Source organism: Malania oleifera, chromosome 11 (genome assembly GCF_029873635.1).
Source record: "Malania oleifera isolate guangnan ecotype guangnan chromosome 11, ASM2987363v1, whole genome shotgun sequence".
NCBI lineage: Eukaryota > Viridiplantae > Streptophyta > Magnoliopsida > Santalales > Ximeniaceae > Malania > Malania oleifera.
Genome location: NC_080427.1, coordinates 49,909,828 through 49,981,916, shown reverse-complemented (window position 1 = coordinate 49,981,916; position 72,089 = coordinate 49,909,828). Strand labels below are relative to the sequence as shown.

At 36.6% G+C, this 72,089-nt stretch overlaps 4 protein-coding genes across 6 annotated transcripts in view; 2 read left to right on the top strand and 2 right to left on the bottom strand.

The window, feature by feature from the left end:
- The first annotated feature begins 19,902 nt into the window (after window positions 1–19,902).
- On the top strand, window positions 19,903–33,601 carry LOC131167988 (zinc finger CCCH domain-containing protein 43-like). 3 transcript variants are annotated; one of them, XM_058127108.1, is made up of 6 exons: window positions 19,903–20,311; window positions 20,425–20,496; window positions 30,818–30,934; window positions 31,082–31,426; window positions 32,506–32,772; window positions 33,002–33,601. In XM_058127108.1, exons 1-6 carry the CDS (start codon window positions 20,021–20,023, stop codon window positions 33,209–33,211), a joined length of 1,302 nt encoding a protein of 433 aa, XP_057983091.1. In that variant the 5' UTR covers window positions 19,903–20,020; the 3' UTR covers window positions 33,212–33,601. The 3 variants fall into 3 exon arrangements, with proteins under 3 accessions (XP_057983091.1, XP_057983093.1, XP_057983092.1); XM_058127110.1 differs by having other exon boundaries at window positions 19,910–20,311; window positions 33,046–33,601; XM_058127109.1 differs by lacking the exon at window positions 20,425–20,496 and having other exon boundaries at window positions 19,910–20,311.
- Window positions 33,602–33,732: 131 nt separating this feature from the next.
- On the bottom strand, window positions 33,733–34,887 carry LOC131167989 (protein NOI4). The gene is made up of 3 exons (XM_058127111.1): window positions 34,655–34,887; window positions 34,159–34,368; window positions 33,733–34,075 (listed from the first exon to the last, which is right to left on the bottom strand). The coding sequence occupies exons 1-3, from the start codon at window positions 34,841–34,843 to the stop codon at window positions 34,052–34,054; spliced, it is 423 nt and encodes a 140-aa protein (XP_057983094.1). The 5' UTR covers window positions 34,844–34,887; the 3' UTR covers window positions 33,733–34,051.
- Window positions 34,888–64,810: 29,923 nt separating this feature from the next.
- Window positions 64,811–68,056, top strand: LOC131168517 (succinate dehydrogenase [ubiquinone] iron-sulfur subunit 2, mitochondrial). The gene is made up of 2 exons (XM_058128007.1): window positions 64,811–65,677; window positions 67,621–68,056. The coding sequence occupies exons 1-2, from the start codon at window positions 65,022–65,024 to the stop codon at window positions 67,796–67,798; spliced, it is 834 nt and encodes a 277-aa protein (XP_057983990.1). The 5' UTR covers window positions 64,811–65,021; the 3' UTR covers window positions 67,799–68,056.
- A 3,693-nt stretch (window positions 68,057–71,749) lies between these two features.
- The window catches only part of LOC131168516 (uncharacterized), a 23,906-nt gene continuing 23,566 nt past the window's right edge, over window positions 71,750–72,089 (bottom strand). The window contains exon 4 of the mRNA XM_058128006.1: window positions 71,750–72,049. Coding sequence (XP_057983989.1) covers window positions 71,942–72,049 — 108 coding nt within the window. The 3' untranslated portion in view covers window positions 71,750–71,941. The remainder of the gene's footprint in view (window positions 72,050–72,089) is intronic.

Genomic DNA, 72,089 nt, shown 5'->3' with positions numbered 1-72,089 from the left:
CAACACTTTGCAATTTTCTTTTTTTGTTTGAAAGCCCTGTGTTGATGGATTTGATTTCTCAATATGATTAACAATATGAAATCCAACACTCCTTCCAAGAACTTGGACTTTAAATAAACTTTTAGTTAATGAGTCTTGGATGTTAACTAATCAACGTACTCCCTTACGGTTTCTGCAATTTGTATTGATCAACCAACATACTTCCTTTCGATTTCTGCAAATCCCAAAATCAAATTAATCTTTAGTTTATTTAATATCCAATCCACGCAATGTATATGATCAAAAATTAAACTCAACCACACAGTTAATATATGCTGAAAAGTAAAGAGAGTAAGGAAGGAGAGTGACACTACATTTTTACAAGGTTCAACTTATCCCCAGCTTACGTCCTCACCTTTGGCCAATACCACCAAAGGATTCCACTATACAGTTCCTTTCCAGATGGAACAAACCTTTTACAAGCGATACCCCACGCTTAGGCACTCCTTCAGTAGGCTAGAGCAAGGCTTCTCCAAGAGATACCCCACGCTCGGTCACTCCTTCACTAGGCTAGAGCAACTCCTCTCCAAGTGATACCCCACGCTCAGTCAACGATCCAACAACCTGGAATCGTCAAGAAACAAGAAACAATATCTGTGTATAATAATACTCTCACAAAGAGCAGATTAGTACAATTTCAAATACTATGTACTTCAATATTAAATATCAAAGTGAAATACAATGAAGCTCAAGTAAGAATTCACCAATTCCTTTATAGATGAGAATTAGCAACTCAGAATTCAGTAATAGGATGTTCAGCACTTCAGAAATTTAGAAATTCGGTTGTACAAAGAGTTTAGCAAAAGTGAGCAGCAAGATAGCAAGATGTGCTTTCAACTTTTGAAACAGATTTTTCAATTCTTTTGTTCTCTTTCATATTTGATTTGCAAAACCATGTATTTATAGGCTTAGAAAAGTTATTTCGTGTTGCCTAAGATTACTTGGAGTATCTCCCAAGTTTTCATAAATTTTGGGGCACAAGAAACCTTTATTTGAAATTTAAAACATTTAAAATTTCTAATTGTTAACAGTGTTCAGACGACTTAAGTATCGGGTTCAGTCTTCTGATGTTCCTTAACACACTGAAAAATTTGAACTAGACACAGGGTCAGACGACTGAGCTGAGGGTTCAGTCTTCTAAAGTCCCAAATCAGATGACTGAACTAAGGGTTCAGTCTTCTGAGGGTGTACTACCTCTTTTGCATTCCTTCAGAAAAATCTTCAGTAGACTAAACGAAATCTTCAGTCTTCTGAAGTACATCTTCAGTCTTTTGAGGGTATACCTCAATTGTCTAAACAGCCCAAATTCAGATTTTTCATTTTAGTTTTCAAAAAACCTTTTTTCTCTCTTGCTTTGATTTCTCATAAAACATTTTTTGGTGTTTTAAATAAAGTCTCTAAGTCCATAATTACCCCTAAAAGGGCTTTCAACATATTTCACAAGATATTTAAATACGAAGTACTTACATAAAGACTTCTATGGACTTTTGACATTCTAAACACTTAAGTCTTCATGCTTGTCTTTCTTTAGCTCCATCTTGTCTTCAAGCTTCAATATACTTTAGCAAGTTCTCATTCATGCTCTCATGATCTTCAAGCTTTATTAAATCATCTTTGAATCCATGCCTTAACTTTTTAAGCTTCATTTGATCATCTTTCTTTGAAATATAAGCTTTCATTGATCTTTGTGAGCACTTGACCTTGTATTCTATTTCTTGAGTCATTTTACATCATCACTTAACCAAATATGTTAATTTCCTCTGATTTGTTATCATCAAAACAAGATTTTAAGCCTTGTAAGGCCAACAGAAACTATGTTCCAATGAAAATTGAAGGTGAAACTAGAGTTCCTAAGACTGAAGAGGAATATACTGATGATGATATGAAAGTTCTTAGTATAAATGTTGCTGCTATGAATAATCTCTACTTTGGACTTGATGTTAATGAATTTAATAGAGTTATGGCATGTTCTTCTGCTAAGGATATATGGGATAAATTAGAGGTCACCTATGAGGGTACAAGAGATGTGAAGGGTAGTAGGATTGATATGTTGACCTGTGAGTATGAAGCATTTATGATGAACATTGGTGAGTCTATATAGAGCATGTACACTAGATTCACACACATCATTAATTCACTGTATGTAAAGACCCGAACCCATAAAATAAGGAAATAAATCAGAAAAGGGTAAAAAGGTAATTTTGGCAGGCTTCGTCGACAAAGCCAAGGTTCTCGTAGACGAATGCCCTTATAAGGTTCGTTGCCGAAATTCAGAGCCTTGATGACAAAGTGATCCCGACTGACAGGAAAAGTATCAGACTAGGGTTCGTCGACGAAGGAAGAGGTTCGTCGACAAAGAGCCTTTTGTGACTTGTCAACGAAGGCACAATTTGTCGACGAATTTGATCGAGTCCAGGGGTCTATAAATATCATTTTTAGTTACTTAATGGTTAAGAAATCACAAAATCTCTCTTTCTCTCTCTAGAACCAGCGAGCTCTCACTCTCTCTTTCCAATACTTCGCTGTTTGTCGTTCGTTTCAGCGATCTGAGGTTACCACGTGGATCAGGGGGAAAACCTCTACGATTATAGCGGATCAGATCTTCATTTTAAGGATTTTAGGGTTTTATTCCAAAATTGAGGTAAGGGTCTAAGTTCATTTTTGGTTTGGTAGATCTGAAGTAAATACGATTTTGTTGAAGTATTGTTCTTTGGTTTTTAGGTTTTGAGAACTCGTTTCGTTGTTTTGGGGCCGTATAGTTCGTGTTTCAGTATTCAAAAAATAGGTAAGGGGATTTGTTTACATCAGTCATTTTTAGAAAACTAAACCGCTAAAAAGTTAGCTTATGTTTATATGCACGTATTGATTGCTCATTTGCAAAGTTTCACCGGGTAAAAATGTCGGTTTTACGATTTTACGGCTTGGGTAAAAATGAGGGTTTTGGTGTATGATCTCCAAACTTTTCAAAACTTCTTTATTTGCATTAAACTTAACGTATGAGATGCTTGAACCCCTTGTTTTCCGTTTAAATGTTACTTTTCAAGTCATATACTATATATAGCAGATTTTTGTCCAAATGAGTGTGACATATGATATGAAATGGAGTATGTGAATCTAGTTAATACGTATATGAACTATGGGAACTGAACTTCCATTTTTGTTATCTGAAAATGTGGAAAACAAGTGTCGGTTATATACCGAGCTTTGTATGTGAGAAGGGTTAAACTGAGAGTGTGTGTGCCGGTTTATACCACAGTGTGAATGAATGAGTTTGTGAAAATACTGGAACTGTACAGGTGGTTTATGAATCGGAAACAAGTTAATTTATCTTATTGTAAATTGTATATATGATATTAGGACTGCAGCTTGTTACTATGAGAGCCTTAAAAAGCTCAATGTTATATGAGAGCCTTAAAATGCTCAATGTTATATGAAGCCTTAAAGAGTTTAAGCGTGGTTCTGTTGCTATAATTTGGATACAGTGCAACCACACCTCTGATTTTCAGTGTGGGTATCGAGATAGTTGGCTGGGTAGGAGTGGCCATTGGTGGATTAATTGACCAGGTGGATTCAGTCGGACTATAGAAACCATAATGACTGACAGTGCCTGTGCGAGGTAGGGCTTGTTCAGGGATTTATGATCGCACAACCCACGCCAAGGGTAGTGTTGGCATCAGTTATAAAGTTCCAAAGTTGGACGGTGTTCTAAATATGCATATACATGATTTAAAAACTAAAATGGGCAAAGTCACAGGTTTGAGTACCATGCGGAGGGATTGTACAATGTATGGGCTTGTACCCTACCCTAATCTTTGGAACTCTTGCTCATTATGATGCTAAACTATCTATTTCATGAATTATATCTATATATATCTCCTATATTACAGGATTGAGAATGCTCTAAATATGTAACTACTTTCTACTATTTTAAATACATATTGTCACACACCAATGTAATATCACTGAGAAGTGCCTCACCCCAACATACAACCTTTGTTTCAAGTCCTGCAGGGCACAGTTCTTAGTTGCTAGAGGGACTTGGAGCGTAGTCATGTGTGTAGTTTACGTTAGTATTTTGTACATGTAATAGACTTAGTTCAGAATGTAATTTTGGGGATTGTACGAACAAGTTTTGTTTTAAGTACGATCATATGTATGTAAGGATACAGTTAGAAACTCTAGTTTGTCTATTAGATTCTATATGAATGTTTATGTTTTTCGCTGTGCATAAGATTTCAGATCAGTATGAAACACCTGTATGTCCCTTTTAAGGCGGGTTGTATATGTATGATTATCAGAGATAGGATGATTATACAGGTGTAGTAGCACTTCAAGGCCGTATAAAGGGTCGGGGCGTTACACTGCATGCATTAGGTAAGCCCTATCCTACGTATGAAATGATTAGGAAAATCCTTAGGGGTTTGCCTCTTGTTTGGGAAGCAAAGGCTACGACCATATCTGAGGGTAGAGACCTTAAGGCTATGTCACTAGATGAACTGATAGGTTCACTTATCACCTATGAGTTAGCCATTAATGAGAGACTGAATAAGCACAATAGGATGAGAAAATTAATTGCTTTAAAAACGTCTACTAATACATCTAGTGAGTATAGTGAACCTGAATCTGGAGATGACATGGCTATGCTTACTAGGAAGTTCAGCAAGTTCTTTAGGAAGAACAGTAGGTCATACAAAAAGTTTAAAGACTTAGTATCTGAGAAGGGAGAGCCTAATAAAAGAAAAGAAAAATCAAACGCTCCCACGTGCTACAATTGCAACAAGGTCGAGCATATCAAACTTGTTTGCCCGTTGCTGAAAAAGGAGTCGGAGAGAAAGAAGAAAGTCATGAAAGTAGGTACTTCGTGGGATAGAAAAAATAGTAGCGATTCAGATTCAAATTGCAGCGACTCTGAGATTTTCAACTTGTGCCTATTGGCACGGGATGATGAGGTATTGTCTTTTGACTCCTTATCTTCATATTATTCTGATGATGATTGTGATTCTGATAGCATGCCTACTTTTAAAGAATTGCAATACGAATATATTCGTGTATCTAAATTGTTAAACAAAATGATCAAGGAGAATGATGTTTTGAAAAAGAAATGTGAAAATTGGTCAAAGCTGTTTGAAATTGCAAAGAACTCTCATGCCTCGATTCTTAAAGAAAGAGATTTGAAAATTGCCGAGCTTGAGAGAAAATTGGAGGATAACTCCAAAATTATTTTTAAACTTACTGAGGGCCAACACAATTTTGAAAAACTACTTGGAGCCTAAAGAAACTCTCTTAGCAAATAAGGTATTGGATTTAATGGTGTTGAAAATGTAAGATGACCTGCTCTTTATTTAGGACATTTTACTCAAGAATCAAAATCCCAAATTCCACCTAAAGATCCTCGGTGTCGAATGATATGTTTTAAATTTAAACAAATTGGTCATATTCAGTTTGACTGTCCACTTAGAAATAGACATGTAAAAGTTAAAAGGGTTTGGAGAGTCAAAGGTGATCCAGGCACTACCCCTGTGGACCCAATAGAATTTGGGGACCACCGTCAGTTACTTAGATTTTCTTGTAGGTGTGTTTGAGAACATCCTCATCCAAGGACAAGTGGTACCTGGATAGCGGCTGCTCAAGGCATATGACTGGCGACAAGGCCAAGTTTGCTTCCATCACTCCCAAGGATAAAGAGTATGTGACCTTCGGGGACAATCACAACAAAAAATAAGGTTATTAGTGACGATTTTGAACTAGTCGCTATATTTGCTGTTACTAATACTTATTAGTGATGAATTTTTGAAACCGTTACTAATAATAGAGTATTAGTGACAGATTAAAACCGTCACTAAAAAACCTAAGTCCGTCACTATAAATTCTACACTGGCTTAATCAAAAATCGTCACTAAAGCCATAGTATTTGTGACGGTTTTAAATTCGTCACTAATGCTCTATTATTAGTGACGGTTTTAAATTCGTCACTAATGCTCTATTATTAGTGACGGTTTGAAAATCGTCACTATTGCTCACAGGCAACTATCAGTGACGGTTTTCAAATCGTCACTAATACTATAAAACCGTCACTAATACTGTATTATTAGTGACGGTTTGAAAACCTTCACTAAAACTCTTTAAAAAAAAAAAAAAAGACAATTATTAGTGACGGTTTTGAAACCTTCACTAATACTTAAATTGGACAATTAGTAGTGACGGTTTTAAAATTGTCACTAATAATTTTAAATTAATTTTTTTCCAATTATTAATTTCTATAAAAAACTGTAATTACTTTTTCGTATACGTAACATTAAACCATAATTGCTAAAAAATTTATAAATTATTCAAAATTCAAATTCAAATTTAAATAAAAATATAAATATATTATACAAATTCAAATTCAAATTCAAATTCAAATACAAATATATTATACAAATTCAAATTTAAATACAAATACATTATACAAATTCAAAATTCAAATTCAAATTTAAATAAAAATAGAAATATATTATACAAATTCAAATTCAAATTCAAATACAAATATATTATATAAATTCAAATTTAAATTGGACAATTAGTAGTGATGGTGATGCGAGCTTCGACAGTGAGAGACCATGACAGCATGGGCAGTTATGACTTGCTGTAGCGTCATCCTCGAGGGCGAAGTTCTCAAACAATAAGGCTCAATCTGTAATATAGGGCCCAACTTCAAAATCCTCGACCTTGATGGTGATGGAGCAGACGACAAGGTCATGGAGGGTGATGAAGGACAATGAGGTCTCGGATGATAGAGAAGGACGACGAGGCTGTGGATGGTGGTGGTTGCATCAACGATTCTTCATCTAGTTTACCCGGAGTTTCTTTTCAAAATTGATTTGAAATACGATAAGTCTGCCCATGTAGACAAAATGAATTTTAGCCTTTCATCTGATAGCTTGTCACTTATAGTTAAGGTATGATTTAAATATTAATTTTATTTCTCTTGAATCTTGATGCCCTTCTTGTGGATGCAATATTAATGATCGCAAGAAGGGCATCAAGATTCAAGCGAAATAAAACTAATATTTAAATCACACCTTAACTATAAGCGACAACCTATCAGATGAAAGACTAAAATTCATTTTGTTTACATGGGCAGGCTTATCGCATTTCAAATCAATTTTGAAAAGAAACTCTGGGTAAATTAGATAAAAAATCGTTGATGCAGCCACCACCATCCACCCCACTATAAGAGTTCCTGAACCTCCCGATTCTTACCTCCATGTCTATCATAAACTCCAAAGAAAAAACTGGAAGCATCCAGAACAGGATATGCAGCATGCTAACAAATCAACATTCATAGTTAATAACAAAATATTCATACTATTAGTTAAGACCTTTAACATGAAAGTTCGAAGTCTCAAGTCATAATCAGGATATCCCTTTTAGGATAACAAGAAAAAAAAAATTAATATAATAAATGCAAGAACTATGTTGTAAGTAGCCTATTTATGCATTAGTTTGCATATTTGTAAACCCTAACATGGATTAGTTCATCTATGTACAAGGAATCAACCCTTTAGTTAGACAATTTCTCACACTTATTCATAAGTAGGGCTGATTTTTTGGGCAACTATTTTAGAAACCGGTTAAAAAAATCTTTATCTAAACCTCGTTCATCTAAAAAAAATAAAATAAAAATAATAAATATTAAATAATATTATTTTAGGGTGCCCGAAGTTTGATCTCTATAAAGGAAATGTCCCTAAGCTTAGTTATGAGCTACAAAATTTAACAACCAACTCCTTTTCTGACCATTATTTTTCTTTATCTTAAATGTCGTTAATAAATATGCTTATTAAAGTATTGTAACACTTAAAGCTATATATCCACTTGATAGTCATTTACTTTTTGTCTCATTAAATCATGATAATAGTTGAAATTGTCAGACTTCTTAAGTTACTTTACGGATTATTCATTGTTAGTGATAACTTCATTAAAAGAAGATTGTCATAATCCAATAACAATTATTTATATTACAAATGATATCGATACTCTCAGAATAAATATATTAACAATTATCTACAATTTTACTTTCGCAAAACTCTACAAAAGTTAAAATTTTGATCATAATAAGGGAATTGGGCAAAACACAAAAACCACGTTATACATGCGATATGGAGGATAATGTTAGAACTACAATTTCAATTTTTATAAAATATTATCACTTGACTACAGCCCGTTCTTCATCAATTAAAGCGCTTAAAATTTTTTTTTTGGAAACAAAACACATGAGACTACTCATGACCAGGAGCTTCTAAACTTATATTCAGTCCATCTCAATCAAAATCATTATAAAAATTTGATTAGTTGCTAAAAAATTATCATAACATACATCCATTAATTTGAAATGTTAAAACAGAAAAAAAATTAATTTTTTTCATGCTCACAACTATGGATGATTTAGGGAATTGGCTCAGATATCAATTGCCAAATTTCTTATAACAAGCTAATCATCAATAATAATATCCTAATTAATTCACAAGTACATGAACATTAAATTAAATAAATATAAAAGATGTTTACCTTACACCATTAAGTCCATGAGAAAGATTTTTTTTTTAAGCTCAAAAACATTCCCCCATGAATTAAATATAAATGAAATCCAAAATCTAAATTCTAATTGTTGGAAAATAACCTAAAATAAGTAAGAACTCCAAATTATAAATTGTTGAAAACAATTATTTATTCAAATTATTAAATATATGATATATACTAAATACATATTTATAATATATAAATTTGATTTGGTTAATCATGGTTATTGAATGGGTAGAATTGAAACCAAACCATTTGCCCAAAAATTAAAAGTTTCAAACCAAGGCTATGCAAGTGTTGAGAGAGATAGTAGAGCTTCTCATTGTATCTTGGAGGCAGCCTTCTGCACTAGTCTCACATATAGGGGGTGCAAATCCTCTTAAAGATCACATAGTCAATGTCTCTCCCAGCTCCATTTTCCAACTATGTCATTGTTATTTTCCTGTCATTTTAATTTCTTTTCAACAGCACTAACCATTAAAACATGGAAGCATGAGTTACTAGGATTCTATAGCTTATGATATTTGAAAGATTAGCTTTAGGAATAGTCTCAAAAGTCACAATCCCATCTAATATTAGTCTAAGAAAACAATTTGTCCCCAAAGAACCAGGCATGACAGGATATTAATAGTATAGATAATCAAAGGAAAGACGGGATAATTGAAGACCCTTTCTTCATAAATATGTGCAAAATAATGATATTCATTAAAGCAAAACATTATGAAAGCACTGCAAACGTAACGACCCAAAACACCCAATACATAAATTTACAAGACCTACATAAAATCAAACATAAATCAAACAAAATCTAAGCTTAAATAAAAAACATAAACAAAATAAAAGTAAAATATTTACCTAGAAGAAGAGATAGAGGAAGGATCAGGGGGGTTCCAACCCATAAAGGAACTAATTTTGGAAGTGAGCAGAACGAGGACGCAGAGAGCACACATACCCAGAAAAAGCTTCACTTTGGATGCAGTGACCATTTGACGGAATTGGCGAAGGAGAAGAGATGACCAGCAAACATGAGTGCCTCTATTGGCAGCCTTCTCCTTCACCGGAGAGTACATAGCGTCGTGGTTACCGTCGGCCGAAATGGCGTTGTGGATCAAGATGAGGGTCGTCATGGAAAGTCCAATCAATGGACGGTGGCGATTGGAGAGGGTATCATCGGGTGTGCGATGATCGAGCGGAGCAACGGCTCAGCGCGGGAGGAAGATCGTAAACGGTAGGGGGGCATTAGATAATATTATTACGTCATGGTTACCGTCGTAATCGCGCAAGCAGAGAACATTGAGAGGGAAGGGCGAGGTATGAACCCTAAACCCCTTGTTGGTGTAGAGGTGGAAAGCGGAAGGACCTCCGAGCTGGTGGCGGAGCTACCACTGAGAGAGAAGCGGAGGGTGTGGGTGAGTGGCCTGCGAGCGAGAGCGGGTGAGGGAGAGAGCGGAAGAAATTTGAGAAGAAAAAGAGACTGCAGGAGGGAGGACTCCAGAGGAGCAGAATGAAATTTGGGGAAAATGTGGGAATTTAAGATTTCGAGCATCAGTGACGGTTTCAAAACCGTCACTACTACCCCATTATTAGTGACGGTTCTCCCAAACCGTCACTAATACTCTTAACTATTTTTTTTAAATATTTTTTAAATAAAAAACTATTAGTGACGGTTTCAAAACCGTCACTAATACCGCATTATTAGTGACAGTTCTCCCAAACCGTCACTAATACTCTTAACAATTTTTTTAAAATATTTTTTAAATAAAAAAGTGTTAGAATTGGTGTATTCCCAAGAGGGGGGGGTGAATTGGAATTTTAAAATTTATCACCTAGGTTGAACTGGATAAATAGCAGTTTATACACAACCTAGGGTATGCCTATTCAATTTCCAAATGCGTAGATAAGTATAATGTGAAATTTAAGTCATACGCATCATTCACCCATAACATACATGTGCGGTAAATATAAAGTGCGGAAATATAAATGAACACACGATATATTATCGGGGTTCGGCCAACCGTGCCTACGTCCCCGCCTCAAGCTCGCAAGCTAGAGGATTCCATTAATAGCTCACTTAAGGGTGGAGCGGCACCGTTTACAACCAGGTCAAATTAACACAGGGCTGACCTCAACCTTAACCAGGTCAATTAGCGGGGCTGACCTCAACCTACACGCCTTAACAGGACGACGCACCTAGCTTTCCTAACCGAGTCTAAGCCAATCCGGGACTATTCCAGGGCTAGTCTCCCTCTTCAGGCCCGTGCCTGGAAATACAACCAAAGTGTATTACAATGAAATGGTACAGTGATTGTGCTTTCAAGTAAAGCAAATATGTACCCAAATTCGCACAATAATATACTTCACAAATATGAAATAATTTGTAAGCTTAGTGCGGTCTAAGATGTCAACTCTCAAATAGATTTACTATCGTTGTAATGAGTGCGTGAGAGTGCAAACCTAAATGATCTTTGTATCACAGGATATTCAATCTAAGTGCTCAAACAAAGATATCATCCAGACTTCATATATTTCAATCAACAAGTTTTCTCAATACACATATGTATATGAAGCTCTAGCAACGTATAAGTTTGGTTTGCAAAAGGATATTCAATCTTTGTATTCAACAAGAGATATATGAGTTAACGAGTATTGCAACAAAGATTTATCACACTAGCAAATATCTCATCAAATATATTCAAGATTAATAACACAGTAGATATTTGAAAGTGTTTTGCAACCAAAATACAAATACAATCTTCTTAAGATGTTGCAATGGAGGTGCAAATCTTAGAAGATCTATCAAAGTCTTCTTAGGATAGACTTATTAATAAAGTCCCCTAAGAATACTCAAGGTTTAGCTCCCAAAGATAATACAACAATCAAATATGAATGGGAGAGCAAACCTTACTAAATAAACACACTCAATCGACTTATAGAGGGTTTATGAGATCGAAGAAGGTAAGCATGAGTGAATAGGGCTTGAAAATGAGTATTATAGGGTTTTGGTTTTTCAAAGAATTTTCCCTAATCAAAGTGGCTAATTCACCCTTAATCTTTGCAAATGAAGACATATATATAGGCAAGGGAGAAAATATGACCGTTGGGGACCTATAGGGTATTATTAGAAAAGTTTAATGGAGTTTAATGCATTTTAACCCTATTTAGAAAAATATTAACCACGGTAAAAATGGGAACAACCCGAGAGGTCCGGTCGACCAAAAGTGGTTCGATCGACTAGGACTCAAGTAGCTCGGTCGACCGGGAGCATTTTGAACTGAGTGATCTGTCGACCGGAAAAGGGCGATTTTCAAAAATACCGCGGTTCGGTCGACCGAGGCCTTTTTGAACTGCTCGGCTCGGTCGACCGGGTTGTTGGGAATTTTCCCAAGACCCTTCGGTCGACCAAGTCGTTGGAGTACAATTTTGGTCGGTCGACCGAGAGGTCAAAATGTTGACTCTCAGGGTGTTCGGTCGACCAAGGTCAAATGACCTATAAGGGATCGGTCGACCGAGACCGGGTCAAATAGTTGACCCGGACCGGTTTCGGTCGACCGAGCCAATTTGAACTGAGTTGGCCGATCGACCGAAGGTGCACCAAGTGTGCATTTCGGTCCCTTCTTGCAACATAAAAACCTTATTCAAGTGCCTATTACATACAAGTGCAAAGGTGAGTGTCCTAAGGTCACTTGGGGTCCAATTTTGAAGACACCGAAAAAGTCCGGTGTGGTCGACCGAAGGTACACCCTAAGGTCTTTCTATGGTTCGGTTTGAGCTTACAAAGTAAATCATTCATGTGATGTGTGTGAGCTTATTACAAACCGAAAAACCCTAATTACTATTACAGACAATTTCACTGGAAAATATTATAATTAAGAGTTTATGAAATTGTCTTCAAGCCTTTCTTGCTTTGTGCACATCTTGATCTTATCATTCTTGATTCCTGCACAAAAACTCAACTACTCATTAGATACAATGAGTATTTGTCATAATCAAAACCGGGCGTGACCAATAAGGTCAACAAAAAGTATTAGTGACGTTTTCAAAACCGTCACTAATACCGCATTATTAGTGACGGTTCTCCCAAACCGTTACTAATACTCTTAACTATTTTTTTTTATATTTTTTAAATAAAAAACTATTAGTGACGATTTAAAAACCGTCACCAATACCCCATTATTAGTGACGGTTCTCCCAAACCGTCACTAATACTCTTAACTAAATTTTTTTTATATTTTTTAAATAAAAAACTATTAGTGACGGTTTTAAAACCGTCACTAATACACTATTATTAGCGACGGATCTCCCAATCAGTCACTAATAGCCTTAACTAAATTTTTTATATATATTCATAAATATTAGTAGTGACGGTTTATTAGTCGTCACTAATAAGAGACTTTTAGTGACGAATTTAATCCATCACTAATACCTTAGAATTGTCGCTAATATTTTTTCAGAAAAAATTTCGCGTGAAAATCGTTTACTGCGCTATTTTCAGTGACAAAAGTATTAGTGATTGTTTCAAAACCGTCACTAATAGTGTCGTATTAGTGATGACTGCTAAACCGTCACTAATGCTTACACTATTAGTGACGGTTCATAAAAACCGTCACTAATACCAACTTTTAGTGACGGTTTTTTAGTGACGGTTTTGAAATCGTTACTAATACCAACTTTTAGTGACGATTTTGAAACCGTCACTAAAAACTAGTATTTTTGTAGTGAATGCCAAGGGTCGAATCATCGGCATAGGTAAGGTTGGTAAGGAACCTTCCTTGGTTATTGATAATGTTTTACTGGTTGATGGTTTGAAACATAATTTGTTAAGTATTAGCCAATTGTGTGATAAAAGGTATAAAATATCTTTTGAAAATGATAAATGCATTGTTGAGAGTAAATCTGATAACAAAGTACTTTCTACTGCTGAACGTCATGAAAATGTGTATACAACTAGTTTTGATAATTTATCTTCTCAACAAGTCACATGTTTTTCTACAATAAACGAAGCTAGTTGGTTATGGCATATACGTTTAGGACATGTTAGTATGGATCTTTTGTCAAAACTTGTGAAAAATGACTTAATTAAAGGCTTATCAAAAACACATTTTGTGAAAGATAAGATTTGTGATGCATGTCAAATGGGTAAGCAAACAAAATCAAGTTTTAAAAAAATGAAATTCATATCTACCACTAACCATTTGAAATGCTACACTTAGATTTATTTGACCCTAATCAAGTTCAAAGTTTAGGTGAAAAATGGTATGCCTTTGTTATTGTGGATGATTATTCTAGGTTCACATGGGTGTTGTTTCTCTCTCGTAAAGATGAATCATGTGAACAATTCACTAAACTATGTAGAAGAATTTAGAATGAAAAAGGCTACAAAATCACACATATAAGAAGTGATAGGGGAACTGAATTCAAAAATGATGGCATAGAAAACTATTGTGACCTAGAGGACATTTAACGTAATTTTTCTGCACCTAGGACCCCATAACAAAACAGAGTTGTAGAAAGAAAGAATAGGTCCTTGTAAGAAATGGGTAAAACAATGTTAAATGAACACAAATTACCCAAATATTTTTGGACAGAAGCTGTGAATACTGCATGTTATGTCATGAATAAAGTGTTGATCAGGCATTCACTTGACAAGACTCCATATGAATTATGGAACAACCATAGACCTAATATTTCTTATTTTCATGTTTTTGGTTGTAAATGCTTTGTACTTAGAGATAATAAGCACCTAGGGAAATTTGATTCTAAATCTGATGAAGGTATCTTCCTTGGTTATTCACTTAACGGTAGAGCATATAGAGTATTTAATAAGAGAACTTTAACTGTTGTTGAATCTATTCATGTTGTGTTTGATGAATCTAATTTGTTTTCTAAAAGAGATGATGAAGATGATATTGATATTAGAAAAGGTTTAGATAAGTTATCTATTGAAAATAATGTGGATATCAATTCAAAAGCAAATGATAAATCAATTGAAAATGATAGAGTTGAAAGTGAGGTTCAAGAGCTGCCTAAAGATTGGAAATTCATTAGGAACCACCCTTTGATCAAAATAGGTGAACCTTCACGTGGCGTAGCCACCTGATCCTCCTTAAGAAACCTAGTTAGCCATTTTACATTCTTATCTCAGAAGGAGCCCAAAAATATTAAGGAAGTCATAGAAGATGAATCTTGGGTTATGTCTATGCAGGAAGAGCTTAACCAATTTGAAAGAAGCAAAGTCTGGACCCTAGATCCTAGGCCCAATGATCATACTATTATTGAAACTAAATGGATATATAGAAATAAAAATGATGAAAATGGGGTAGTAACTAGAAATAAAGTTAGACTAGTTGCCGAGAGATATAATCAGGAAGAAGGGATAGATTTTGAAGAAACCTATGCTCCCGTAGCTAGAATGGAGGTCATCTGTATGTTGCTTGCTTATGCCACTTTTAAGAACTTTAAATTGTACCAAATGGATGTTAAAAGCGCCTTCTTAAATGGCTATCTAAATGAATAAGTGTATGTAGAACAACCACCCAGTTTTGAAAATCATCAGTATTTTGATAATGTATACCAGTTGTCAAAAGTCTTGTACAAATTGAAACAAGCTCCTAGAGCTTGGTATGAGAGGCTTAGTGGGTCTTTATTAAAAAATGAGTTTACCCGAGGCAAAATTGACACTACATTTTTCATCAAATCTAAAAATGATTATATGCTCCTTGTTCAAATTTATGTTGATGATATTATTTTTGGAGCAACTAATGATGATTTGTGTTATGAGTTTTCCAAATGCATGCAAAGTGAATTCGAAATGAGCATGATGGGTGAACTGAGTTTCTTCCTAAGCCTTCAAATCAAACAAGTTAAACATTGAACCTTTATATGCCAATCTAAATATGTTAGGAACTTGCTAAAGGAATTTAATATGGAAGATGGTAAAATTCTTGGTACCCTTATGAGTTCTTCCACAAAACTTGATAAAGATTAGCAGGACACCCCTATTGATGTGAAACTATATCGTGGCATGATAGGTAGCCTCCTATACCTTACTGCTAGTCATCCCAATATCATGTTTAGTGTGTGTATGTGTACTAGTTTTCAGGCTACTCCTAAGGAGTCTCATCTATTAGTAGTCAAAAGAATTCTTAGGTACATAGTTGGAACTATAAAATTAGGCTTATGGTACCCTAAGCATACGACATTTGAGATTGTTAGTTATACTGATACTGACTTTGTCGGTAGTAAGGTTGACAAGAAGTGTACTAGCGGCACTTGTCACTATTTAGGACAATCTCTGGTTTCTTGGTTCTCTAAGAAACAGAACTCTATTGCTTTATCCACAGCCGAAGCTGAATATATTGCGGCTGGAATTTGTTGTGCTTAAACTCTTTATACGAAACAATAACTTATGGATTTTGGATTGCACTATGATACGATTCCGATTAAATGTGATAATACTAGTGCAATTAATATATCTAGAAATCCTATCTCACATTCACGAACCAAACATATTGAGATTAGTCATCACTTCATTCGTGATCATGTGCAGAAAGGAGATGTAACACTTGAGTTTGTGTGCACTAATGAGTAGTGGGCTGATATTCTCACCAAACCTCTTCAGGAATATAGGTTCATTTAGATTAGATGTGAGCTAGGTCTAATGCATAGTAGGGAAGCCACATAGATTTTTGATAGAGTGCATAAACTTAGGAGGAGTTTCTTCGCATAGAAATATATGACTTTGAACTTTAAATCTATCTTTGTTTTATACTTTATGAGTTTGTGTGCATTTTGCAATGCATGACTATCATATCTCTTGCATGTTGATAGTTATATTTATGTTTTATGTTTTGATTCACACTGGACTGTTTGAGTTGGTAGTTGTGGATAAATTGTAAAATTTGAACTCAATCAGGTCATTTCTATACAGATATTTTTGGGAAAATGCTCTATTTTCAAACGACATGCTGTCGAAATTTTTAAAAATCTTTCCAGTCATATCTTATATTCAAATGATTCTTACTCAATGTCTTGCCTATATAATTTAAATTTATGACCCTTTTTGCTATTGTCAAAAGGGGGAGAACTTAGGCAAAATTGGGTACCTTAGGAAAATGTTTGAATTTTCCAAATCTTTACATTTCCCTTATGCATATTGACAGGGGGAGCCTTTCGAGGCTATACCCACTTTTGCATGATGTATTTGTCATCATCAAAAAGCGGGAGAATGTTGACCTTATAGGTCATACCCTATTTTGATTATGACAAATAATCAAGTATTTAATGTCGATCAAGTTTGTGTGTAGGTTCATATTAGTAAGATCATTTGATGACATGTGAAGACTTGAAGAATAAAGATTCAGAAGATTCATTTGTTGTAATTTATATTATCTTCATTTTGGGTCCATAATAGTAATATAGGAAAGGTCTATAATAATGAATGCATATCATGCATGTAAGAACCAATAAGCTCAAAGACCTTAGAATGACTCTAGGTCCTTGCACTTACACATAAGATTGTCCCCAATATCAAATATACTGTCAAGGGAACCTATTGAACTGAAACAGGACTCAAAGGGCTAAAATAGTAAGGTTTCGAGCGACTGAACCTTTGTGTTCAAAACACCTCGGTCGACTGAAGCGTTGAATGGTCAGCGAGTTGACTTGGTTTCGAGCGATCGAATCAAAATGACTATAGCGTCCTTGGTCAACGAATCTTTATTCTGACCTTTTCCACCAACTTGGCAGCCCGAACTTTCACGTTCAAAACTGGCTCAGGTTACCGAACATGCAAGTTCGATACACCAAACTTGATATCGGGCGACCGAATCGTGGACTTTTGGAAAATCGCCTCAGTTTAGCAAACCGTTCTCTTCCTAGGGCACCTGAACATGTAAAAACATACTTTTTCTCATGTGTCTATTTGAGTGACTGAACCACAGGTCAAAAGCCCGAAACTCTCGGGTTGCACAAATTTTTACTGTGGTTAAGAGGGATTAAGCAAGGTTATTTTTCATAAACATTTTTAAAACAAATTTAATAATACCCTATGTATCCCCAACATTTATAAAATTGGGCAAGTCTATATATAGGGGTTCATTTGCTCTGATTAGAAAATAATTAGCAAATTTATTACAACAAATTCTCTAAAAAATTTCAAAGCCCATTCTTTCATACAAAGTCTATATACTCACATACTACCATTCTTTTGAGAAATCTAGCTTTGTGAGAATATCCTTGAGTGATTATTCATTGTTGGTTGTTGCTAAAAACTCTCATTTGTTTATTGTATATTTAATTTTTGAATTGAGGGTTGAGCTTAGTATTTCCCCCAGATTTAATTTAATAAATCTTTTGTATGGGAAAACTTAGAGCTTGTGGGTTTTAGCATTCATATTGCAAGACACCTCAGCTCATATTTTTGATTGTGCAAAAATCTTTTCACAAGTTCATTTTTGAATATCTTTTTGTGCTTTGATATTAAGAAAATATTTTAAAGATATTCTCATTACTCTTTGTGAAAATCTTTGAAACCCTAAATCGTTATTGAGATTTGCATCTTTACGTTGTTTCAAAGATTAATTTGTTGATACACTCATGTGCTCGATTGAATATAGACATTTCTTGAGTGTTGGTTGCACACATATAGCACTGAACTTATTGTTTTTACATTACTGGTGTGCTTTGATTATTATTAGTACATATCTACTTGATTGAGAAGTATAATATTTGTATGCATCTTGTATTGAAAATTGGTTGTATTATAGGCGTGGCCTGAGGGGGTGTTAATCCAGTCCAGAAGGATTGGTTGTAAATGTTGAGGTTAGCCCTGTGCTAATTGACCTGGTTGTATTTAGGTGTCACTCTACTCGTTAAGTGAGTTTTAGTGTAATCCTTATGCTTGTGAGTCAAGGCAGGGACGTAGGTAGTTTTTCGAATCTCGATAACATATTTGGTGTCATCTTTCTTTACTGTTTTATTGTGCTTGCTTAATTAGATTACTCGTGCTATTTAATTTCAGTTGAATATATTGATTTATTTTATATTTGCACTAGATTGACTATAGGGTTGTGTGATACTACTGCTGGTTAAGTGACCTAGGGAAGAAATTTTACAATACCAATTCACCCCCTCTTGGGATTACAGTAAAGCTAACAATATCTTGTGTCGTTATCTCTTTTCTTGCACTATTTAATTTTCCGCACTACACATGTATGTTATTATTTATTATTCTGATTGTTTTACATATATGCCTTGAATGAATGTGAAATACTGAGATTGCTATATTTGTTTTACATATCTGCTCAGTTATACGTTTGTGGTATTTCTGATTGATTAGAAAGACCCCAAGGTGTGCAATACTGTCTGTGATTTGGAATTGACCTAGGAATCTTTAAAAAAAAAATAAAAAAATACCCAATTCATCCTCTATTGGAAATACACTAATTCCAACAATGTGTTATTACTACTTGTGGTGTGAATAAATCTCTTTAAAACCCTACTCTACAAATATTGTTGCAATTTCTTTTTCATTAGAACCCTAAAACCGTTATATATATATATATATATATATATATATATATATATCACATGATCGACCCAATACTACATGCTTATCGTTTATATTCATTATTGGAGATCTTAGTGGTTAAATATTGAAATTTGCACGCTGAAAGTCCCAAATTCAAACTTTAGGATAGGGTGAAAGAAGTATGAGATGAAAGATGAGTTATTTTCCATTATGCAATCTAAACTCAGTGTTGACTTCTAACCAACTTAGAAAAGATACTTATAGTTTTTTACCTTTTTATTTACTTAAAAAGTGCTATCTTGATATCCTAAATATTATATTTACCAACTATTTTGTACTTATTTTACTATACATATAGTATAATCATACAAACAATTGAATGTGTAATTTTTGAATGGTAGCACACTAATATTTTTTTGTCATTCACCCATTTTCGTTTTGTGACCACACGTCTTTATGAGCGTTAAAATTATTGCCTTTTTTTTAGCTAAATAATCCAATTTTTTAAAATTTTATAATAAAACTTTTTTAAAACCTTACCATATTTTACTTTTCAATCATGTCCCCATGCTAATATTTGTTTAAAATTAATTTAGGCATGCCCCCATTTTACTTCTCAACCACCCCTAAGCCTATGTAGGCATCTAATTTAATTTAATAATTAGTCTTTAGTTTGCAAATAATTAATCAGTATACTTCAAACATTAGGCATCCAAATCTTTGTTTTTTTTTGTCGTCACATGCATTAATATTCATAAACAGAGGATTTTTTTAATATAGAAAATTCAGAGGAGAGGATTTTTTTTTTTTTCTGACAGTCGCTCTCTGTAGCTCGCGGCCTATATATATTCGCACTGATGAATGATTAGGGCTTGAATTGCGGAGGGAGAAATGGAGTCTTCTGAAGAGAGTGAAGCACTAAGACCCCAAGAACAGGGGAAGAAGACAGAGTTAGGGTTTATCGCATCATCTGCAGAGGAAGCCCTCGCGCAGGAGTTTCAAAATGTGGGCTTGAACGACGAAGATGCGGGCAAATATGAGGCCGCCATTGAAGGAGCTGCTGATGATAGAAGATACCCTTTAAGGCCCTACGCCGAGGACTGCCCTTACTATCTTCGGACGGGCACGTGCAAGTTCGGATTGAATTGCAGGTTCAACCACCCTGTGAGAAGGGTAAACCAGGTATAATCTTGGTTTCTATTTTTGGGGTGTGAATTCTCCAAATGTACTATTTTTAAGTTTGGTGCCTTCTGTAAGTGAATATTATTAGTGGGTTGCTTGGCGTTTTGCTGAAGGGCGCTAAAGAGAAGGAAAATGAGAGGGAAAGGGAAGGGTTGCCAGAAAAAGCAGCGCAGATTGAGTGCAAGGTATATTATGATGATTCAGATGAGATTTATGTGTTTTAATGATTGCTCAAGTGCTGCTTGAAATTAAATAATCATTACCATTTGTTGTTCTCTGTATTATGTAATCTTGAGGTGGAGTGAAATACAGAGAGGGTGATATGATTAATCTGTGACTGCATTGTGAATTTTTTTTCGTTGGAATGTGCGATACTTCCTTGCCTCTTACATGGAGCATTTTTTAACCATTTCTTGGTTGCAAATAACAATTTGGGCTCAAGCATGTGTTTTGGTTAACAAGAAAGCTGACTGATAATTTTCTAATATGGTTTCAATTAGTTTTTAATTGTGCAACTTAGTTGAATGATCGAAATTATCGAATCCCTATCCAGATTCCAGTTATAGGTATTTGTTTGAGTCTTTCCTGATAGTGTTAATTACAATTTTTAAAATTTTTTTGCAAAATTTTTAGTACACTTGTTACATTATACACACAGGTAGATTGAGCTGAAACTAATGATTTTTTATTGTAAAGCTCATAAAAATGACCTCTGTTATGTTATCCTCCTCCTTGAAGGCGGAGATGTTATCTTTGTGAAACATAAACTAATAATGATGGAGATTGTAACTCTGTGAAATAGTTTGGATGTGATAATTGAGACCTTGTGGAGAGCTAAAATTTCTTTGAGAGTAACTGCTTTTGTGTGGATTGCTATTCTTAGTGGAGCTAATAATAACAGTCTGTTGTAGGTTTGCATTGCTATTCTCAATGGAGCTAACAATAACGATCTGTTGTATGTCTCTAGGCCGTATATGGCTCTCTCCCCTGATTTTTGTGTTATGATAACAAAGAGGATCTTGTGCTTTTATTCCTTCGTTGTTCTGTGGCTGGTGTTTTATGGTGTAAAATTTTTTTTATGAGGGGAGAATGTCGGATTTTCCTTCAGACTTTGTAGGATTTTCTGGTGGTTGATTTTGTAGGCTTTGGAAATCAAAAGAAGACAAAATTTTTGTGGCGGTATGCTGTTTTTGTGATTATTTGTGTTATTTAGTTGTGGAGGGATGAACAGATTTTTCATGATCATGCTTCATATTTAGGTCTTATTTGGGATGGGGTTCTGTTTTTGGCTTCATTGTGGGTATTCGCTTTTGGTGGGTTTGTTGATACAACTTTCTTTGATATTTAGTGGATTGGTTTACCCTTTTAGTGTGTTTTTTTTTTCCTCCCAACTTTGCTAGTTAAGATTTCTGATCCTCTTTGAACTCTCTTCTTCTCACTTAATGAAAAGTTTCTTTTATATAGAAAGGGGGATGCGTAAATTAAATACCTGAATTTGTTTCTTATCACTCCTTTTAAATACAAAGTTGTGTGGGAGAGTGGTGGAGAGATTTGGAAGAAGGCTCACACAGTGGGAAAGCTATAGTTATTGAGTTGGGAGGGGGGTGTCAAGAGAACTCTCTATAGCCTACCAACTTATTCTATGCCACCCTTCACCATCTCGGTGATGTAAGCCAATTGATGTATGACAAGATAGATCATGGTTTTAAATTGCAGTAGCAAGTAGCGTAATGTAACGGTAACGGGTATAGTGGGAAGCGGGAGTAGTGGTTGTTACGTAATGGGAAATGGATGTAACAACTGTGAATTGTTTTCAAGTAGACACAACCTTATGCATATTAGTTTATTTGCATTCTTTAAGCTTTTAATCCTTTTTAGAAAGAGGTTTAGTGTATTTTGGGTCCTTTCTTTTCAAATAAGTTGTTTGTTAAGGGCAAGAAACTTACATTTGTTTTAAATCACCATTAACAAAAAATTATAAGTGGGTTTGTGTCTTTATACTTTTTCATTATTCTTATGAGTGATAAATTAATTAATAAAACAAAATATATTATATACTCTATTAATCTATTAAATAGATGGTATGGAAACTTGCAACGTAGGCCACATAGTGCACCTGTGAGGAGGAGTGACTTAGTTACTGTGGGGGGATAGTAGAAGGGGTAGGGGTAGACCTTAAATAACTTGGGAGGAGGTTGTGAGTAAGGATTTAATATTCTTGAATCTATCAAAAGAAATGGTCCATGATCGCATAAATTGGCGGAAAAGGATTCATATAGGCGACCCAACTTAGTGGGACTAAGGCTTGGTTTTGTTGTTGTTGTTATTAATCTATTAAATGCATAATATGTATGAATAAGACAAATATACAATAACTAGAAACGAAAAGATTGAAATTTAAAAATATAAAACATAAATATCAAATTGCTAACATTATCAAAATAAAATATTTTCTTAACAAATTAGTATTATCAAATTTTATATATATATTTGCAGTAATAGTCTTGTAGCAGTTACATAATAGCCGTAGCGGCCTTTACGTAATGGTTGCAATTTGTAACGGCCGCTATGGGCATGGTTTTTCTTCCCACTAGTTTTGCAGTGCTTAATGGTATCAAAAACCCCAAAAAAACATTACATAACAATGTTAAACGGTTGCGGCCATTTTTTAAAACCATGTGATATTGAGGAGAAGGCATGTCTATGCTAGTGGCTAAGGTTCTTGCCCCCCCTAGATCCTTAATGTGGCTTATTTTCTTTGAATTCCTTATGCATGCCCCCGTGAACTTGGATTACTTAATGGAGTATCTATCCGTGCACAAAAAGAGAGAGAAAGAGAGAGAATTGAGGTTAAAACATGATGGTGGAAAACAAAGGGGAAAAGATGAAGTGCCCTACCCCTCTTTGTAGCAGTATAAGGACTGAGGTTGGCTCAGAATAACACAAGCTCACGTAGAAGCTCTTGGGTGACAACTGAGCCTCTGTGTAATAGCCCATTTATTCTCAATGCCTCAATAGTTGTGAGTGTGGGGTGGGTTGTTCATAAAGGAGACTGCATGCAAAGGAAGTGGTGGTTAAACAAGGAGAAAAGAAGAGCTACAAGTACCCTAGAAAAAGGCCAAGTCACTTGTGCTAGGGTCCTTCCATCATGCATCCTCACTCTAGCTGTGTGGCTGAGATATGTAGAAGAATTAATTTTCTCCAAACATGGATAGAAGAGGGCTCTGTTGGTAGAAACTTATAATCAGGTTAAGAGGTGAGATCACTCTGGCTCAAAAGGATGTGCCTTGAGTTGGAAATAGGCCCTCAACATTTTTAGTGTGGAACTGTGATCCCATAACCAAAATAGAGCAGTAAAACTGATCAAGTTTGGCCAAGAATTGGGGACAAGATGACCTAGAGCCATCCCATAGCAATGGATAACTTCAACCAAAAATGGATTAAAAGGAAGCCGATGATTTCGCTTGAAGAAATCCTTATAAAGCCTAGGGGTATAGCTCTTTAGGTTGGCGAATGTGAGCTCAATCCCTAGAGCTCGGTGAATGAAACACAAAATCCCCTAGGATTGGTAGGCCTGTCTAATTCTCTCATTTGACTTGCTGGTGAGGCTATGACATCCACTTGCTGCCCTAGAGGGAAAGAGGGTGGGTCGATGGTGCTCGGATGATCTTGTACCTAGAGCACAATGGAGTTCCTCCCACCTTGGCCCATGAGGTAAGTGTAGTTTGGTTTGGAACACTCTAGTCAAGTTGTCCACACCTAGGCTCCTATGGGACATTGTCAACTCTCTTTCTTGCAACACTTTTAATGCAAGGAAGAATGAGAAGTGATGCAAGAGAAAAAGACCCAGAAAACTAAGATCCCGATTGGCCACCTCAAACTACGAGGGGAAAAACTGAGAGAAACTACAAGAGGGAAAAATATGATGCTCTAGTGGAGAATCAATGGCACAATGAGGGCAACTGTGAGAATCCTCTAGTGAAAACTTGTGAAAGGTGGTGGCTTAAGAGAGAGATTGAAGACAGTGAAGAGGAGTGTGTATAAGGTATTCGATCCTTAAGCCATGAATTCCCCTTCTTACGTGAGGACAAAAAAGAAGTGGCGTCAAGTGCTGCCCAATGCACGGGGTATGCAGCAACAATGGCGGAAATGACAACCCCTAGGAAACCAACAAGCATGTGAGAAAAGCACTCACATCAAGAAACCAAAAGACATGGTTGTGTAGCCATATGATATAGGATAGCTTCATGGAATTACAACCAAAACATAATTTGGGAGAGAGAGGAGAGGAAAGGGGAAGAAGAAGAAGAAGAAGAAGAAGAAGGAAGAACAAAACCCTTAACACAATTTTCCCTCAATTCTCAATCTACTCGTGCAAAACCACAAACTTGTCTTTCGATTTCTTAATGACTATCTTCATTTCACCCTTAAGATCATGCAGAAATTAAAAAAATCCACTTTAAAAAAACTCACTAAATGCAGCAATGGAGTCTGATTCTTGATGCTGACAGTGACTATTGACTCCCCAAATTGCTGATGGTACAATGGGAATCCAACTGCTAGCAGTTCAGACCAAATTATCGCGTGCGAATGCAAATATTGTGAATCAAATTATCATGCCGCAGATGAAAATTTCTAATGCTAGATTTCAGTCACACAGCATGTGCACATCGTGTCACCAGTGGTGGTATCAGAGAGAAATAGAGAGAAGAGAGGGGAACAAGGAGACACAATGGGGGAGAGAAATTCAATTAACTTCATTTTAAATTCAGCAAAAATACCTCTCACATGGCATTCACACTCTTCCATCTGAGAATAGAGAAACATGGAGGAGAGACATTTGTGATTATATGTGAGAATTAGATTTGGAATCAGAGGATGAAAATGTCATTTTCAGCTATTCAGTGGAACCACTCAACGTGCATCCTCAGTTTGGGCTTGTTTGGATAGCTACATTCATAGTAAAAGATTTGGCTGATTCGAGTATTTGGTGGCAATTGGACCAACTCAAGCAGGAAAATTTCTAGATGTGGGTTTGATATCTAGAGGTCATGGCTATTTGATTTTTGTTTTGGGGTTTGAAAATCGTAGCTAGAGAATATTTGTGGAGAGATTACGAGGCATTTTGGGGCGGAAGGGGTCAATTGTCCAAGATTCAAAGGACAATCAACCGAAATGTTGGAAGAATGCTTTGATTGGGTTAAATAATTTTAGAAAGGATAATAATTTGTTGGATTGTGCTTCATGTGGTGGAAAAATTGCTTCTCCTGGGGATCTGCTTCTCAGAACGACAAAAATCAGCACAAGTTTGGGTTCCTCGAAGGACAAAAGGAGGAGGTGGTGATGCTGTAGAGTTTAGGTTTAGCTGGTTTGCAGGGTAGAGGGGCAGAGAAGGGCTGTATGGGCTTAGGCAAGGTTGGGCTGTTTTTAACCAGTGATGAACTATATAGGCTTGGTTAGTGAAAGATGGTTCATGCTTATGGGTGATTCTGGATTTGGGTGCATACAAAATACAAGCATTAAAGGCCCAAACGCAGTAGATGATATGGGCTTAAGGGATTTGAGTTGCTTGAAAGGAGAATCTTATAATTAGCCCATTTTTAGTAAGGAGGTCCAACAATTAAGACCTCCTGAGGGAGGCTGGCAAAAGAGTGTTAGTATCTTGGTTTTTTTAGCAGCAGTAAGGTTCCAGTCCAGAACGTGGCAATGTGACATTTGCATTTGCAAACCTGTGAAGATGGGTCTTCTTCGGAAGTCAAGCTGGAGTTGGAACAAGTTGCTGACAAGATTATGCCACGGTGTGGGAAGAGCAGGACGTGGAATCCTCAAATAGAACTTCGATTGATGGTAGACTAGTTTTTCTTGCTTTGGCGGAGAATCAGAGGAGCCACAGTCAAAGTCTACAGCAGCTGGATTCCAATTGTAAGTCCATTGATAATGCGAGCGTGTGTGAAGAGATTAAAGAATTGAAAGTATGTGTGGGAAGTGTTTTGGGTGTTGATAACTTGATAAGGAAATGGTTTGGGATAGATGTTCCAAGGTTTATAATTGGAGAGCGCTTGTCCAAGCGGGTGCTGAGATGCAAAAACCGCTGGAAGAGATATGAATTAAGCATGATGCAAGGACAAGTAAACCTTTAGAGGGACAAGGATGGTAACCATGGTCTTAAATTTCCACGAAATTGTCGAAATTTTCGTCGAAATTTCTGATTTCCATCCCCCTCGAAATCGAAATGGCAGTCGATTTCCGTATTGCATAATTTCCGTTGAAATCTCAACGAATCATCCGAAATTTATCGAAGCCTCGAAATTTTAGCGAAATTTGTCGAAATTTTAACTACACAATGAAATTTCGTCGAAATTCAAATGAGAGATTCAAGAGTGAAGTGAAATTTCTCTTTTAATTTATTTTATTGAAACAAAAGGTTACCACAAGTGCTTTTGAAATTATATGAAAAAATAAACTTATAGTAATATTTTATTTAACCATTCATGTCTAAATTATCAATATTTGTATAATAAATAATATTTAAATGAATTATGAATTTCATTTGCATTAACTGAATATGTTTAATGTACATTATCTTACAAACATGTTTGATACAAATACTATTTTAAAAATTTTCCACCCTATACAAAATATAGATGTATTTAATTTGTAATATATTAGTCTTAAAACTTATATGATTATATTTGTTAACCATTTCTAAAGTTTCACAAAGAATTCCATGTTTTATTACTAGTTTCCGTTATTTTTTCAAATTGAAATCGAAATTGACATCGAAATCAAAATTTTCGTACTTTTGGAGCTTCGAAATTGAAGTCGAAATTGAAATTTAAGACCTTGATGGTAACCTTACTCTTGTGGAGAACCCGATGGAGCTGAAAGTGGTATCAGATGATAAGGTTGAGGAGGGGGCAGATGAGGTTAAAAAGAGTTAGGGTGATGCGTCTGATGATGATAGTGATTGTAATAGTGAATTTGAATGCAACAATGGATTGTTACTTGATATGTGGTTAAAAAGAATTGCAGTGATGCTTCTGATGATGATAGTAATTGTAATAGTGAATTTGCTTGCAATGAAGGATTGTTACTTGATGAGCTATGCAAAGAATTCGGGTATGATTCAAATGCATCTTATGTATTGGGTGATATTTCTCGTGTGTGCCCAACTATGTTAGAAGGTCTAGAACGTTCCTATCTTTGGAGAGGAGGGGCTGTATAAAGAAATCAGGTCAATGGTAATAAACAAGATGTCTTTTTGCTTACTCCTGCATCTTGTGTGAAGGAAGTAGAAAGGATATGGAAGCTGAACAACTGATGGAGAAGATGGGAGTATGGTTGTCTGATGCTGGAGGCGATGAGGTTTGCCCCTTCCCTTATCTCAATCTTTTCCTTATAAGAACATGATCAAGGATCGAAGTTCGCGTGTCAAATTGCTGCATTTCTAATTCAATAAAGCTGACTTGTAATGGAAAATAAATAAATAAATATAAATGACACCTTTTTAACACAAACTTGTCAACAAACAATTGTAGAACATGAAAACCTAATTACACAAAGTAGTCAACAAACAATTGTAAAACATGAAAACTTTTTTTTTATTTTTTTAAAGATGTTTTAGTGAGCTAATACAAAAGTGAAACTGTCAAGCTAGCTCTTCAACGCTAATGCTATTATCCAAGTTACCACATTGTGCTTTGTCAATATCATTGTGATCATGATTAATGATTACATCAAACCCATTATTGAAATCATCATCACCATTACCTTGAATGATAGGGAAACAGAAGAGTTATCTTCATTGCGATCTTGTTGAATAATTTTCGAGCACCCTCAGAATGATAGTTGATCCTGGTTGTTGGATCTCTCGGGGGTTTGTTCGTGCTTTTTTTTTTTTTTTGGTGATTTCTTGGTTAGCACTGATTTTTCCTTTCCACTCTGCAAAACTATTTGGAAGGCCAAAGTTCTCCTTAAAATCAAAGCTTTTCTCTGGTTAGTCGTGCTTAATAAGATAAGCACTAATAACTTGCTGCAGATTAGGAGGCCTTTAAAGGCTCTCTCTCCAGATATGTGTGCACTTTGTTTTAATTGCTCAGAATCTGTTCCGCATCTTTTCTTGTATTATGATTTTGCATGGAGGGTTTGGAACAAGCTATTCAATTATTTTGGAGAAAGTTGGGATGTCCAGGGACAGTGGAGGAGTTTCTGGCAATATGTTTTGTTAGGTTTGGTAGGAAGAAGGAAGGAACAGTGCTATGGTATTTTGCTTTATTTGCTGTATTTTGGGGTTTGTGGAAGGAACACTTATATTTTCAGGGAAGGAGTTGTCATTTTTGTTGGTATGGGAGAAGATTCATTTTTTGGCTTTGCTTTGGTGTGTGGGTGATGGATACTTCAAGAGGATGTGCTTTTTATATATTCAGTGATTGACATTCTCTGTTCATTTTTTAGGGTGTCCTGATTTTCGTCTACTGTTTTTTGCACTTTTTGGGTTTTTTTGGTGCTCACTCTTGGTTTCCTAGATTTTGCTAAGGAGATGTTTCTTCTCACAGTGCTATGGTATTTTGCTTTATTTGCATTATTTTGGGGTTTGTGGAAGGAAAGTAACTCACTTGTATTTTCAGGGAAGAAGTTGTCTTTTTTGTTGCTATGGGAGAAGTTTCATTTTTTGGTTTCTCTTTGGTGTGTGGGTGATGGATACTTCAAGAGGATGTGCTTTTCAGATATTAAGCGATTGGCACTATCTGTTCGCTTCTTAGGGTGTCCTGATTTTCTTGTACTGTTTTTTGCACTTTTTGGTTTTATTTTTTTGTTCACTCCGGGGTTTCCTAGATTTCGCTAAGGAGATGTCTCTTCTCCTGATTGTAGATTCTTAATCTATCTAATGAAGCTTTTGCTATTAAAAAAAAACATCCTCCTTAACCGAACATTGATGTTTGAACCATTTATGTACATCGACGAACTAAACATTATGTAATGAGTCCGCAATTGCATTGACATTTAATAAATAAAATCACTTCCTAAGTTTTCAGTTTCTCAAACTAGTGGTACATAACTAGCATTGAGTCGACAGTTCAAGCAATATAGATGTGAGTAAAAATATACTTCTTGTAAGATCTCACAAATTCACAATCCTACTATTATCCAACCAATATCTGATTCCATATATGATTTGGATTGTTTTAGTAAAATAAGATCATATAATTGTTTGGTCTTATGATTCAAATCGTGATTTTAATGACTGCACTTTAATTTTTGTCATAGGGTTTGGTTTTGATTCAATCACTCCTTTAGTTATTTTGTTGCTTTTCAAGATTTTTGTAATGTCATGATTTTTATAGATTTTGTTTGCAGCCTCGATGTTCATACCTTTGGCATATTTCTCACATTTAAAAGAGAGGACACTTTGCCTCCACCTCTTACCCTTCCAAAGTTTTAGGGGCCGTTTGTATCATGGTGAGAAATTATTAAAACAAAAACCAGAAATGAAAACTGAGAATCAGAAACTAAAACCGAAAAAAACAGCAACCAGCTCGGTTAATATTTCTAAAACTAATTCAAGTTAAAAACTTGATTAAACAAATGCTCATTTTTGTCCATGTAAGGACTGCTAGGCACAGTAACTGCTACCTGACAGTTGATGGTATTCATGATTTCTACCATTATACTTACAGGAATTGGTATCTTGTTTGTGACAATGATCCTGTTGATGGTAAAGACTGCTAGGTTATTGCCTTAAGCTGGCATTCAACATGGATATTTGTTTCTTTGTTGGACATAACCTGAAATCCACGTGATGATGCTGGGCTCAGGGAGTGGAAACTCGCGCTTAACTGGCCCTATAGCCAGGCATAGTGATTATGTTATGTGAGGATATCACGGCTAGGTAATTATATCTTGATTGTTACAAATTATGTTTGATGATGATGACCATGAGGACCACTTGTTACTGCCATAACTGACATCCAATAGGACTATTATTTTCAGTTAAGAATCAGGATGTGGATGCTGAACCCTATGAATAAAAAATCTAAGCTAGCCGACTCCAAAACTAGACTCGGAGAGAACATATTTTAATACTACAACTAAGGGATCTGCTTACTAATTTTAATTTGTCCATTATTTTCTAAGAATAGCTTCTGTATTACAGTTCAGTATTCCATCCCAGCTTAAGGCTCTAAAAGAGGAAGTAGAAAACTGTGAGATACATGCATGGTTTTTATGGAAGTAAAGAGCATATTAGTGTATACCTTAGCAGTGGATTGGCAGCCTTGGATCTCAGTCATTGATGGGTTTTGCAATTTTAAGGTTATATTTTCTTTCATATGGCTGCCTTTTGTGCTAAAATGAATTTCATGTCTGGACACTGATTCCATTACCATTGATTCTTGCTAATTGTTTTAAAGTTTTTAGGCTCCTTAAATATTTAATGTTGTGCAAGTAAGATGTCTCTCTTAATAGATCTGTTAAGACCTGAGCTTGCAATTCTTGTGGTGGTTGCAGTATTATCTAACAGCGGGAGGGTGCAAATTTGGTAAAGCCTGCAGATATAATCACTCCCAAGAAAACACTGAGTTGGGAGAGTGTAATCTTAACTTTCTAGGTTTGCCTATGAGACCGGTAATAGCAATTTGCTTGTTTGTATTTAAATTTATATTTTAATTGGACCTTTATGTTTTTATTTTTCTTCCTGATGAATTCTGTCCAGCAATTCTGTAGGGTCATGGCATCCATCCAAGGTTTGATAATTTTTTTTTCTCATTTTAGGGAGAGAGAGAGTGCCCCTTTTACATGCGCAATGGTTCCTGCGGATATGGAGCTAATTGCAGGTTTCACCATCCGGATCCTTCAGCTGTGGATGGATCTAACCCTGGCAACACAACTCCCAGTGGTAGTTTTGTGGGAAGCTTTGACAGTTCTTTGGGATATCGTAATGGTGAATCTGTTCCCCTACATGTATTAGTGGCATCACAACCAGCTGTAGTGCCATCCTCTTTGCATACGAAATTAGATAAACCAGTTCCCTACTTTGAAAACAACTCATCTTTTATGCCTACGATGCAGTCACTTCCCCAAGGGGCACATCCTAGTCGTGAATGGAATGATTTCCAGGTAACCCTTTTTTAAGTAACTTTCATTTCTTAATGGTCTTGGTTTCTTTTTCTTTAAAAAAATAGTCCTAAATAGATTTTTGATAGAAATTTCTAAATAATTTTTAATTCCTTTAACAATTTACTTCAACTCTTTTGAAACTCCATCTCTCCCTCCTCTCGTTCTCTCTCTCATGTTTGCATGTTTTAACAGACCCACGCAGATGCACATGCTCGTGTACACAAAACTAGGACATTTTAATGCACCCTCGGCCCTTTTTTCTAAACTATTACAGGAGTATCAGGGATCCTTCTGCCTTTTTTGGAATAAATGTGGACAGTTGGGTTACCATCACCTTAACATGGGAAAAGGAGCGGGTGCTTGTATCTTACTGTTATTTGTTTCTCTGTATTTTAATTATTTTGATTTAATGTTGCATGTTTATATTTGGAAAATTGAATATTGAAGCTAGAGAATGCAGATCTTTTTTTCAGTCAAATCTTCGATTGTAAATGTTAAATTCCTCAATTGGTTTATTTCATTCAAGAATGCTTGGAGGGGGAAAAAAAAGCTGAGGAGAAAAAATAATAAATATTTTCTTCCTTGCTCGAGTCCGTCCTTGACATCTGGGAATTGATAGTTATGTGTAAAATGCTAGCATTCTTTTATTTACTACTATGTACCTGCCACCTTTTTGGTAGTGCAGATATGCAAAACCAAGTGCGCAAGGCACTCATGCCATATTGGGGTTCCAGGGAATGCATGATGTACACAGCCTTACCTCCACATTTGGATAGGCTGTTCCTATGACTTCAACCTGTGACCTTCAAAGGATCAAGAGTAATTCCATTACCGTTGGGTCAAGGCTTGCCCTCCATTTTCCCCAGCAATGCTAAGAAATCATTTACCAATTACACTTGTTATTCAAATTCATCCTTTATTCTGGGAATCTTCCTCGGAGAAGATGAATTTGGCTGATGATCATTCCTTCCTATCCGTTCATCTGTGTGTGCATGTGCTTGTATGAGAGAAGATGGACTGTGTTCATATTAGCTCATATTATGTATATTTGTAATGATTCTTGTTTATGACTTGCTTAGGTCCCCCTTTATCCACATGAAATCATTGGGCATCATCATTCAGCTCCAGCAGTGAGCAATATGAAAAAAGAACATGTTTTTATGGATTATCACCAAGACATGCATGTTGATGAATTTCCTGAACGGCCGGGTGAGCCTGAGTGTGCGTACTTCATGAAAACAGGGTACTGCAAATATAAATCTGCATGTAGGTATCATCATCCAAAGGACCGTGCCTCAAATTTCCCTGCTGGTCATGTTGGTGACAGAGGCCTGCCTTTAAGACCTGTGAGTTTCTGAACATTTCTTATTGATTGCGTGAATCTCATTTTTAGATTACAAGTGATGAAAATGCATATGTTCACCACGGCCCATTTCTTTTAAACAGGGTACTTAGTCTAATCTCAACTTGTCACTTTCATTATTTTGGACTTAACACTGTTATATTCCTCTCTTTTAAAAACTTGTGCTCATTTCATGAATTTTTTTTTTTAAATTTTAAATTTTCACTCTCCAGGGCAGAAAAATCTGCTGGCATTACGAGAAGAATGGTGTGTGCAGGTACGGTCATTCCTGTATGTTTGACCACCCGGTCAATTATGGCTTATCAGCTGGTCCATCAGGATCCCTAGAGCCTCTGCCAGGGAGCAACTCTGCTGCTTTTGGAGGAATGGGAATGGCAGGGTCTGGCAATGGAGGTGTGGTTCTAACCCAGCAGTATGCATAGAAATTCTGCCACCTCCATCCAAGTTTAAGTTAACATGTTGGCTTCTTTCATTTATATGCTCATGCTACAAGAATGAGGTCCCCTTTGTATTCTTCGCCTTGTTCCTTGGTGCTAAATGTTGCACCATATGGACCATTTTTTTTTTTTTTTGGTATCCTTCACTGGGTTCCTTGGTGCTAACTGTGCATCATATGGACCTTTCCTTGTAGCATGAAACCAAAATAAAACACATACCAGATTCGAGCCCTAGTTTCGGGAATTTATTGTGTTTTATTGTGTATTTTTGTGTTTTCAACTGAGAGATTGGTGTGAGATTATGTAATTTTCTGATTTACATATTTACATATTTGCCTTTTACAAAGGAATATATCATATATGCATTGGTCCTAATCATTTATTGAATTTTTTCGGGTTTATCTCCCGCCCAACCATAAATGGCCTGTGATAAATTTCTTTGCAACATTCTAAGAGAACCTAAACCCACGAGAACTTCTGGGAACAAGATTATGCTAGCAAAGTAGGAAATGGAAATGGGATGCAATAGTATCCCAACTTTCAACAGAAATTCGTCATCTTTCCTTTATATTACATCTGAATAAAAAAAAAAAAGAACGAAGAGAATGGGGTGGCTTAAAATGGGTGGAACACTGGAACAGACAAATCATGCAGACAAACAAATTGAACAGAAGTGAAGGAATGATGAACCACCACCATGGTGGGCTCTGAAGTCGTATCCTTCCTTTGCCATTTCCATTTGCAGGGATGCAAGAACATTGTATTGTATTGTATTGTATGATACCTCAAAGTTGCACCAACCCAGGCTCTGTAAGTGCTCGGGTTTCAGAAACAGCAAAACCATTTTTTCTGCATCGACGAACAATACTTTCTTAAGCCCAAAAAAAGAAAAATAGTGGGTTATTTGGTGCGAGGAAAATGTAAAGACTTACCGGAGATGGGTAATGATAATTCAGATCCGTCTGCTGCTGCTGCTGCTGCCTAGATTTATCCATGCGTGGTGCACCGCCGCCAGCACCCACGGCGGTTCCCGCGGATTTCTTCTCATCCCTTGCCTTGCTGAATATTACTGTAAATCCTTCTGCGGATGCCGGGTTGTTCACATCCCACTCCCCAAATTTTGGCAGCGCCCGGCCCTTATCCTGCTGCAATCGATCCCACACACGAATCACGATCCCCAAAAAAAAAAAAAAAAAAACCAAACAAAACAAAAAATGCAAAAAAAATTTAGAATATGCCAGTAATCTGTGTTCATAAATTACATCAGAAGATTCAGAGAAAAACAAGTACTTCTAATCCAAAAACACTGAGAAGGGTAGAAATTTAGAATATGCCAGTAATCTGTGTTCATCAATTACATCAGAAGATTCAGAAAAAAAACAAGTACTTCGAATCCAAAATCACAGTGAGAAGGGTAGAGAATGTTACCGATGCCATCGAAGAAAGATCGCAGGAGCTTCCTAGTGAGGAATTGTGAAAGGGTGAGAGAGAGAGAGGGGGGGAGAAGAAACACGAGAGAGAGAGAGAGAGAGAGCGAGTCTTAAGGAGAAGAGAGAGGCAGGGATTAATAACAGAAGGGAAGAATAGACGGTGAGCAGTGGAGGGAAGAAGGTGCATGCACGCTGCAAATTCCACGTATAATTCCCTAACTGCGTGTTGACGATTGACTCCAAATTATTTAATTAACAGCTCTTGGACTTGCACACGCATCTTAAATGCTGCTTCGCAACGGAAGCATTCACCATTACTCACCTTCTTCTTTTAACGTTTTTGAACTTCTATTTTATTGCTTTCAAGTTTTTAATATGCCGGTGGAAATTCCAACTTCTAACTTTTCTTAGGGGTTTAATACTTAACATTGTTTGAAGTCTTACCATAAGTCGGTTGACCATATCTTGTTACGCTGCGTAGGATAAGCTGGCTTTAAATAGACTGGAAAAGAGAATTGTTTTTTTTTTTTTTTTGAACGTAACGGTTAGATAGTCTCTCATCCATAGCCCTTTGCGTGCTAGTTTGTACTTAGTCCATGAAGTGAAGGCTTGGGTCGTCCCCCGGAAACAAATTTTGGGCCCGTTTTGTTGCTCATTGTTGTGCGCAAGATATAGAATCGCAGTTATGGTGATTAGGATTGATTATCTGTTACACTTCGCGAGAGAGCGAGAGAGAGAGTATTGTACCGCCGCACTCTCTGTATTTTCTTTCCGATAATAGTGAAATCCTTACAACTCCATGGATGTAGGCAAAATTGTCGAATCACGTAAATATTGTCTTGTGCGTGTGATTGATTTTTCTTTGGTGTGTATTTTTTTTCTATTTTGTTTCTCGCGGGTTTCAGGAATTTGTTGTTAATTCCCAACAACTGGTATTAGAGCCTAGGGTTAGGTTTGAGTGGGAGCAATGACAGAGGAAGCAGGAAAGATGCCTGGAATAGAAAAGTTCGACGGCACAAACTTTGGATTCTAGAGGATGCAAATCAAAGATTATCTCTATGGGAAGAAGCTGCATCTACTGCTTCTAGGAGAGAAACCTACGACTATGAAGGACGAGGAATGGACTCTCCTTGATAGAAAGGTACTGGGAGTTATTAGATTAACTTTGTCTAGGTCTGTTACACACAACGTTGTAAAGGAAAAGATCACAACAGATTTGATGAAGACTTTGTCTGGTAGGTATGAAAATTCGTCAGCAAACAATAAGGTACATCTGATGAAGAAACTGTTTAATTTGAAATGTCAGAGAATGCATCAGTAGCACAACATCTAAATGAGTTTACACTATCACAAATCAATTGTCGTATGTAGAAATTGATTTTGGTGATGGGATTCGTGCATTGATAGTTTTGGCTTCTTTGCCGAACATTTGGGAGGCAATGAGGATGGCTGTAAGCAACTCCACAAGAAAAGAAAAACTGAAGTATAATGACATACAAGATTTAGTTCTGGTCGAGGAGATTCACAGAAGAGATGCAGGTGAAACCTCAGGATCTGGTTCTGCCCTAAACCTTGAGACAAGAGGTAGAGGTAATGACCAAAATTCAAATCGGGGCAGATCAAAATCCAAAAATTCTAATTGGAATAGAAGTAAATCTAGATCTGGCCAAAAAGGACAATGCTAAAATTGTGGGAAAACGGGTCACTTTAGGAGGCAATGCAAAAATCTTAAGAAGAAGAATGAGGATGATTTAGCTAATGCTGTAACATAAGAGGTACATGATGCATTACTCCTTGCAGTAGACAATCCACTTGATGATTAGGTTTTGGACTCAGGAGCTTCGTTTCATACCACTTCACACCATAAAATCATACGAAACTATGTTGTAGGTGATTTTGGAAAGGTGTATTTGGTTGATGGTACAACCTTGGATGTTGTGGGTATGGGAAATGTCTGAATGTTGTTGCCCAATGGGTTTGTTTGGTTACTGGAGAAGGTACGACATATTACTGACCTGAGAAGGAGTCTAATTTCTATTGGACAACTTGTTGATGAAGGGCATACAATGTTGTTCGTTGGTGGCACTTGGAAGGTTACAAAGGGTGCCAGAGTATTGGCTCGTGGAAAGAAATCTGGTACTCTATACATGAGCTCAAGTCCAAGAGACATAGTTGCAGTTGTTGAAGCAAGTGTTGATACAAGCTTATGACACCGCAAACTTGGTCACGTGAGTGAGAAAGGGATGAAGATGTTGTTGTCAAAATGGAAACTACCAGAATTGAAGTCCATTGATTTTGACTTGTGTGAAAGCTGCATCTTAGGAAAGCAAAAAAGGGTGAGTTTCTTGAACACTGGCAGGACACTGAAGGCTAAATAATTGGAGCTAGTGCACATAGATTTGTGGGGGCCTTCTCCTGTTGCATCCTTTGGGGGCTCAAGGTATTATGTTACTTTCATTGATGATTCAACTAGAAAGGTATGAGTTTATTTTCTAAAAAATAAATCTGATGTATTTGAAACTTTTAAGAAGTGGAAGGCTATGGTTGAGACAGAGACATGTTTGAAAGTAAAATGTTTGAGGTCGGACAATGGAAGAGAGTACATAGACGGAGCGTTCAAAGAGTATTGTGCTGCACATGGAATAAGAATGGAGAAGACCATTGCTGGGACACTATAGTAAAATGGTGTGGCTGAACACATGAACAAAACTCTCAAGGAGCGTGCTAGGAGTATGAGGTTGCATGTTGGACTATCAAAAACTTTCTAGGCTGATGCTATTAGTACTGCAGCTTACCTGATAAACCTTACCTTCAATTCCCATGGAGTTCAAACTTCCTGAAGAGGTTTGGAGCGATAAAGTGGTAAAGTTTTTTCACTTAAAAGTTTTTGGTTGTATTTCTTATGTTCATATTGATTCTGATGCTTGTAGTAAACTTGATGCAAAGTCTAAAATATGTTATTTCATTGGCTATGATGATGAGAAATTTAGCTATCGGTTTTGGGATGAACAAAACAGGAAAATCATTAGAAGTAGAAATGTGATATTTAATGAAGAGGTTATGTACAAAGACAGGTCAACTGTAGTGTTAGATGTCACAGAGTTAGATAAGAAGAAATTTGAATTTGTTAACTTAGATGAGTTGACTGAAAGTACTGTCTAGGAAAAGGGTGAAGAGGATAAGTAAAATGTAGAATCATTGGTAAATCAGAGTATGTTGACTTTGTTGTAATCCCAAAAGAGGGGGAGGGGTGAATTGGATTTTTAAAGTTTTTCTCTCCCAAGTCAAATAGCCAGCAGCAGTATTTCACAAACCTAGGGTTAATCTAGAGCATATATAAAATAAAATAATAAATATAGCTGAATTAAATTTGCACAACTAAATCAACCAAGCATGCACAGTATAGTAAAGCGAGTAAAGTAGAGATAACACCATATATGTTATCGAGGTTCGAAAAATGTGCCTGCATCCCCGCCTTGGCTCGCAAGCCCGAGGATTCCACTACCGCTCACTTAACGGGTGGAGTGGCACCGGTTTCAACCAGTTCAAATTACCGGAGTTGACCTCAACCTTTACATACAATCTTTATGGGCTAGATTATCACCCCTTCAGGCCACACCTGGAATACAGAAAATAATCAATACAAATTTCGTGTACAAAAATACGTGCTTCTCCAATAAGCAGATTTGTACCAGTATAACCAATGCACTTCAAAATGATAAGATCTATAAGCTCAGTGAAGACAATATTACAACTCTCTAGATAATGTCAGTGTGGCAATCAAAGTGTGAGAATGTGCTATGATAATATCTTTGAAACGATATATATAAATATATCAACCACAAATAGGGTTTCAAAGATTTCAAGAGTATAATCAAATATCTCAAAAATATTTCTAGAATCTCAAACACAAGAGATATTTAGAACACAAGTTTGTCAAAAATATTTTCTTCAAACAAACATAAGACAAGCTCAAGAGTCTTGCAATAACAATGCAAAGACTCACAAGCTTATAAAAGTTTCCCCACAAAATAAATTTATGGATTAAATTAATAGGGAAAAACATTCGGGCTTAACTCTCTTTAAAATCAACAATCAATCATAAACAAGAGAGTGTAAGCTTGCAATGAAAGTGTAGGTAATTTAAAAACACACTCACTCAATATGATTTTGCAATGGAATGAGTAAAAGGTGAGGTATATAGGCTTGTATAAGAATGTGTAGCTCAAAGAATTTCAGAGAGAAATTTTCTTAATCAAGGCACAAATTAATTCTTAATCTTTGCAAATGAGGGTATATATATAGCCTCTACCAAAAAATTGATTGTTGGGACATAGAGCGAATTATTAAAATTGTTTAATAAGCTTTTAATCTAATTTACTCTTAATTAACCTCAGTTACCACGGTTAAAAATATGACAACCGAAAAGTTTCGGTTGACTATATCTTAAGTTCGGTTGACTATATTGATAAGTACGGTCGACCAAGGCACTTTTGAATTACAGTTATAGTCAACTAAATTAAGGCGATTTTGAAAACGTTCGAGGTTCGGTCGACTATATTTGAAATTTAGTTTGCTATTCATATGGTTCGGTCAACTCAATCATAAATGAATTAGAAGTTTGGTTGGCCGAATAGTTGGGTGTCAGACACGTGCCAGTTCGGTCGACTGTGGAAGATACGTTCAAAAACGTTCGGTCGACTGAAACTTGGTCAAATTGTTGACCTATGAATGGTTCGGTCGACTGAGCTAACTATAACTAGCTGGGTTCGGTCGATTGAGTGACTTTCAATTATATTTTAGGTCCTGATTTTGAGTATAGTTTACCTCTGTTTGCATAGTTATGATTTGTAAGATAGAGGGGATTTGTGCAAGTGATGTGTAAGGACCTAGGGTCGATCTAAGGTCATTGAACTTATAGTCCTACCATGCATGCAGTGCATTAATTATTACAACCTTTTGATTATTACAGACCCGAATTAACTTAAATATAAAATACAAATGTAAACAATTTGGTCTTCATTTCCTCGGAGTCACCATACGCCACCAAGTGATATGATTCTTTTCCATTTCATGCGTAGAGTGATCCTACACACAAACTCAGGGCATAGGTTAAATACAAAGATATTTGTTATTATCAAAACGAGATATGACCAATAAGGTCAACATTCTCCCCGTTTTTTATGATGACAAATATTTCATACAAAAGTGGGTATAGGCATGAAAGGCTCCCCCTGAGAATATGCATAAAGGAATTTTAAAACTTAAGCATATAAGGAAAGGAAGACATGCAATCAAGATGTTTACCCAGTTTTGCCTACTTCTCCCCCTTTTGGCATAAGCAAAAGGGCTAAGGTAGAAAGGATAAAAGCTTATAGGCAAGCAATGCATAATAGTCATCTAAATACAAGATATGGTTTTGGAAAAAGAATTTTTAGAAATTTTGGCAGCATGTCGTTTGAAAGTGGCGTAGTTCCCAAAAAAAAAAAAAAATCTGGATATTAAAGACCTGATTGATTTTAAGTTTATAATAATCCACAACAATCAACTCAAACAGTCTAGTATGGATCAAAACAATTAATATAAGTATAGCTGTCAACATCCAAGAGATAAAATAATCATGTAGTGCAAATGAATAACACAAATAATCTCATAAAGTATGAAGTATAGCAAGGATAGACTTAAATTTTCAGAGCCGTAGTTTTCTAAGTTAAATAGCTCCCCCTAAGTTTGTGCACACTATCATAGTTTTAGGTGGCATCTCTACTATGCATTAGACCTAACTCACGTCTAATCTGTATAAATCTATCCTCCTATAGAGGTTTTGTGAATATTTCAGCCCACTGTTCATCAGTGCACATGAACTCAAGTGTCACATCCCCCTTTTGCACATGATCACAAATAAAATGATGTCTAATTTCAATGTGTTTGGTTCGTGAATGTGAGATGAGATTCTTTGAAATATTGATTGCACTAGTGTTATCATATTTGATTGGAACCATGTCATAGTGTCACGCCTCGAACCCGACAATGGGACCTAGGGTGTGATGTAGTAATCTAACCTATCCCTGTATCATACATAACACTATAATGAATGAGGGTCTGATCCCGTGGGGTTCCTGTACACCCTATACACATTCACATACACGACATATACACAGCGGAAAAGTTCATTCCATACATACATAGTACCATACTAGAGTCTATACGAATAGAGTCAAAGCTCCATATTACAAAACACAACCCAGGGTGCCCACAGTACCCAAAACGACAACCTTGTTACAGTCCAAGTACTTACACGAGTACTATACGCAGTAAATCGACCACCACGCTCCTAACACAAGGACACTAGTTCCGGTTACTCGAAAGGCTTGAAAACATGTACGTACGATAGGGGTGAAACACTTCTCAGTAAGGCAGAAAATTAGATTATATCGATGTGTGGCATATGAGTGTTATCATGACATAAAACATACACAGTTCAGTTCCAGTATTTCCACAAAACACTTCCAGTATAGTTCTCAACACACACACACACATGATCAAGTAACTCGGTATCGTCACACCCTTCAGCACGAAGCCGACCCGCATTACATGGCGTCCTCGGCACATGGCATAGCTCCAGGCTCCCATGGCATCGTACCGGTACATCTGGTGGATTCACACCCTTCGGTGATCAGCCGGTAAGAGGCTATATTTCACGCCCTCAGATATAGAGCTGGACACTCTTGCCACTGGCAGGTGGTATTTCACACCCTCGGATATATAGTCGGTCACTCTTTCACAACCTGAAACAACTTGGAACTCACGTTCCCATATCTCATTTCAGCAATTCACAACTCAATGCATATTCATATAATAGTTCATTCCACACTCGTTTGGTAATCACAAAATCACGATTTTCAAAATACAGTTTAAAACAAGTCAAGGCAAGACCATCTCCATAACACAATATATTCAACAATATATATCCACAGTTTTCCAACGAAACCAGAGATGCAACCCAACGCCCCCTTTTCCCAAAATTGTAACATGAAAACCCCGTAATTTTTACCCGTTAGATTTCTCCAAATAAGTAGTCAAAACACACACAAGATCGTGAACCACAGTTTTACCAAATCCGATTTCGAAAATAATCGATATAAATAGAATCCCCTTACCTTTCCTTGAAAATTCAACCCAAACTCTATGGCTCCTAAACAGCGAACCGAATTCCCAAAACCTATAAATCACAGTACAATGCATACTCACAATTACATTCTCTACAGATCTACTAAAACAGAAATGAAAATCGAGCCTTACCTCGATTTTAGATCAAAACCTGAAAATCCTCAAAACGAAGATCCGTTCCACAAATCGCAAAGAGAATCCTTTCCTGATCCTCGCTGTAACGTCGAATCGTCGATTCTAACGAGGAACGACGAAGAAATCTAGAGAGAGAGAGAGAGAGTTTGACTTCGAGTTCTAGATAGAAACAGAGAGAAAACCTTGATAACTTAGCTTCTAAGCAAAGAAATGGATATTTATAGAGTCTTTGACTCGGCCAACCTTGTCAACGAGGCGGCGTCTTCGTCAATGAGCCAGTGAAGGAAATTCATCAACGTAGCGGTGGTCTCGTCAACGAGCCAGAGATTTCTAGATTTCCAAAAATCTCTCAGCTTCTCCTCGTCAACGAGCCTCTGCATTTCGTCACCGAAAAGTAGAAGGACTTTCATCGACGAAACTATGGCATCATCAACAAAGCCTGCTCAATTTACTGTTTTACCCCTTCTCATTTATTTATTCCATATCTCACGGGTCGGGTTCTTACAACCTCCCCTCCTTACAAAAATTTCGTCCTTAAAATTTGCAATCTCTTATTATGAACTCATCCACCCAACCAAATTCACATACTCGACTCTAAGAAGAGTCGGCGGCCACTTACAACGCAGCCCCGTCACAATACATATATGCCCTCGCTTATGGCCGAGGAATACAATGGTTACATACATATATCGTCTCGGAAGTTCATAATATCTCACACACTCCCAGAGACTAACCACATATCATAACACAATAGTAGAGTAATGCACACATACTCAACTGCTTCTACTATCAAAACTACAACTCAGAACAACTGTGGATACTTCCGGCATATCTCCGCTTCCAATTCCCAAGAAGTTTCCTCAACCTCGTGATTCCGTCACAATACCTTCACTAGTGGTATATCCTTGGTACGTAGCTTATGAACTTTATGGTCTAGAACCTGAATGGGTACCTCCTCGTACGCTAAAGTATCCCTAATTTTTAAGTTCTCGTAACTAATAACATGTGACGGATACGACACACACCTCCTCAACATGGATACGTGGAACACGTCATGGATCCTTCAGAGTGCTGGGGGTAGTGCAATCCTGTAGGTTATGAGACCCATTCGCTCAAGAACTTCAAATGGTCCGATATAACTCGGGCTCAGCTTGCCCTTCTTCCCGAATCTCACTATCCCTTTTATCGGAGACATTCTTAGGAATATCTTACCCCCACCTCGAATTCCAACTCATGGCGGTGAACATCTGTGTAACTCATCTGCCAACTTTGAGCCGATTTAATCCTTTCCCGGATCAAACCCACATTCTCAGACGCTTGCTGCACGAGTTCAGGTCCTAAAACCTGACGTTCACTAACATCATCCCAATACAGAGGAGACCGACACCTCCGACCATATAGAGCCTCAAACGGTGTCATCCCGATACTAGCATAAAAGCTATTATTATAGGCAAACTCTATTAGTGGCAGAAACTGCATCCAACCACTATCGAAGTCTAACACACAAGCCTGTAACATATCCTCCAAGATCTGTATTGTTCTCTCCGACTATCCATCAATCTGGGGTTAGAACGTTGTATTGAAAGTAAGCTTTGTCCTCGGTGCTTCCTACAAGCTCTTCCAGAATCGAGAGGTAAATCTTGGGTCTCGATTTGACACAATGGACACTAGTACCCCGTGCATTCTAACTATCTCATGTACGTACAGGTCTGCTAGCCTACTCAAAGGGTAGCTAACCTTCATCGATACGAAGTGAGCAGATTTCGTCAACCTATCCATGATTACCCAAATGACATTTTGCCCATGAAGAACTGACGGCAATTCGGTCACAAAGTCCATGGAAATATGCTCCCATTTCCACTCCAGAATAGCTAAAGGCTGTAACGGCCCTGCCGGTCTCTGATGTTCAGCTTTCACCTACTGACACGTTAGACACTGCTCCATGAACTGAGCAATCTCCCTTTTCATACCACTCCACCAGAAGGTCTTGCGCAAATCCCGATACATCTTCGTGCTACCAAGATGTATCGAATACAAAGAACGATGTGCTTTTTCCAGAATCATCCTTCTGATTTTGTCATAGTTTATAACAAACAACATGGTTCCAAACCTCAACACACCTCCCTCAGAGATGTTAAAATTCGTGGCCAACCCCTGTTGTACTTTCTCCACAGTCTCAGCTAACTCCATATCACTAGCCTACGCGGCTTTAATATGCTCAAACAAAGTCGGCTAGATCACCAAGCTAGCAATGAAAGCCTGATGATCTCCAGCCACCAACTCTATGTCAATGCTTTCCAGGTCCTGTCTGATATGATGTTGAGCTACAACTGCAGATACTACTGCATGCTCCGCCTTCTGACTCAACGCATCAGCTACCACATTAGCTTTTCCCAGGTGATAATTGATGATGCAATTGTAGTCTTTGATCAGCTCAAAACATCTTATTTGCTTCATATTCAACTCCTTCTACATGAAAAAGTACCTGAGGCTTTTGTGGTAAGTGAAAATCTCACATTGAACACCATACAAGTTGTGTCGCCAGTTCTTCGGTGCATAAACTACAGCAGCTAATTCCAGATCATACGTAGGGTAATTCTTCTCGTTTCCTTGAGTTTCCAAGAAGCATAAGCTATTACCTTACCCTGTTGCATAAGCACACATCCCAAACCCTTTAGATATGCATCACTATAAATCACAAAACCGCCATCCCTAGAAGGAATGGTCAAGACCAGAGCAGTAACCAACCGCTGTTTTAGCTCCTGGAAACACCGCTCACAATCTTTGATCCAATCAAACTTTACCCCATTCCTGGTCAATCATGTCAGAGGTCCAGATATCTTAGAGAATCCCTCCACGAACCGATGATAATAATCCGCCAGTCTTAGGAAACTTTGATCCTCCTGCACACTCTTTAGTCTCACCTAGTCGACCACAACTTCAACCTTGTTAGGATCAACTAAGATACCGCCCTTAGACATCACATGGCCTAAAAACGTGACCTGATTCAACCAAAACTCACATTTCTTCAGCTTGGCATACAAATTCCTCTCTCGCAGAATCTGTAGCACCAACCTCAGATGGTATTCATGCTCTTTCGAACTCCTCGAGTATACTAGAATGTCATCGATAAACACCACTACAAACTGGTCCAGGTACTCATGGAAAACCTTGTTCATAAAATCCATGAACACTGCCGAAGCATTCGCCAACCCAAAATTCATGACTAAGAACTCGTAATGGGCGTATCTGGTTTGGAAAGCAGTCTTCGCAACATCCTCAGATTGAACCCTCACTTGATGATACCCTGACCGTAGGTCGATCTTCGAAAAGACCTGTGTCCCCTGCAATTGGTTAAAGAGATCATTAATACGAGGTAACGGGTAACAGTTCTTCACAGTCACCTTATTGATCTCATGGTAATCAATGCACATGCGCATCGACCCGTCCTTCTTCTTCACAAACAAAACTGGAGCTCCCCAAGGCGAAACACTAGGTTGGATAAAGCCATTGTCCAGTAATTCCTGCAACTGCTCCATCAACTCCTGAAGTTTTGCTGGAGCCATATGGTACGGAGTTTCAGAGATTGATGCCTTGCTAGGCAGCAACTCTATAGCAAACTCCACCTCACGAGCTCGAGGTAAACCGGGTAAGTCTTCTGAAAACACATTCGGGAACTCGTTAACCACTCAAATATCCTCGAGCTTCAACTTATTACGAAGTGGTTCCTTTATGCAAGTTAGGTACCCCTGACATTCGTCCAAGAGTAGCCTCCTCGCCTGTAATGCCAATAGAATCTGTGGCGTCAAAGGCACACACAATCCCACAAACTCATACTCCTGCTCCCCAAGAGGTCTGAACACTACTACCTTTCCACGATAGTCAATCATAAAATAACTGAAGGATAACATATCCATCCTCAATATGACGTCAAAACCAGACATATAGTACACCATAAGATTCTCTGGTAGCAGCCTTCCTTGAATTTCCATTGGGCAGCTTCCTAACATCCTCCTACAGGACTTTACACTCCCAAATGATGTAGTTATAGATAGCCCGCTATTCATAACTTGGGTCTCAACCCCACATAGCTTTACGAAGTTCACAGATACAAATGAATGAGTTGCCCTTGAATCAAATAAAATAAAAGCTCTATTTGAAAGCAAAAATAAGGTACCTATCACTATATTCCTTACACGGTCAGCATCCGCTGGAGTAAAAGAATATACCCTCGCCAGAGCTGTGTTCGTCTGGCCGGTTCCCTGAGGTAGTTGATTGCTACCCCGGTTCACACTATATACAGGCGTGTCTCTCTTCGGTGCACGGCAGTCATAAGCCATATGGCCTGGTTTGCCACAACTGTAACAGTTACCCCCAAATGACTAACACTCACCTTCATGCCATTTGTGGCACCTAATACAATGATCACGCGATTGATCCACCTGAGAACCCTGACGCTCGGTATTCTAGAGGTAACCCGAGCCATGGTTCCTCTTCTTCCATGATCCATGACAAGAACCAGATGCCTCTTCTTCGGTTCCTGATCCACCTCATCCTCCCGGATTCCGGTCTCGATCACAGTGGCTTTATCCACCAAAATCGAAAACTCACGGATCTGCAGCATACCCACTAATCTACGGATGTCTTTCCTCAGGCCCTTCTTGAGCCTTCGAGCCTTCTTGTGCTCATTCGAGACCAAAAACAGCGTGAAACGGGATAGCTCTATATACCGAGTAGCATACCCCTACATCGTCATATCTTCCTGTGTTAGAACAGAGAACTCATCTGCCTTAGCATCACGTGTGGAGGCCGAGAAATATCTCTCAAAGAACACTTCCTTGAAGCGGCTCCACGTCATCTCTGTAGGACCAGCTCTTTGCTTCTCCAGCAGACTCACCGCAGTCCACCATCGCCCAGCCTCCCCAGATAGTTGGAAGGTAGCGTAGATGACTCTCTGCTTATCTGTGCAGTGTAGGACCATGAAATGGAATTTCAAATTTCCTTATTCATATTTAATTTTCAAGTGCTTAAACCTTTAATTCTTTGTTAATCACTCATGTGCTTCAACTTACTCACTCTTGAGAGATCAAATAAAAAAATTTTGTGCCATCTTTTAAATATTCTTTGAGCGTTAGTTTTGAGTTTCAAATTATATCTTTCTTTGTGAGGAAATTTTCTATCATAAGCATTTTTATAAGCTAGTCGCGTTGTCTTTAAAAAACAAGGGATGTATTAATGTCCTTGGGTTGCTACTTGGACCAACAATTTGGAGGTCTCTATAGCGAAAATGCAAGGTATTCATTAGGAACTCCTTTTTATTCTCTAGGGGGATTAAGCTTCATCACAACGTGAAACTTAGTATTTTCGATCATAATAATCAAAACTTTCATGTTATGGAACAGAGAAAAAGAAAAAACACTAAAAAAAGAAGAAGCAAAAAGTCCTTAAAATGGGCTATTAAGGAGCCATGACAATATACACTGCTGGTTAACCCCAAACACTATGCCTTGGTCAAAATGGATCAAGCTCCACCCACCTCTATTAATTTTGTCCTCCATCCCTTTTTTGTAATTTTCTTGCCTTTTTAACAATTTTTTTTTTCTCCTATTTAGTATTTGAGGACAGTCCAAAATGGTTTAGAGAAGTTCAAAACTCATTGGCAAAAAAAAGCAAGATTTTTTTTTAAAAAAAATTATTTTTAAAAGCTTTTTTTTCCCTAAATTTTTAGCCTTCTTGGATTTTTTTTTTTTTTAATTTGAATATTTTCCAACACACAAGTTAAAGTTTTATTTCAAACAAAAAAATTCTAAAAACAATTAAAACTAAAATAAATTAGGTGCATGATAGGCTAAAGTAACTTTTCATCTCCCTTAACTAAGTTCTACACATTACTATTATAATTTTGTGATTAGTCATTAAATGTTTAATATAGTACCAAATTATAAATTTAAAAACAACTTCAATTATTGCGTTTTAAAATAAATTGTTCATTGTGTAGACACCTTAATTTTTACTAGGTCATTTCAATTAGAAAATAGGGGTGCTGAATCAAATTAGTCCAGGTTGTAAAGGTTGGGGTTGTGGATTGTTAATGGATTGTTCCTAAGCTCCTAAGTTAATCAGGTTGCATTTCATTTGCTTAGCCATTCATAAGTGCCTTTACCTGGTTATTTCATGGAAATTTTAAGTGAGGTTAGGAAGGTTTAAAAATCCTTTGTGTCCTCAAAATTGATTGGTTAATTGAACATTTTAATTCCTAATCGTTTCATACATAAGCGAGAGCCTGAGCATGCATAATAAAGTAATACATTTTATTAAAGGGAGCTCGTGCCCAAGGTATGGAATATAGGAAAATATCGTACAAATACATAAGGGGAAATATAGGGAATAAATGTGTGGATACAGGAAATTACAAAGGAAATACAAGAGAAAATAAAATCAAATCAAAATCTTCCGAGGTCTTGTCCAACCATATTCTGAAGCATCTCGAGGGCCTTGTTCACCAGATTAGAAAGAAAAATCAGAAAAGTTAGAGTTGTTAAATGAAAATTCAGAATAAACATGTGCGCAATAAAATTACTGTCATATGGAAACAAGTTTTTAAGAGAAATTGCAAATTGTTGAAATATTCCCTCCTTAGACTCGCTGCCTGAATCTTCATTAATTAGAGAATTAACCGAATCGCGAAAATTGGGGAACAAATTTCTGTTGGAACATATTTCTGCTGGGAAGGAAAGAAGGAAGAAAAGACTAATTGGACCTTACCTAGACTCCCTATAAATAGGGAGGCTATCAATAGAGCAGCAAAGGGGGGGGGGGGGGAGAGACAATTGTGCAATTAACACACAATTGAGCAATTGAGAGACACAATTGAGAGACTGAGAGAAGAAGGTGCAAACTAATAGTAAGAAGCGTAGACAGAGGCAGAAAAAAGTTCCTGAAGTATTCAAAATAGCAGCAACCTTGCGAGGCTCTCAGAAGTTGAAGCCTATCTCCTGAGAAAGCACTTCGTAGTGCCCTCCCAGTCAGAGCCCAGAAGCCAACTCAGAAGCCCCCAGAAGGACCTCTAGATAGACACTCTACAAACCCACAATGTAACGACTCCAAAAATATTTATACAAGATTAGTGTAATAATCCTAAAAAAAAAAATAAATAAATAAATAAAAATAATAATTAATTTAATTATTATTATTAATTAAATAATATAATAATAGAATATAATTATATATATATGTATATATGTATGTACGTATATACGTATGTATGTATATAGGAAGTTAGGAGAGACTTCCTAAACATGCGGGAAGCCTCCCCCCTAAATTTGTTCTCTCTCTCTCTCTCTCTCTCTCTCTCTCTCTCTCTCTCTCTCACAATTTTTCTTCCATTTCTTGACGAAAATGAAGAACGAACATCCTTCCCTGGTCCCAGTTCTGCTCTTCAAAGATTTAACCAGAGAAATTTAATCTTTTGCACGTCGTAGACACCACTCCAGGGGCTAGGGTAAGTAGATTAGATTATGTCAGAATTTATTTTAAAATATGTCTGATTTAAATTGAGTACGAGAATTTAATTATTTCAATGTTCATATTTTATTTTAGAAATATGTCTATTTTAAATTAATTATGTGAATTTAATTATATTTATATGTTTGATTTAAATTAACTTTGTTAAATTAATTATATTGGTTTTATTCAAATATATATCTGAGTTAAATTAAATTACACGAATTTGGCTTTATTTAAATACATGCTTGAGTTAATTAAATTGCGGGGATTTGATCATATTTAGATTTTTAAATAGGTTGGGGATTAAATTTAAATAAGGGGAGTTGATCATACTCGCATTTTTATTTGAATTTACTGAGTATGTATTTATGAGAATTTATTAGGTAATTTATGAAATTATAATTGTTATATAAATTGTTGGGCATGAGTTTAATATATTTTAATACATAATTAAGCATGTTTGGAATTTTACGATGTTATATTTATATTTGATTAGGAATAATGATGAAATTTATCACAAATTTTACGTTTGGAAAATGATGAGAGTATTATACTGTGTTATTGCATAAATTGCAATTATATGTTTTAAGAACCTTGATGGGCCGGATGTGGTGGATGCTCGATACCGTAGCTACAGATGAGTATTAGTGCAACCATACTATTGTGAAAGTGTTGACAGTGGATAGTGGATTTGGCCTGAATATGAGAGTATACACCTGTTTTCGGACTAGGATGTGAGACAAATCACACTTACAGACATAATGTTTTGATTTAGCCTTAGTCGGCCAACCAAGCTAAACCCAGTCTTCGAACCACAGAACCCGGTCATGGGTTAAACATGACATGCATCGGTCAAAAAGGAGTCTTTTATACATATTTGGGTATTTACGTGATTATGGCCTTTAATAGGCATAAATGATTGTTTTGAGAGAAAGTATGGATGTTTATGTATAGATGTGATTAACGAATTATGAATGGATTTTTATTAAAATAAACTTTTGATTAAATTATTTTTACACTGAAACTCATTCTAGCCACACACTGGTGATAATCTAGTCTTTACTGAGAGGTATCTTACCCCAAGTTTTATCAAACATTTCATAGCCTAAATCAAAGTAGCGCAGGGAAAACATGGGTGGGATTAGAAAGAGCAGTTTGGATTAGAGTTGTAAATTTGTTATTTTTGAATATTTTAGAATTTCTTAGGATGTATTAAATTTGATATTGGAGATATTGTGATAATGAAGTTATTTAGTACTCTGGTACAATGAATTTGAGGTTTTCCGCTGTATAAAATTCGAGTCACTACACACAAGAAGGACCAAAAGACTGGAGAAGTCGAAGTGGTAGGCTCGCCAAAGCTTGGGTCCTTAACTACCAAAAATAATATTTATAGAACCTAACTATACCAAGTTCAGTAGAAAGCGGGCAAGTTAGGTATCGATCCACAAAGACTTGAAGCGCAGTTATTAAAATACTTCCAATTTAGTTTACTAAAGCCTTGTTATGAAAAAGAAGTGAAAGATGGTATTTTGCAATGGTGATTGTCTACAACTACTGGAAAGCATGTAAACGAAAGCAAGTAAATCTAAACTACCGGAAAGCAAGTAAATTTCTAAGTTACCCTACTCCTACAAAGTGATACCGTGATATGAATCAGACACTGGACGACATGCCTCTAACTATGCTCATCCAGACTTCTATAGAAGTACTAACCCGAGCGGGCCAAAGCGGGAGAGAGGCGATCAAGGGCACAGGGTAGCAAGGGTGGACCGACTTCCCGAAGTACGGTCGGGAACCGGAGTATACCTTGTCTCAACGATAACGAATACCTCTGCGGTTCCGTAGCCGACTATTTCCCTCTGACTGATATGTAGCAGTACTTATCCTTATCTGCAATCTTTCATCAAACACACATCAAGAAAATGGAAAGCAGTAAATTGAAAGTAGTAAATGAAAGCATGAATAAAAATATCACCACTTTATCATTCCAAACGTCTGTCACTAACACCAAAAGTACAAGAGGAGATCCTAATATACACGGCTGTTGTATGAACGTCACCGGTTGTCACAGGCAGTCGGACACTCCATACACGAACTGAAACTACTATACTCCTATTCTAACTTGGCTCTCAATGCCTTCCTAGGTCTGTCACTAACCTAAAAGAGACCAAAGAGGAACCCAGAGCTTGTGTTCATAGCAAATACTTATAGGCTCTAGGGTTTACAAGGTTTGTTTTACAAATTAGAAAGGTTTGTAGCAAATCTTGCGCAGAAGATCATCACTGTCGACCAAGTCGCTCCTCTAGCACTCTTGTGTGTGCCCTAGTCGATACTAGCGGGAAGTCAAGGATTTGAATCTCCAATGTCTTCGACTTCGTTATGCCTCATGGTCTTGATGATCAAGAATATGGTTGAGACTTGCAATATCTCGATCCTCAGGAAATCTTAGGAACTCAACATGGTCGCCCCTGAAGGTCTCTTGGTCGAACACTTCGTCGAGACTCTCGATATTTCTGTTCTCAATTCTGTCTCAGTATCTTGATGTGGTCGATCCAGGGTATCACTTGCTCGCGCACTTGTTCGAACCTTACAACATTATGATCTCAGTCTGAACCTTAGAGTTTGCAGTGGAAGACTAAGTCACCCTTGTGGTTTGCTAGTCACGCCACATGGCCAAGCATCATCTTCTTGTCTATCTATGATCTGAAGCTTCCGGAGCTTGGATTAATGTCTGAATTCGAGCTTTAAATCCTCCAAATTCTCCTTGACTTTTTGTAATGTCTAACTCCATGGTTTTAACCTGTTTTTCCTGAAAAGACAAACAAACCTTGCATAGCTCTGAATAATGATAACTCTGGCCAAATACATAATAAAATGAGGATAAACAAAGGCAAATGAGTGTTTAAAATCATATATTTTAGGGACTCATCATAATCCTCAACTTACACTTTGCTAGTCCGAGCAAAGTAAAATCTAAAAAAACTACCAAATCCTACCTATATCCTCTTTCGTGGGAAATACAATTGCATTTACCATATGCAATAAGGCTTTAAACCCCTAGGTTGATCCTAGTGGATAAGTTCTAGTCTCGTGAGGGTTTCCGGGGTGATACCCACAAACACCCATTTAAAAAATGGAACGCATGCACATAATCATACCATTTTACATAGAAAGATATAACTTTATTACTTACATATTCCTTCATACACAACTCCATTATGTACACACTCCGCAGCGTATTAATCATGAAAAACTCAACATAACACAGCCATTTCAAGATGCTACTTATAGAGGATTAACCCATGATTATAATTCAAAGTTAATATTTGCATGTAAATCCAAGTATGAATAGGCCACTTCACAGGGTATGTGTAGGGTGTATGATTGGTCTAACTCAAAATGCTTGGAGGCACCTATAGAACGGTCGTCTTGACTCAGCCTCACTATTTTAATCCCTCAAAATTCACTCAAGATAATGGGTTCACTCTCATATTTGAGGAAAAGTGTCATGATCAAACGTCCCACATATTTGAAGAACTAACACTAGAAGTGTGGAGTGGACTAGTCTTATAGGAAAGGGATCCAACCCTTATTGAGGTGTCAGGTCCTTCACCTGAACATCTTCTGACTCACTCGCCACATTTAATTAAGACCACCATAGATCAATCCCTTCATAGAATAGACATAAATACAGTAGATGCATTAGCCAGCTTGAAATTTCTTAATATTTGTAAGAACATATTGTCGTGTCCTTAGTTTGCCATTTTGCTTGTATCTGGAGCTGGTATTGTTTTATTTATTTTTTGTGTTTCTGTTCTCTTTTTTTTTTTTCATCTTCTGCTTATTCTTTTCCTTGGCTTTCATTTCATGGTAAGTTAGGACAATCATTACGCCCTTGCGTCATCTTCATATCACCAATGGGAAATTCAGCTCGAAAGGGAGTCCATGAAGTACATCTGTCTCTAGGGTGGCTCAATTTTCATGTTTTGAGTAAGTTACAAGACCTAAGTTTATATCTCCCCACTTGATGTCACATCTAGGCTAGCAAATGCAAGAATAAAGACTAGTTAAAAAAGGGTATCCAGAAGAAGGAAAGTTGAGTTTTATAAACTCAGAGTTTGACGTCAAAAACTCGAGCAATAAATGAATGACTCAACAATACCTCACAATGTGTCATAGTTGCCACGGTTGTTCTCTCGATGCTCTCAAAGAATCCTAAGTGTTATAAATCATGTGTGAGTGTGTTTTTAATCCCGTGAAATACCATGTAAATACTAGAGTTTACATCGCAGTATTAACCCAAACAAACCACTAGTCAACTACCAAGAGTAATATCAAGGTGTCAGCCATGTTATGCAACTTTTACACAACTAATTTGCTACATTATTAGTGAGCATAATTAAATCATATAACTGGGAAGCTTATGCATGTATCATTAGTTTATATAGGTGTATGTAGAGGGTATAAAATATGTTAGCATGGTTCATCGGAAATTATTTTCAAAAATTTAGAATTGTGTCATTTTATGCATGAAATGTGCCATGCAATGTACTACCCCCTACCTCCAACTTAGAACTTCAGTGTCCTAATTGAAGTGTTGAAAGGAAAATAGAACTTGGGCAAGGGATAGGACTGTGCATGGTTCTAGAAAAATATAATAACCCGAATAGCATGGATGCAATTTTACACTGTAGCACAAAAGACACAATGGTAGCCAAAGGTACCATGTATATGTCATTAGTATCAACAAGTTTACTTATTCTAATCACATACCTCCAACTTATTCTATGACCTACTCTAAGGATTCTGACTTCTAATTAATCTATTCTAAATACTCTAAGAACTTAAAAGGAAAAAGAAGACTATCGGGATGCCTCCTAGAAGCGCTAAGTTTACCGTCTTCAGCCAGATGCATTGAAGCTCAATTTGTATTCATCCTGGTTCCCAGTTAACATTGGCTTCTCTTTATTCTTCCTCACACCCGAAGTTGCATACTATAACGCCTCGAACCCTTAAACCCGGGTCCGGCGCGTTATACCTGATAAAATCCCTGATATTCTATAATTAAACCATACATACGCAGCGGAAAACACAACTATGAACCTCAATTATACAAATAATACCAGAGTTTCCTAGTTCTACCCATAGATCATAATATCCTTCAACACCTGCATTTCCATAATTACATATATCTCCAAAACATTTCAGTATGTTCACAAACATTCTTTTCTCCACAGACTTAAAACATAAAGACATAAAACATAAATATTTATATTCCCCAAAATTAACATAGAAATATACCATTTTCCTTTTTCTATTTCCCAATAATGCTATAAAAACCTCGAGCTCTCAAAGCTCGATCTAGAGGAAATCTTGATTAAAAAATAAATTCATATTCGGGTGAGACACATCTCAGTAAGGGAAGAAACAATATATTAAACTCAGTGTGTGGCCATCATGAGATTATACATGTCATTTTATAATATTTGCAAATCATTAACATAATACTGAAAGTCATTTTCTGAACCTAACAATCACATGCAAAGGTTTACCCATGAGATTACTCAAGGATAGGGGTGATTACCCGCTCATACAAGTAGCACCCCTCTGCTTTGATAATTAGGTAACTCGAAGGTCACTACTAAAGCATATCAGAGCACTCACCTTATTTAGTAAGCCCTTAAGTGTTAACTTGATCTCTTACTCACGCATTCAACAACAGTTTACCGGCAAAGGCCCTAAGGATTGGGAATTCTACCTGCCCATACAAGTAGGTTCCCTCTGCCGTAGTGCGTTATGCAGCTACTACCACATCTGAAACTACTAGTGCACACACCTTACTCAGCAAGCCCTCAAGCGAAGAGTATGCCTCGCCCAATTGTAACATGTTTTACATACATAGATACTTCTAATATCATAATACATCATTATTTCCATCGTTATTCAATCATTCACACTCTTTCATGTTCATAACTTAACATTTCCTTGTATTTCACTTTAAGTGACTCTTTCCCATTTGTATCATTCACATTTCACATTTCATTTCATTGCATTGTCATTCCTTGTCATTTCATTTCATAACATTTTCATTTCATTCATTTGTACTACAGCCACTCTTTAGCCGTCATTTGTTAGTCCACATAGAAATGCGCTAGAATCTGCTAACCCGACTTTCAGCTATCGTACCTTTACATGGTTGCACTTAACATACACAGGCAACATTGTCCATATTTTATTTTATTCTCATTACTTTACTTACTTAGCTTGCATCTTATACATTTAACATATATTTGCACAAAGTCTCATGTCACACAATTTAACAGTAAAATTCATACATATTCCTGTAAAATAAGTCAACCCACATTTAACATTTAATTACTGAAAATACAATTTCCATTTCTTACATAATTATCCAAAAAATTCCTTCCACTTTGTTCAGTTTATTTCCACAAATACATAACTAAATAAGTGGTCCTAGGCTCAGAAATCATAGTTTTACATGGTTGGCATTTTAATAATTCATACCAAAACATACATATAATATAACATAAATTATTACCTTTAATTTTATAAAATTTGATTTAGTATATAATTTTTCCTTACTTGATTTCTTGAACTACGCCAATAGGGACTTCGAAAAATACCTGCGGCGCTCACCCGGGCCCTGAATCAAAAACCCTAATTCCATTTAAATTATTCCTAAATAAAATACTATTTAAATATTTTCTAGGGTCATAATTCTCAAATAAATAGTAATATCCGCAAATATACCCAAATTTCCAAATTTCTCAAATCTCACTCTCGCTTTGGAGTAGGGCCTAGAAAACCCCAATTGGAAAATTATCTACGCCAAAATGACGACGACGACAACTAGGACCCCATGGTGGTGTCCGATCGTCGATTTAACCGCATATATACAAAGAAAATAGGAATATAGGAAAAAATTACCTTTCCCTAGGAGCAGTGCCTAAGCCGTTTTCACGACAAATCTGTTCCAGTAGAAATGTTTGCAGCGAAACCATGAATCCAACGGCACCTTCCGTTTTCCGATTCACTGCAAACTCATCGAGAAATTAAGAGAGAGAGAGTGTGTCACGCCCCGAACCCGCAGGTGGGTCCCAGGTGTGAGTTTAAGTAACCTAACCTGTCTCTGTATTAATTTAAACATACATGATACAATACAAATAAGAGGGTCTGTCCCCGTGGGATACACGGTTGCCCTATATACATACTCATACCAATCCATACTCATCAAATATGCAGCGGAATATGGTCTTTTATACATAAACAAGATCATACCAGAGTCTATGCAAACTAGGACATACATTCCCATAATTACAACACGTACCCTAGGTGTCTACAAACTATCCTGACAACCTGGATACCAAAACTCGTACTTAAAAGGTACTAGCAGTAGCTACGACACCCCTTACTTCTGGATACTAGGATGCTACTTACCGCTACCTGAAGGACTTGAAAAACATTGTACGCACATTCGAGGTGAGACACCTCTCAGTAAGGAAGAAAACAGTTTATATTAGTGTATGGCATACTAGTGTCATTTTACATACTTCATAACACTATACATACGATGCAGTTTGAAACAATTCGTACAGTTTCACACATTTCCATACAGTTCCAGTATTTTCAAAAAACCACTCTAGTTTATACGATACCAAAACATACATACATACATACATACGGTCAGTGTTGTCATACTAGCTTGCAACTACACAAGGTCACCTCGTCTCACAGCGATTACATTACTACACTACGAAGTGACGACTCAGGCCCAATAGTGAATCCGTTGCTACATATGCAACTACATAAGGTCACCTAGTCTCACCACGATTACATTGCCACATGCAAAACTACGCTGCGACAACTCAGGCCCACAGTGAATCCATTGCTTCATACGATGTAGCATATAGCTCACACCACTTCGGTGACCAGCTGGAATTAGATTGGTGATATTTCACACCCTCGGATATAGAGTCGGACACTCTTGCCTACGGTAGTTAACCGATCCATGGCACAACGTACGGTAATTAGCCGCCACATAGCTATTTCAGCGTACGGTAATTAGCCGCTCCTAGCCGATTTCACAAAACCTAGAATCATTTTGAAACTCATGTCCCTATACATTTTAGCGTACGGTAATTAGCCGCCACATAATTGTTTTACAAATACCTAGAACAAATACATACAACCATACATACCACACTTATTTGGTTTACGACAAATCATATCATTTACAATTTTAAGTATATAGTTTATGCAAATATGGATTACAGTCACCTCAATAATACAGTTTTAACACAATCAACAGATTTCCAAACAAAATAGAGATGATACGCGGAATCCCCAATTTTCTTGAAAAACTGTAACCCGAAAATTCCGCATTTTTACCCGATAGATTTTCCCAAATAAGTAGTCAAAACATACATACGATCATAGCCTACAGGCTTACCGATCCTGATTTCGAAAATGAACTGATATAAACAAAATCCCCTTACCTTAACCTGAAATCCAACTACGAACTCTACGGTCCTAAAAACTATGAACCGAGACTTCAAAACCTACAAACCACAGTACAATACATACTTACAATCTGTACTTCTACACATATACTGAATCAGAAACAAAAATCGAGCCTTACCTCGATTTTAGCCCGAAACCCGAAACGCTCGAAACGAGATTCTGATCCATAGAAGTTGTAAAGAATCCTTCCACGATCCTCGTGGTAACTTCCGTTTCCCGATTCTAGCAACGATCAGTGAAGAATTCTAGAGAGAAGAAGTAGGGAGAGGTTTAGAGAGAGAGAGAGATAATTGAGATTCATTAATGGTGAAGTAATGAGAATTTCCTTTTATAACCCTTTGACCCGGCCAATTTCGTCGACGAAATGGTACCTTCGTTGACGAGGTCTTCAGAAATTTCGTCGACGAATCCTGATATTTCCAACTTTTCAAACCTCTCATCTTTTTCTTGTCGACGAGGTTCTGAATTTCGTCGACGAGAAGAACAAAGGCTTCATCGACGAAATCTGGCTTCGTCAACGAACCTGCTCTTTTACCAAAATGTCCCTCTCTTTATATATATAAACTTATTATCACGGTTCGGGTTCTTACAGAGAGAGACAGAGACGGAGCACAGGAAATAAAATTCAGGGAGGGGGGGCGTGTCTTCCTTCTCTGTTCTTCTTCTTCTTTCTTCAGTTACTTTATATATATATATATATATATATATATATATATATATATATATATATATTAAACTTTAACTTATACTTATCATACATATATATATATATATATATATATATATATATATATATTTCTCTTATTTCAATTAGTTTTTTTTTTAATCCAATGTAATAATGTTTAATTTAATAACTAATTATTTAATTATTTAATTTATCTTAATTTAATTTAATTTCTTTAATTTTAATTAATTTTAATTTTTTTAATTTTTTTTCTTCTTTTTCCCACGCCATTCCTTTTATTTATTTATTTGTTATTTTATCTATTTTATTATTATTTTAATCATTTTAATTTTTTGGGTCTTTACACATACCCCCAACTTATTTTCAGAATTGGGGACCGAATCAAGTTTTGCTATAAATTGCTCAAAAGGGTCCTCAAATTTAGCAATGATAGGGTTGTCAAGCTGAAGTGTACTATCCCAAGGGTATTTCCATAGCATTGAAGGAGTTGCTTCCCTAACAATTTTATCAATCATGTCTTCATCCACAGCTTGGACGACATTAAGTGGATGTTGGGAAGCATTAAATATGTTCAGCCTACGTTGCTTATGGTCCCATAAGATGTCCATAATCCCTATCCTACATTAAATGTAGGCATTAGCCGTGGTTAGGAATGGTCGTCCCAAAGGGACAAGGATCGGGTTTGTGGAAGTCTCCATGTCTAAGATGATAAAATCAACAGGATAATGGAAATCTCCTACCTTGACTACCATGTCTTCTACCACACCCCAGGGTTGCTTAAGAGATCAATCAATAAGGCATAAAGAAATCAAGGTGGGTCGCAACACTCTTGGGTTAAGTTTTTGATAGGTCGAGTATGAAAGGATGTTCACACTGGCTTTCAAATCTGGAAAGGCTCCATCAATGGTGTAATCGTCAATTACACACGAAATAGTAGGTGAGTCGAGGTCTTTTAGTTTAGGAACAAGGTGCTTAAGTATTATTGAACTCATATGCTCAGCTTGCTTAACCAAACCATCCATGTGCACCCTTGATTTCTCAGTAGCTCAAGGAGTACAAGAAGAATTACTCAACACATGATCTGAAATTAGCAGGAATGGTATATGCGTTGAAGATTTGGAGACATTATTTGTATGGTGGAAAGTGTGAGATATTTTTAGATCACAAAAGTTTAAAGTATTTCTTCACGCAGAATGAGCTAAATATGAGGCAGAGGAGGTGGCTCGAGTTTATTAAATATTATGATTGTACCATTTATTACCACGTAGGGGAGGCTAATGTGGTAGCTGATGCCTTAAGTCGAAAGTTAGGAAGTGTCTCAGTATCAACAGTGGTGACGTAACATTAGATTGAAATAGATTTAAAAAGACTTGGTGTGGAGATAATAAAGGGAGATCACTAGGCACTCATCACCAATCTGGTAATTCAGCCCACTTTATAGGAAATAATTAAGGCTGTTCAGATGAAGGATGTGGAGTTGGTAAAGATTGTGGATAAAGTGCAAAGTGGACATGGAGCCGATTTTAATATTTCAGATAACGGAGCTTTAAGGTTTCGTAGTAGGTTGTGTGTACCCGATGACGCAGAAATTAAAAGGACTATTTTGGAAGAGGCGCATCGTTCCTTGTATGCAGTGCACCTAGGAAGCACTAAGATATACAGGGATCTACAAGAATCTTTTTGGTGGAGTGATATGAAGGGAGAGATTACTAGTTACATAAAGCAATATTTGACATGCCAACAAGTGAAAGTTGAGCATCAGAGACCGGCGGGAATGTTGTGACCACTTCACATCTCCGAATGGAAGTGGGAGCATATTTCTATGGATTTTGTCACAGGACTACCGCCAGCACTTCATGGACAAGACGCCATCTGGGTAGTCGTTGACCGATTGACGAAAACTTCTCAGTTTCTTCCAATTAGAATTAACTACTCCATGAATAGATTAACAAAGTTGTACACACAAAAGGTAGTTAGACTGCATAGAGTGCTAGTGTCTATCGTTTCTAATCGAGACCCATGGTTCACATCACAATTTTGGAGGAATCTGGAGGGGACTTTGGGGTCTCAGCTGACATTCAGTACGACATTTCATCCTCAGACTGATGGACAGACATAGAGGACCATATAGATACTTGAGGATATGCTACGAGTTTGTGTGCTAGACTTTTGAGGTAATTGGATACATTTTTTTCCATTGGTCGAATTTGCTTATAATAACAGCTATCAGGCCAGCATTAGGATGACACCATATGAAGCATTGTACGGTTGGAGGTGCAGATCTCTGTTATATTGGGATGAAATTGGTGAAAGAAAAGTATTGGGGCCAGAGATTGTTTAGCAGACTTCTGAGAAAATCCAACTTATTCGAGATAGGATCAAAACGGCTCAAGGTCGACCAAAAAGTTACACTGACACCCGTCGACGAGAACTGGAGTTTGGTGTGGGGGATCATGTAGTCTTAAAAGTTGCACCGATGAGAGAAGTTATGAGTTTTGGGAAAAAGGTTAAGTTGAGCCTTAGGTTTATTAGACCATTTGAAATATTGAGAAGAGTGGGTCGAGTCGCCTACAGGTTAGCATTACCTGTGGTGCTGTCTAAGATCCATGACGTATTCCATGTATCTATGTTGAGGAAGTAAGTCTTAGATCCATCACATGTAATAAGTTATAAGGCATTGGAGCTTAGAGACACTCTGTTATACAAAGAAGTGCTAGTGTAGATTCTAGATCAAAAGGAACAAGAATTATGCACTAAAAGGATCCCACTAGTAAAAGTACCTTGGCGCAATCACGCAATTGAAGAAGTTTCATGGGAATTGGAGGATAAGATGCGTCTAAATTATCCACACCTGTTCAGAGGGACCTAGAGTTGAGTTAGATTGTTTTGTTTATTGGCTTATCCAGTGAGGGTAATTAATAAAATTTCATTGGTTTTTCCCCAAATGATAGTACAAGCATTGAGTAACAAATTTCGAGGGCGAAATTTTTATAAGGAGGGGAGGATGCAGAGACCCAGAAAATAATATGAATAAAATAATTATGAAAAAAGAAGGAAAATGGTTTGGTGTAGACCAAACCGTCGACAATTTGATAGGAACTCAAAAAAAAAAAAAAAATTGCCGACGATTTTATGTTATCGCAGCCAAATAAAGGTAAAATAGTTAAAAACGGTTTGGTTAAAGACCAAACCATCGACGGTTTCATAGACACCAAGGAAACCGTCGATGGTTTTGCTCTGGGACAGAATTCTATATAAAGGCTGCATGTCATTTTTGCTTTGAAAATTTAAAGACTCTCTCTCTAGGCCGCAAAGACTCTCTCTCTCTCTCTCTCTCTCTCTCCAAACTCACCCAAATTGACGATCGGATACCATTTTTATGGCCTAGCAGCAATTCTAGTTGTTTTTAGCGGGGCAGATTTGTGTTTTGAGGATCCTAGGCACCACTCAAAAACTAGGGTAAGAAAGTTGTTTTTAAGTTTAATTAGTTATTGGGATTGTGTGAATTTAGGAATGTTAGGATGATATGCATTCTGGGTTGAGCTGATTAAACTAGGGTTTGTGGTATACAGGATTTGGTGCGAATGCCGCAGGCACGAATTTAGGATCCCAGTGAGCATTTCCTTAGGAAACAAGTAAAAGGAATGAATTATGTCTAGACACTTTGGAAATTAATTGATTAATTCAAAGTCTGATATGAATATATTGTATGTAACTTTCTGACTTATCAGGTGTATGAAGATAATGACTTTGGTTGACCACATGTTTTTTTGGACAGATACTATGTTATGAAATATTACTAAAACTGTGTGACATGAGGAATGGTTTTGATTATTGAAAAATAAGTATGTGAACATATTATATGATGAAATAGCAAGATTTATACAAATATGTTGATATGAGATATGTACAAATATATTTTACATAGATATGATGATATGAGTTATATATATATATATACATATATGTTTTAAACAAATGTGATGGAATGATATTTATACAGACATGTTTTTATCAGATATGATGATATGTGATATACACAGACGCGATAGTTTTATGCTAACAGATATGATAAATAGCCATAAGTTACAGACAAGATGTGTTATATACACGTGGATACTCATGAGCTTGAGCATGTTTATGAGAAATGTGGAAATATATTATTATGTATATTGAGTGGTGGAAATAAGAACCCGGTTGATTAATGATATGAGAGCATGGTACCATTGCTAGTGATTTAGTTAGTGCAACCACACAGCTTGGGGAGCGTGTTGGTATTGAAAGTCGATTAAGCCTTCGTAGAGATGTTGACTGCCCCGGAGTCCATACCAGGCTGCAATCAGCCAAACGTACTACAGATAAGGTATTTTGATCTAACCTGGTAGGCCAGTCACGGTCAGGTCCCGCCTTTGGACTGCACAACCCAGTCATGTGGGATAATTACATGATGGTGATATGAATGTGTTCCTCATTACAGACGTGATATACTCATATGACTATATTTTGACAGATATGTTGTTTGTACACAAAAATATTTACTGAGCATGATTATATTTTTTGGTAAAAATATATGGTTGCAAATGTAAATACATATATATGAATAATATGAGTACGGTTTTCATGATTTCCCTATTAAACTAGTATTCATATGGATGTGTTATGATAAACTAAAACTCATTTGTCACACACTGATCATAATTTATTCCTACTTATTGAGAGGTGTCTCACAATAATACTCTCACTCGATAATCCGCCTAATCCGCTACTGATTGTCTGACCCGATCCACTTTGTCATGTCTATATGTATTGCTTCTCTCTCTCTCACACACACACCCTTTTTATTTTGTAAAAATTTTGCCAACAAGTTATAGCAATCGCATAGCAAAACAATCTCATAAAGAAAAAAAAAAAAAAATTAAAGGCTTTCATAAATGAAGATGGTTAGTTGTTATTGTAATTCTCTAAGAATTAGCTAAAAATACTAGAAGAATTTGTTTTTTTTTTTAATATATATTATTTATTTATTATTATTTTAATATGTTTTCAATTTCTTAATCATCTGTTGTTTTTCTATTCAATTATATATATATATATATATATATATATATATATATATATATTAATTTCTCATGGATGTTTCTTTGTGCAATTTTATAGTCGCACAATGTTTTACTTGATTTAAGAAATATTGTTCACTGATAAAATTCCTAAGTCATTAACAAACAAAATAATAAAATTATATTCTTTATTTTATTTGGGTATTAATAAATTTTAATTATTTTCACTTTGTACTTACCTTTTACATGTTCTTTTATGAAAATTTTAAACCATCTAAAAACAAAATCAGCATTATTAATTGTATAAAAAAAGCATATGTAGTTTATTTTCTGTGTATGAATTGGAAATATGTGAAAATGTATAGTTCAAGAAAAAGAAAAATGAACTCACTGAGTTTGAGAGTAAACTTACTCATGTTTGATTTGGTTAATCAGAGCTACTTATTATTCATATTATCAATAATTTGAGAAAATCTTTCCATAAAGATAAGCCTATCTTTTTTATTTTTTTTTTAGGAGGGGGAGGGAGAGAAGAGTGTAGAACAGTTAAAGAACGAAACAAACAGAACAATTGTTTTAGAATGGTTATATTAGAAATTTATTATCTACTATATTTTTTTAATATTTTTAAATCTTTAATTATTTTTTTCAAATTATAAACCCATAATTCATTTATTTTTTTATCTTAATATATTTTAAACTTTGTTTTTGCCTTTATTAATTACTATTTTTTTCATATGCTATTGATTTAATTAAATTATTATTTTTATCCCTGATTAATTTTACTATTATGAACAATTAATTTTCTTGATTAGTGCCGAGCATAATTCATTTTAATCAAATTTTATTTATTTATTTACTTACTTATTTTTAATATTCAATTTTTTAAAAAAAAATTGGAGAGAAATCCTTGAGGAGGCCGACGGTCATGATCAAATGGCTGTTCCACGAGCAAACCACGTTTCCGATCATACTGACGGTTCAGAACGTGCCACGTCATCTAAACAATGGTCAAAGTTCAACACATCTACGGCAACACATTGAACCACCCAAAACGATTTGCAGCTTCCCATTACGCCTCAATTCCCAAACTAACCCTTCAACACACGCCACCGGGCCCAGAATCTCAGACCCATTACAGTAATTCCGTACCGCCTGACGTGTCACCCCCAAAGCCACCTATCACCATCGAGCCCTTCTCTCGATCAGTACAAAGCGTTCCCTCTTATAGGAGTCGCGTGTTCGTTGCTTTCGTTCCGTCGGCGTCCATGGCGACTGGTATTTTCCGGCGAGCGGTGACTAGGGCTCAGGCAGTGGCGGCACCGGCGTCGAATATGGTGCGAGCGAGAGCGCACGCGTCGGGGGCCGAAGCTCCCAAAGCCCGAGACAACCCGAGCCTCAAGACCTTCGCCATTTACCGGTGGAACCCGGACAATCCGGGCAAGCCGGAGCTCAAGAACTACGAGATCGACCTGAAGGAGTGCGGGCCCATGGTCCTGGACGCCTTGATCAAGATCAAGAACGAGATGGATCCGTCGCTCACCTTCCGGAGATCGTGCCGGGAGGGGATCTGCGGCTCCTGCGCCATGAACATCGACGGCTGCAACGGCCTCGCCTGCCTCACTAAGATTCCGTCGGGGACGTCCTCCACCATTACGCCTCTGCCGCACATGTTCGTGATCAAGGATCTGGTGGTGGACATGACTAATTTCTACAACCAGTACAAGAGCATCGAGCCCTGGCTTAAGCGCAAGAGCCCGCCGCCGGTGGCCGGGAAGGAGATCCCGCAGAGCAAGAAGAACAGGGCCAAGCTGGACGGGATGTACGAGTGCATACTGTGCGCCTGCTGTAGCACATCCTGCCCCAGCTACTGGTGGAACCCTGAGACCTATCTCGGTCCCGCTGCCCTTCTCCACGCTAACCGGTAACATTTCTTCGCTCTAGGGTTTGGTTTATGTGCTCTTTTTTAATATTTAATAATCTTTTATAGTTTCTATTTACTCTTTTTTCATATAAAAGCTATTGTGGTTGGGGATATCAAGCTTTGTTGAATTGGTAACTTTAAACTAATGATTACATGGTTTTATATTTGGTTATTGGGTCTCAAATTATTCTACAAAATAATAATAATAATAATAATAATAATAATAATAATAATAATAATTGGCAATGTTAGAGAAAGCTTTTTTGTCCTTGTTTTTTGTTTGCTGCGTTTTATTTGTCATTGGAAGGACATAATCGTTGTGAACTGGTAGATTTTATTTTCACTAGGAAGCTGATATAAGAAACCGATAAAAAAGTTGTTACACTTGCGAAAATTCCATACAAGAAGACAATGAGAAAGCAGAGAAATGAAACAAGGAAAAAACAACAGTATGAACATCAAGATTTATGCAGTTCAGCTTTGGAGCCTGCATCCATGGGGAAGGGAGGAGAATCTAAAATTAGGAAAGCAAAAATAATAAATGCACAAGTGCTCAAACTCTAGTGACTAGCCCTGAAGACACTGAACCTCACACGAAGAATGAATCTCTATCAGAACAAATGCTCAAACCCTAGTCCCGAGGCGTGTGGTTAGATCGGGTCAGGGCTACATAATGGGTGAAACATAATGGCCATTCCCTTGATAGGGAAAGGCCTCATATGAGTGGGCCTGAAGCATAAGAATTCAGGGCATGCTCAACAAAAAATTTACAGATCAAACTAGTTAGTGAAAGTGAAGTCATGCTCTTGGGTCCAAACCATTGAGATGCTTCTTGATAAATTTGGAGATCAAATTGCTGAATCAGTTTTCTTTTTCTTTTTTTTAAATTTTTTTTCTTTCCTCTATGAGGAGTTCTTTCAAATTTGTTACCATGATTAAACATCAGGTTTGGTCGTAATTCGTTCTCTGTATTTAGCAAGATGAGCACTTGAACTGGTGGCTGTGTCTACTTGATTCACCTTTTCTTTCTCTTCTATTAGCCATATACATGCAGAAATATCAGTTTTTTCTTCCTCATTGTACAACCTTTTTGCATTAATAGTATGAGTTTTTAGTAAATTAAATCACCATTACCCAATTTGATAGGGGAAAGAATAACCTTTCTTGTGAGCATGGATACACAGCATAGTGATAATGTTTTCCCCACCGAAAAAGTTACGTGACTTGTATTTCCCCTAAATTAGGGTCAGCATTACCCAATTTGATAGGGGAAATAATAACTTAACTTGTGAGCATGGATATACAGCGTAGTGACCATGTTTTCATGACGAAAAAGTTAAATGATTTGTATTTCCCCTAAATTCCAATTAAAATGTTCAAATGTTCTCTATGTAATCTGTGTGGAACTTTAGCTGCTTTGTTCTCAGAAGCACCATCAGTTTTCTTTCTCATAGAAATGTCAAGTAGGTCAACTAACTAAGCATTTCCTTGAAGTTTTGGCAACAGAAAAATTGACAGGAATTAACTTCCTTTAATTTCAACATGTAATGTGTGCTGGATGCAATGTACAAATGCAAGAGATGGTAGGGAGCTGCTTTCTGCTAGTTGGAGGGAGGGTCTAGTCAGGATTTAGAGGTAGGGGGATGGGGAGGATTTGTGTTTCAACTTAAATAACTTGGATTCAATTTTCATGTGTGCGCACCTTTTTTGGGGGTTGTTGGGGCGTGGAGGTTGGGGGTTGTGATGCTTATATCACCTTCATGTCGGTGCCATTTGCAATGACCACCATTTATGGACCTTGGACATATTCTTTTCAATCTATGTATGGATGTGGTATTAGAGGCCCAAATTTCTGGGAAAGTTATATGGTGGACTTCTCTTTTCATTCTGTTAGGGTGGCTAGAACACTGGCACTGAATGTTGGCATCATTGTTTGCATGCAGGTGGATAAGTGATAGTCGTGATGAATATACAAAAGAGCGACTGGATGCAATTTGTGATGAATTTAAGCTGTACCGTTGCCACACTATATTGAATTGTGCCCGTGCCTGCCCAAAAGGTTTGAACCCTGGAAAGCAGATTACACACATCAAGCAGCTTCAGCTAAAAAACCCCATCTAAGTTTTTAGCTTTCATAACATGCAATTCACCTCTAAACCTCTGAAGATTTTTGAAGATCCATATTCCCTGTGTTGGACCTAATAATATATGCTCTGATTGTATGTTTGCAATCTTTTACATCGTACCCTGTATTTAAATTTTGGAGTTTCCAATAAATGTTCATATGACTGCCTGTCCATCCAGACACTGGATGTCATTTTCTGCTTTCATCCTGTGTATTTAAACTTGTTATGGAATTTAGTTAATTTTCACTTGACAGCGCATCTGTCCTGGAAGTACTAAAAATTAACTCACAGTAGAAATGTCCATCGTCAACTTTTTCCCTCGCTCATTTGTAGTCGCAGAATGTGCTTTATATTTTTTGCCGAAACATTGAAGGCATCAAGAAAATTCAGGATACATGGAAGAGAAGGAAAACCTGAACATGCTGAGCAAAATTAATATGTAAGATAAATTTGTCTGGTATTAGTCCTTACCAGACCTTACCAAATTCCTGGAAATAGGATTTTGGAAATTCAGATTATCAAAAACAAGATGGGAATGCTTTGTCAGCATAATAGATTCTCAAGAATTTCTTGATGTCAGATTTGTAGGGTTTTTTGGAATGAGCCAACCTTATGCATGGTAGCTTGGAACCCAGACTTTACATTTAGATTTGCACGACTTTGGATAAAACACTATAAGGTTATGAGGATTTATGTCTGAACAAACTCAAAATTTAAACTCAATGCTCGAATTCTATATTTCCAAACACAACTTAAATGCATCCCTTTAGAATTTTCAACTTGCATTCTTACAAATCTTCAAAACCATTTGAACCAAACAACTTGTTAAAGTACTCCACTAGTCTAATGAAATGGTTCACCACCAAGCATGGAGATTGTAGTCTCATAGAATTGTTATGATTCTTATTATACCCCTTTAACTATAGGAAACAACAGAGCACCTCAAAACTCTAGTATGATATAAGCTTTGTATGCACACGAGTATAGGATGATCCTCTTTATATACATTGCATAGAGATGGTGGGTTTAGGTACTCTTTCATCTCCTAAACCCTAACTGCAAATGACTCTTATATAAACAAGCCGTGCATAGAGGTTCTCACCTAAAATCAGACACACACATAGACATGATTGGTACTGTCCAAGCTATGAAGAAATCTTTGGCAGTAGCTTGTGTTCTGGTTTGCATGGTCTCTGTTCAGGTTGGGATTCATGCAGTTCAAGCCAGTTCTCGCCTTCTATTTCACATTAAACCTTTTGAGCTTGAAGCATTGCAGTACATCACTATAGCAGGTGACACCATTCAAAACCCCTGCCCCTTTATTTTGCTTGGTGTCCCAAAGCCCGTGTCCTGGGGAGCGACCCGACCAGGATCTTACTGCCATGTGTCGGGCCAAGATACTTCCCAGGACACAAGCTTTGGGAGACGAAGCATTTTACGGTAAATTATGACTAGATTTTGAACTTGCTTAGAGGGTTCCCCCCCCCCCCCCCCCCCCAAAAGATACTCTAGATCAATATTTCAACTTTTGTGTTCACTTTTTATTTTTGAAAATACTTTGATTAAATATTAATTGAAAAATAAAGTTAATGCGATAAAAAAAAATTATCCAACTCTTAACTACTAAGAAGTACCACTTCGTTTTTAAAAACATTTATTAACATCCTAAAAAAATCATATGTAAATTATATTTTTTCAATAAAAAGCTATTATTATTTGATCATATTTGCATAACTACTTACGACAACTCATACTAGATTAGAGTGTGAATGTTAGACATAAAAATGTTTTAATAAATTATTTAAATAGACTAAGATGAAAATTTTAATTAATTTTATAAATGACTAACACACACATTGTATGTTCCCGCTTCCAAACGTCTAGTATATATAGAAAAAATGATTTCGCAATTTCATGGTCAACTTGTTACTTTCTAAAGCATCCCCATATAAATATCGGCTCAAAAATAAACCTAATGATAATAGAAAACAATATTAGAACTACATAAATAACTCAATAATTATGAACCTACAACTACCTATTTTAGCACTTTCTTTTTTTGGTCATTTCAACTAGTAATTTTTTAACATCGAAAAAATCAAAATTTTATATTTCAATCAAAAAATAAGGCATAGCTTGCGCATGCTGAGCAACTATTTTTATTTTTCTAATCACTAAATGTAAATTTAATAGATCAAAAGGATATGTATTACAACACTGAGCATACCCGAGAGAATGGGACAATGCTAAGCATTACAATCAACCTGGGCATACCTAGCGCCACAAAGGCAGAAGTGACTAACAAGTGTTAGTAAATGGAACTAATATTTAAGAGCCGGGTTTGGAACAAGAAAAACAATGAAATGAGAAAGGAAAAAAAAAACTATTTAGCAAACTAATATATATATATATATATATATATTTGATCTTATACATCATTTGTTTTTTATTTTTTTTGAAAATTTTATTCATATGGGAACAAATTTTTTATTTTAGTAGTATTTGATATATAGAGAAATAACATAAAAAATGATTTTTTTTTCTTTCCTTATTTTCTCTCAAAGGATTCTAATCCAAACGGAGCCTAAATTTGCCTTAATGTAGATAATTGTTCTGATAGGGTGCAACAGCAACTGTGATATAGCTTGCTGCTACTGTGATATCAAGCAACACCCACCACTTTGTATGCAATGTTGCCAAGAAGAGCCTTGACCTGTTTGGCAAGTGCTTATGGATCTACCAACAACAGGTACTCATTACCATTTTTTCACTTGCTACTAAACCTGTTTGGTTGCTGAATATAAAACAACAAAACTAGTTCAGAAAAACTCACATAAAAATGAACAAGTGCATAGCCCAAAAACAGTTATAATGGAAGGGATCAAACGTGGCATAGGATGAAGAACAAAAAATAGACGGACCTAACAAGTGCCCACCTTTAGTTACATGGAAGTACATTTTTAACATGTAATCTTCTTTGCTAGGATGGAAAAAACAAGATGTTGAATGGAAACTTCTTCAGCATCATGACATTATGTGCTTCGTAATGAAAACTGCTTCTTCACTCTTTGGGTTTGGAAAGGGAATGTGTGCATACCCAACTTTTATCCTCTCAAGTTTACCAAGTTAAAGAGATCAGAATTTTGTGTATAAATCTCTAGGATCCGTTTGGATCAAGAATTTTGTTTTTTGGGGAAAAAAAAAAGAGGAAACTTATTTTCTCTTATATTTTTATTTTATATAAAATATTATCAAAAATGAATGTTTGTTTTAATAAGACTAAAAATTAGGAAAAACTAAATATTAATGACGTGTAAAATCAAATTTTTGATTATAGATTAGATATATTTTTTATTTTCTTTCTCACTTTCCTTAATAACCAAACATAGATTCGTTGATATTTTCCTTTTCTTTCCCTAAATAATTTTTGAGTTCCAAGCATAATATTAGCATTTTTTTAGAATCACCCCATCTCCCATTTGCAGATTTAGTGGTCACAATTTTACCAAAACTCCGATGGTTCACAATGGCTCCATAATGTTTCTTTGAGGATGATTTAACCATGATTTTTTTGCTGCGTTTGGAGATTCAGGAATCAGTCAAGAGTGTATTGCAGCCTCTCTGGGCACCCATTATGAGAGCAGAGGACTACAAATTTTCTTAGGCAGCACCCAGTGGTTATGATCCTGATAGAGGAATTGTGTCCACAACCCTGCAAATTGTAATAGTTTGGAATAATGTGTAAATTGATGGCTCAAAACTGCTTCCTATGAAAAAAAAAAATTAAATTATTCATTTCTGAAGACAACCAAATCCCAAATCCTTGATGATTTACCAAAGCTACTGTGCAGGTCAAGGGTTGTATTGCAAACCAAATGAAACGCTTCATTAGATCCACCTAAAATTAAAAAATATTATATATATGAAAAGGAAGCACAACCACAAATGAGCAGCATTGCTGCACAGAAATTTCAAGGTTGATTATTTAATTAATCTCATCTTGTTCCCACAAGAAGCACACTTAAAACATCCAGCATCAAATGCAACCGAGTAAAAATCTACAACAGCTGGAAATCAAAACTAAGTCAATATGCTAGCTCACTATAACGCTTTAAAAGAGACCAGACCATACCCTGCATCATAACTTCCTTGAAAGCCCGAGGAATACAGCAGCAGATGAGATTTGTACCTTGAGATCAGCAATATCGACATCATGACCACCTTCAACCAAGCCCCACTTTTCAACCTGCCAAAAATGAAAGTAGGATTGTTTTTAGAACTAGTTG

Bases quoted from the DNA above. Each gene is read 5' to 3' on its own strand.
- LOC131167988 (XM_058127108.1), top strand. From the start codon at position 20,021: ATGGAGTCTTCTGAAGAGAGTGAAGCACTAAGACCCCAAGAACAGGGG. The intron at 20,312-20,424 runs GTATAATCTTGG...GTTTTGCTGAAG, and splicing joins CTGTGAGAAGGGTAAACCAG to GGCGCTAAAGAGAAGGAAAA. The intron at 20,497-30,817 runs GTATATTATGAT...TGGTGGTTGCAG, and splicing joins CAGCGCAGATTGAGTGCAAG to TATTATCTAACAGCGGGAGG.
- LOC131168517 (XM_058128007.1), top strand. From the start codon at position 65,022: ATGGCGACTGGTATTTTCCGGCGAGCGGTGACTAGGGCTCAGGCAGTG. The intron at 65,678-67,620 runs GTAACATTTCTT...GTTTGCATGCAG, and splicing joins GCCCTTCTCCACGCTAACCG to GTGGATAAGTGATAGTCGTG.
- LOC131167989 (XM_058127111.1), bottom strand. From the start codon at position 34,843: ATGCACCTTCTTCCCTCCACTGCTCACCGTCTATTCTTCCCTTCTGTT. The intron at 34,369-34,654 runs GTAACATTCTCT...CGATTGCAGCAG, and splicing joins ATCTTTCTTCGATGGCATCG to GATAAGGGCCGGGCGCTGCC. The intron at 34,076-34,158 runs GTAAGTCTTTAC...TCGTCGATGCAG, and splicing joins ATTATCATTACCCATCTCCG to AAAAAATGGTTTTGCTGTTT.